At 47.0% G+C, this 71,688-nt stretch overlaps 3 protein-coding genes across 5 annotated transcripts; all 3 read right to left on the bottom strand.

Moving 5' to 3' along the window:
• Nucleotides 1–46,742: 46,742 nt before the first annotated feature.
• cdkn1ba (cyclin dependent kinase inhibitor 1Ba) lies at nt 46,743–48,854 on the bottom strand. The gene is made up of 3 exons (XM_080022564.1): nt 48,309–48,854; nt 47,486–47,636; nt 46,743–46,790 (listed from the first exon to the last, which is right to left on the bottom strand). Coding segments are annotated over exons 1-3 (525 nt in total). The 5' UTR covers nt 48,682–48,854; the 3' UTR covers nt 46,743–46,789.
• On the bottom strand, nt 48,553–52,315 carry cdpf1 (cysteine rich DPF motif domain containing 1). Of its 2 annotated transcripts, XR_013844707.1 has the most exons (4): nt 52,156–52,315; nt 51,522–51,633; nt 51,134–51,431; nt 48,553–48,674 (listed from the first exon to the last, which is right to left on the bottom strand). XR_013844707.1 is itself a non-coding variant. In XM_080022565.1 (3 exons), exons 1-3 carry the CDS (start codon nt 52,266–52,268, stop codon nt 51,303–51,305), a joined length of 354 nt encoding a protein of 117 aa, XP_079878691.1. In that variant the 5' UTR covers nt 52,269–52,315; the 3' UTR covers nt 50,486–51,302. The 2 variants fall into 2 exon arrangements, 1 of the variants encoding a protein (XP_079878691.1); XM_080022565.1 differs by lacking the exon at nt 48,553–48,674 and having other exon boundaries at nt 50,486–51,431.
• A 390-nt stretch (nt 52,316–52,705) lies between these two features.
• LOC307246542 (peroxisome proliferator-activated receptor alpha-like) lies at nt 52,706–65,860 on the bottom strand. Of its 2 annotated transcripts, none has more exons than XM_080022491.1 (8): nt 65,799–65,860; nt 62,798–63,063; nt 61,688–61,842; nt 57,371–57,509; nt 56,571–56,770; nt 55,744–56,013; nt 54,632–54,911; nt 52,706–54,540 (listed from the first exon to the last, which is right to left on the bottom strand). In XM_080022491.1, exons 2-8 carry the CDS (start codon nt 62,991–62,993, stop codon nt 54,296–54,298), a joined length of 1,485 nt encoding a protein of 494 aa, XP_079878617.1. In that variant the 5' UTR covers nt 62,994–63,063; nt 65,799–65,860; the 3' UTR covers nt 52,706–54,295. The 2 variants fall into 2 exon arrangements, with proteins under 2 accessions (XP_079878617.1, XP_079878618.1); XM_080022492.1 differs by having other exon boundaries at nt 54,668–54,911.
• Nucleotides 65,861–71,688: the final 5,828 nt, after the last annotated feature.

Here is a 71,688-nt window from a genome sequence, read left to right as displayed (position 1 = left end):
AAACTGTGGTGTGCCCAGTCAGGATGAACCCGTTGACCTTGTCCTCCTCCCTCTTCCCTTCACCACACGTCCATCATGTACACCATTTTAATAACAGGCCACAGTGTGTGTGTGTGTGCGTGCGTGTGTGTGTGTGTGTGTGTGTGTGTGACTAATGTCTGCTTGTGTGTGTGTGTGTGTGTGTGTGTGTGTGTGTGTGTGTGCATGTGTGCTGTGTGACTAATGTCTGCTTTAGTGTGTACATTTGTGTGCGTGCGAGTGTGTGTGTGTGTGTGTGTGTGTGTGTGTGTGTGTGTGTGTGTGTGTGTGTGTGTGTATGTCAGCTGACCAGGTGTCTTAATGGGGGGCGGGGAGTGGTGAGTCGTCGAGACATGTCTGGGTGATGCGCCCACACAATTGTGTTCGTCTACTTCCCCCTCTTCCTTCTGCTCGTCCTGCTCCTCTCCTTCTCGCCGCGCTCGCAAGTCACGTTCGCCAACGGTTGCTGGAGGGACAACGGACGGTGTGGCCAGCTCTGACGCAAAGTGAAAGCTGAGCGCGCGGTCGCTTGGGGCCTGCAGCGAGGCTAGACTGAGGTTGCAGCCTCGCTGAGTGATGAAGATTTTGGCGTTTCTTGACGAGTCATTGGGTAAAAAGATTTGCGCCCCCCCCCCCCCCTTTTTTTTTTCTCCTTAAAATTGATTTAATCCTCGGTGATTGCATGATTACATTCACTCTCAAATTCACTCCAACAAGCCAAAAAATGAGGACATTTGCGGGCTGCTAGCCGGGCCGTTTGAGCCTACGCGACTCTTCAGCCTGAGCGAGTGGCTGCCGTTTGCCGAGTCACGAACAAAGCGAGTGCACGACTCTCTGGCTGGAGTGACACCGACTCCCGAGTCATATTAAGGATTTGATCGCGATAAGCGGGTTCGTTCGTGAGTTTTGCATCACTGGTCTTGGTTACAAGCTTGAAGGTCATGGAGAAGTCAATAGTTCTCCACTTGATATCCATAGTGTCAATGTTTGACATACAGTATGTGTGTGTGAGAGAGAGAGAGAGTGTGTGTGTGTGTGTGCGCGTGTGTGTGTGTGCGCGTGTATGTGCACGCGCGTGCGTGTGTGCGTGCGCGTGCACGTGGGCACCCACGTGCCATTCAACGGTTGTAGTTCCTCTTACATGCAAACCACAGCGGTAGTTAGAAAGTACTGAGAGAGGTTTGTCTTTGTATCTATCTATTTTTCTGTCCACACAGAAGGATCATCATCGTGTGCGTGCGTGCGTGTGTGCGTGCGTTGTGCAGAAGATGTTGTGGTCGTTGAGTGTCATGTGTCTGGGCTCCCTTTCTGTTATGACTGTTCAGTGTTACCAATGAACAACACGAATAATGTCTGAACCCCGACCGGTCTGGATCACATTACATGAGACTCTGTTCTGTGGCATTACTCTGTAGCACATCAGAAAACTTCAAGGTTGTCGTTGGGGCACTTGGTTTTTGCGTCTTTAAAGGCAATACCGAACATGCAACTCGTAAAGAAACTAAAACTAGAAGCTAAAACAACGGTTTACTGTGAAAGCTAGAACATGGGTTCAGGAAAATGTCTTGCGGGGATGAGTTACTTTTCTAGTTCTATTCATTTTTGTCTCTCGGCGTCCGGTTCAGGGCTTCAGAAGTGTCTGGGGCAATGTTGTTGTGCCATCTTGGTAAATATAGTTTGTGGTGTTTCATCTACTCACCATATATATATCTATTTTTTTATATATATAGATGACAGGGTCCAGACGAAGTAGGTGAGCCTACATAAGGTAAGGACGGAGGGAGAGACAAAGAAGGAGAAAATAAAGAAAGAAAGAAAGAAAGGAAGGAAGAAAGAAAGAAAGAAAGAAAGAATGAAAGTAAGAGAGGAGGAAAGGACGCCGTTCCATCACTTTCCTTTAGTCACTTTTTTCAGGAACATATGCACATCACGTGTCCAGGTCGCGCGCGGAGGACACGTGCACACGTCTCAGTGTCCCAGCTTCCCCATCACTTTTCTCAGGGGGGAGATGAGAGGATGCAGAGCCTGGGTGGGTGGGTGTTTGGAGGAGGGAGGGAGGTGGGGGATCGGGGTGAAAGGTCAAAAAGGCGCTCTCCGTGCAGAGCTCTGATCACAGCGCGGACGTCTGAACCCACTGACACGTCGGCGCGTGACGAGGGGGCCCGGGCCGACTCGTACGGAAAAAAAAAAAAAAAACCCGGCGAGAAGTTATTTATTTGTGGGCGGGGCGGCCAGGGCTCCGGGAGTCGGAGTGGGGGAAGGCGGCGACGTGTTGGGCGGATTCGTCGCGAGCGTGAGCAGCCGCGCCTCGAAAACCCGCCCCCGGCGAAGGGAGGGGAGGAGGAGGGCTGGCGGAACGAGGCCTCGCCGGGGCGCTCACCCTGCGGCTCGGTAGTCGTGCCTCCCGGTGACCGGTTACTACCGCCCCCGTCGCACGAACGCACCATTTTGCCGCCTGGGTCTGCGAGACGACCGGAATAAAAGCAACTGGCGTTATGTGCGTCCGTGATTAGTTTTGTCTGTGTTCGCGGTTTCAGCGCCATTCTGGGAGCGCGCGGGGCCGATGTGCACGCACGCTTTTCGGGTTAAACCGCCACGAAAGAAATGAATGTATTCCTGCAACCCGATCTAAAGTGGATTAACAGTCGCCCTGCTCGTAAATAACCACACCCGGCGCTGGTAATGAAAGGGAGAGCCTTTCACAAGGCTGTCTGCAGGCGTGTTGCCTCACCCCGTTGCTTCCGCACGTCGGGAGGAGCCGTATCGCCGGGTACCGCCGGGTTCCTGGTGTCGTCGGAGGTTCCCAAAGTAGGGTCCGCGGGACCGCTCGGGGGCCCATGAGGGAATTGCGCGGCGTCTCTCTTTGTACCTCTTTTTCTTTTTTTAGAAGACACAAACACCCCCATCCGCTATTGTACCAAAAAAAAAAAAAAAAAAGGGGTTTATTGACTCCTCTTTTCACTTCCACAAGTCAGCTCTTCCGGCGACATCTCCCTCCGACGTCACCACTTCCTGCCTGAAACTCCGCGGCGATGATTTTCGATAAACAGCTCAGGAGCGGCGGCCGAGCGGCCACGTGGTTGGAAGACAGCCTTCACAAGGCCTGGGGCTGGAGAGATGGCGAAGCTAGCTATCCTTTCACCCCGAAAAAATGCTGCTGCCCTCAGCGCGCCTGCGACACCGGATCGGATCTCCATTGTGCGGCGCGTTCCGGAGCTCCGACTTTCATCTTCCTCGACACAAATACTCTAAAAGAGACAACCCTCTAACCCCCCCCCCGCCGCCCCCCGCTGTGCCGCCGCGCCGTTCATCATGTACATCCCACCTGACCCCTGCGACCCCTTGTCCTCCGCGGCCTTTTAAAGCCGCGCTCCGCCGCTGACGGAGGGATGAGTGTGTGGACACCCCCCCCGCCCCCACCCCCGCGTTTGGATTTTTTTTTTTCCGGAGTCTATTTCCAGCTCTTCCGAGGCTTTGCAGGAACAGAGATGACGACCGTGAGCATTCTCCGCATTCCACGGGAACAGTGGGTTTACAGGGGCGTCTCGGTGTCCGGTGACGTCATCGCCCGTCATATCCTGTTGTGGGGGCTCGGGGGCGGTCGCCAATTGTGGGGGCCACAAGGAGGTTTTCTGAGGTGCGGCCAATGACTTTGAATGGCACGCTGAGAGTGCATGTTGGGTCATAACGATGGCTGCGGTAATAAGCTTATCCCCGGGTGGAACTCACCTTCCCCCGCCTTTGACGGCCGCTCGACGCCGCTGAACCCGGCGTTCGTCTGCCTGTGACAAACACCAGGAATCTCCTTTTAACCCTTCCTGCGCCTGTTTTCCTCCGGGCGATGAGGCGTTTTTTTTCCTCTCTCTCTCTCTCTCTCTCATCCTACATGTGTTTTTCATAAATAAATAAAAAAGCCCTGACTCGATAGCGTCGCATACCGAGCCGTGCGTTGCCGCCATCTTGCGCTTTCCACCTTGATCCCGCTCGCCATCCAAGCTGGGGAGGGAAATGTTCAGTTTGCCCTTTTCCCCCCAAACGGCAGAAGCGCCCGTCGCGACTCCTCACCTCACGCGCTTCCCTCCCTGAAGTACGCCGAGAACCCTCCCCCACAGGCGGTATCCCCCGGTTGCGACGACTCGGCCCCCCGGGAGAAAAAAAGCCGCCGTTTACCGGGTCCGTCACAAGGAGCGCCGCCGCCGGAGGGGTTAACCTTGTTTTCCTGGCCTTTCGGCGGAACAGATACAGTGGAGACCTTCTTCGCGGCCCCTCCCGGCCTCCACCCCCCCCCCCGGCGCTTGTTCCGATTGCGCTCAGCTGACTGAGAGGCCCGACAGAGGCGCGGGGGCTGAGACGTCCCCAGCAGGCCGTAGGCGAGCGGCTAACACGCAGGCTTCGTCTCCGATCACGGCGAGGGCCCGACCGGAGGCGCCCGACCCCCCACCCGCGGGCGGTCGCCAGAGAGGGCAGCGGGGGCGGTGGGCGTCAGTGTGAAAAACAAAAAACAAACAAAAAAAAAAAAACGGAACGAATCCACCACCATATGTCGCCGTGCATTGTACGCCTTTGCTCTCTCTGCCGCGAAAATAGAAGCGATTCAGACAAAAACAAAACAGAAAGTGTTTTTTTTTTTCTTTTGCGTCTCAGGTCTCTGCTTCTGTCTCGCACACAGCTGCTCTTCCAATTGCTTTGGTGTTGAGATGTTAAACTCAGTTTGAACAAGCTCGACAGGCCCTATAACGTTCTGCCAGAATTTACGCACACACACACACACACACACAAACACACACACACACACACACACACACACACACACACACACACACACACACACACACACAAACACACACACACACACACACCTAATTCCCTCTAAATCAATGGCCTTCAGGCTTGAGTCCCAGACACGATAGTATGATTGTGTAATGCTCAGGGAGATGACGCTGTTTGTTTTCCTTACTCCTGCTTAATCAGGCGACTGGATGATAATAACGGAGTTCAGAGCCTGGGCAGGCGGAGGGAAGGACTGCTTCCCCGCAGCGTCCCCCCCCCCCCCCCCCCCAAAAAAAAAAAAACAGAGACGGGCGTGACGACGTGGCTCTAATTGGCTTTGTTGTCTCGTTCCGAAACTTTTAATGCAGCCTTGGAACCTGGCCCCTCGAATGCTCTCGATTTTTTTTTTTTGGACCTTTTAAAATACGAATAACGCTCGCCCGTTGGAATAAATGCCGGAATTTATCATATTTCATTTTTAAAATATCTGGGAAAAAAAAGACATAAAAGAAAAACGCGTCCTACTGTACCTACGGATTAAGATGGGAAAAAAAACGTTTACAATAAACCCCCGACATTGGTTTGTTTGTATTCTCTAGCGTTTTTTTTCCCTCCCCGAAGCCCCTAAAATACCAAACTGTCTAATCCACGCGAATCAGTGGGTTTTATTTTATTTTCAAACTTTTTTTTTCTTTTTTTTTTTTTTTTTTCATCGAGTCTCCTCGCTTCTATGCTGTTTATGCTTATTATCAGGTTAAGAGAGAGAGAGAGAGAGAGAGAGAGAGAGAGAGAGAGAGGTAATGAGAGAGAGAGAGATTAAGGGTTGGGCAGATAAAGACAGGATGTAAGGAGTACAGTCACTGGCTCCATACACAGCGTGCAAAAAAAACCCATTTCTACATTTCCCTCCTTGTCTGGGTTTCTTGGATGACGTGTGATGTCTTCTTTTCATTTTTCATTTTTCATTTCATTTCTCGCCGTGATCTTTGGACCCCTCCCGGCTTATCACAGGGATCAAATTGAGCAAAAAAAATTTGATTTACCGACCCCACCACCACCCGTACCCGTCAGTACGGCCGTGCAGTTTTAACAACCAGGCGGAAGAAACAGTCGCCCCGTCACCGAGTCACGCGGTCACGGGGAAACGTCCATTTACGTCGGGCGCCGTTAACCCTTCAATCGGGAACTGGGCCCGACAGCGGCAGGGCGGGGCCGGGGCGTTCAACGAGGCAAGCAAACGGTCAGGGAGCCCCACCGCGGCCCACGCTGCAGAAACCAAAGCAGCGTCGGCCTGGTCGTGACAAAGAAGTGGGAGGATGATCAGAGCCACCGGCAATCTTTCATTTGTGATGATTCCATAGTTAAACGCACAGCCCAGGGGAATCAACAACATCGCCGTGCAAATGTAAAATGGATATACTGATATTTTTTTCAATGAAGCTGCCGTGTTTTCGGGTTCATTGTGTCCCGCTTTATTTTCTATTCTGTTGCTCATTTTCAGGTTTATTGGATATTATTGCCAAATTTTGCAGGTTTTGAGTTCAAATTTAGGTTTAGTGATCTATTTTTATTCTTATTCTTTTCTTTTCTTTTCTTCTGACCCCTCCAGACCCCTCCTCCCCCTCCAGACTTCGCCCTGTGCAGACCTCTCCCTCCTGTAGACCTCACCCCCTCCAGACCTCTCCCTCCTGTAGACCTCCCCTCCTCCAGACCTCTCCCCCTCCACCCCTCTCCCACTCTAGACCTCTCCCCCTCCAGACCTCTCTCCCTTCAGATCTCTCTCCCTCCAGACCCCCTCCCCTCCAAACCTCTCCCCATCCAGACCTCTCCCTCCTGTAGACCTCTCCTCCTCCAGACCTCTCCCTCCTCTAGACCTCTACCCCTCCTGACTTCTCTCGTCCAGACCCCCTCCCTCCCTGCAAGCGTCTCCCCATCCAGACCTCTCCCTCCTCTGGATCCTCTCCCCCTCCAGGCCTCTCCCCCTCCGGACCTCTCTCCCTCCAGACCTCTCCCCTCTCCCCCTACTCCAGACCTCTCTTACTCCTCCAGAACTCCCTCCCTCCAGACCTCTCTCCCTCCAGACCTCTCCCCCTCCCCCTACATCAGACCTCTCTTACTCCTCCAGAACTCCCTCCCTCCAGACCTCTCTCCCTCCAGACCTCTCCCCCTCCCCCTACTCCAGACCTCTCTTACTCCTCCAGAACTCCCTCCCTCCAGACCTCTCTCCCTCCAGACCTCTCCCCTCTCCCCCAGACCTCTTCCCCTAGCAGGCCCGGTTGTTTGGCAGGGTGCCCCGTGTTTTTGCCCCAGACACGCTAGGACCGTCTGCCACTTGGTTCGGCTCCACGCTCGGCAGTCCCTCGCCTCAGCCAATGGCGGGGCTGCCCGGGTCGCTGCCAGGGCCAGACAGGGCGGAGTCCCTTCTGCGCGTGTGCGGACAGACTGGAAGACGAGCTCACGTGAGCTCCCTGTTTACTCGAGCACAGGAGAGAGAGAGAGAGAGAGAGAGAGAGAGAGAGAGAGAGAGAGAGAGAGAGAGAGCAGAGAATGACAGAGGAAGGAGTGAGCGCGCGCGAGAGAGTGAGAGAGAGAGAGAGAGAGCGAGAGAGAAAACACGTGCCCTATTAAATGAAATCAAGAAAACTCCACGGAGCGGGCGGGGAGGAAGGGAGGGATGGAGGGAGCGAGGGAAGGAGGAAAGAGGAAGCATGGCAGCGCTAGACCCTGCGTTTATGGTATACTTGTTTCCACTCATCAGCCATTACTCATTTCTTTGGCACAGAGCGCCGCACGAAAGACTTCTACATGATTAACCAATTGCTGCAGCTGAGCAGCTCGTTGGCACGCCTCGCGTTCCGGTGTGGTTTAATGATTCGATTTGATCATTCACATGTCCAAGGTTGGAGTATTTGGAGGCAAACAACGGAAAGAGAGTTTTAAGCCTCCCCATGAATGCATTTCATTAAAAACCTGTTTGGTGTGTGTGCGTGCGCGTGTGTGTGTGTTGTGTGTTCTTTGCGTGTTTGCAACATGCTCATCAAGTCTCAAAGTTCCCCCTCATCTCTTTGGATGGATCCCAAAAAAGTATTTATATTTCAATGTTTACGGCGCTGTTCAACAGATACATTGAGCCCCACGTATCGGTCCATCTGCATAGATGTCAATGTTCATTTCGTCAGATCACCTGCAGACGTATGGCGCTCCGAAACCGCTCCCACATGAATCATTTGTGTAATGTTTTGTGCCAAGGCCGCTCCTCGGCCATTTTTAGTGACGACGCCGGGATTGCGATCGAATAACGCGGCCTTCGCCAAGCGTACGGGAGAGCTTTTGCGGACGGGAAATGCATCTGAGAGCACGAAAAAACACGATGAGGGACTTATGAAAAACGCATAAAACGAAAGCGTCGTTTTGATCCTAGGCTTTGGACACACCCATTGTTTCCCGAACGAAAAACCTGTTTCTGAAGTTTGCAAATTTATTTTGCATGCCCTCAGCTGATTGGTGTGCATGAATGGAATGGCATGCTAGTATAGTATTTAGTATGCCAAATGAGTGTAGTATGTTAAAATAGTATGCGCAAAAGTACCAGGACAACACACAGTAGGAGATCCAGTGAAATGTCGCGGGAAGCAAACGCTGCAGGGTCCGATGGAAAGCGTATCCCACAATGCATTGCGAGGGAGAGATGCCAGTAAACGTTTCCATGCGGTGTCATCATCAAGCTACAACATGCCGAAAAGAAGTGGAGCGACTAAAGCCCCTTTCCCACGTGGGTAGGACTGGATGGAAAATATCCGGCAAAGGCAGTAGGTAGCCATTCCCACATCGGCCTCCTTTACGGAAAAGTTCCGTATGGAGCGTGTTCCCGCGCAAATGACGGGTCCGGATACATGACGTCGTTCCCGCGAGAGAGGCGTCTAATATCACGGAATGGACTGTTAGACCAGCGCTGAACTCCCCGTCTCCCTGGCCCGCCGACGGAGCGGGGACGGAGCCCCTGTCCCCGGGCGTAATAACCCCAAACCCAATGTGATTACATCAGCGTGATCATTTTCAAGCTGTCCTACGCCCTCTGCCTCCGGAGAAGGAACGTTCTCCACCTGTTCTCCCTCTCCCTGTCCGCTCGCTCCCCTCTCCGGCTTCGCCCTGCGGTGCAGCCCTAACTGTAGAAGACACGTCGAGGGTCTGAGCGGCATTTTTAAGAAGAAAAATAATAACATTTAAGAACATAAACACCTGTCTCCGTAGAGACTGGACGTCCTTCAGTTTGAGACTTGACATTTTTGCGAATGTTCTTTCCGAAAAACGCAATTTTTTTAAATATTTGTACGAAATTAATATTGGTAAAAACCCACAGTTTGTGCTTTGTTTGAATTCGGCTCCACCCCTTCTTTTACGGAAATGTCACTGCTTCCATTCCCACACGCTTCCATTCACAGCCATAGCGGCTTTTTGCCGGAAATGATACGAGGTCGAGAGCGGGGAAATTTACCAAACTACTTTTTACCGACATCGACACTGGCTCCTGTTCCCACATGACGCCAAAACCGAAAACCGCCGGTGGATGTTTGGCTTTAAGTGCGGAAAGGGGCTTAAACGACGATGGAGTGTGTCTGGGAACCGCCTTTGTATCTACTCACACTCTAAAGTACACTGGAGGATAGTAGGCACATGCAGTACACAGTACGTAATACTCTTCCAGATACTCCAGCCAAGCAGCGACGAGTGCTGGGTTTGTGCAAGGGTTAGTGTGCACCGAGGGAGAGATCACTGGTTGTAATGTAAAATGACTGTAATCTACATCACAACCAGGGCTCAATCTGATGCCTTTTGTTTTGTATGAAGAGAAACCCGTTGGACGGATCACACATTCTTTCCGACACCTGACGAAACGGTAACAAAATAAAGCCCAAAAAAAAAAAAAAAAAAAAGTAGGAACCACAAGACAGCGGAGCTTTACCGGATAATATTCCCCTCAGTGAAGAATGTTATGAGTGTGCGGCTTCACAACATTCTCCGCTGAGGGAATATTATAAATAAAATTGAAACGGATATCTCGTTACAGGAAAACATAGTTCTTCTAACAGCTTAATGATGTTTTATTTGGACACCGGTGTCACGGATCACAATTAAACCGACTTTGAATTTTTTCCCCCCCGAGCGTTCGGGTTGTTTTGAACCAGCGGATCCGCGGGCGCTTCCAGGCCCCCACCCCGAAGAAGAGCCGCGGCTCATACGTCGGAGAGCGGCGTGTGAACGTTTAATACGCACCCAGCGACCTCGGTGCGACGGGGTCTCGAGAGGAATGCCTCGCGAGGGACGCCGTAGACACATGAACTCCGTTAAACCTTCACATACTCTCCACTCTCGCTGCAGGGGGTACGGGGCAAAGGTCGTCGCGTTAATAATAGTGGTGGGAGTGGAAGTACCCGGAGCAGAAAAAAGGAATTCCGTTATTATTATTATTATTATTATTAATAATAATAATAATTATTGTTGTTGTTGTTGTTGTTGTTATTATTATGATTATTATCACTATTGTTATTATTATTATTATTATTATTATTGTTATTATTAGGTTCTCTGAGGATTTTGAAGAGTTATTCACGGAGTTCCTACTTTTACTACTGGGATTCAAAGCACGCGGGCTTACGCATGCACTGTGCACACGGGCAACGTCTCAAATCGCAAAACCTGCGGAGCCTCAAAACCGTCAACGCACACCACGACCTTTCGACCTCGTTCCCGTTTCGCTTTCCTCCTTCAGACGCCCAGGTCGTCCGAGCCGTCCCGCATCCGGAGCGTTCGGCCGACGCACACCGTCCCCGCGTCCACGAGGGGAGCCTGCCCGGCCCGGCTTTTTTCACGGGGCTGGAGGGTGGAGGGTGGGGGGCGGGGCAGAAGCAGTGAAGGCTGCCGCCTGTTTGTTTTGAATCCTGCTCGGTCGCCTTGGCTCGGCTCGTCTCGGGGCGCTCGCCTGGGCCCCGCGGCACAAACCCCCTTTGCCAGCGGCGGCTGTTTCATTTCTGTTTGTGGCCACATCTGTCAGCGCACGCCGCATCTGAGCCACAAAAACCCCAGAACGGAGTTGTGCATGTACGGATCTGCGGGCGGCGCTTTTGATTTGACGCTCGCATCAATTACGCTGACAAAACGTCATCCCGGATGAAATTCAATTTCCTGTGGAGGTCAATGTCAACGTACGGATTCGGCGCTAAACACGTCCACTCCTCGCCGAAACAGCAGCCCCGGCCAGCCGAGCACGAGGGCGGAAAGCTTGTAAAAGAGATGTTCATTGAGAAATAAGGTTTGCCAAGTTTCACATGGCTGTTATTAATCAGCCGCACCGTGCATGTCCTGTGTGGATAATGTCCCCCGCCCACGCCGCCGCCGCCGCCCACCTCAGAACCCGTCTCCACAGCAGCTGCCTCGCTCTGGTTTTTCCCCCTTGCTTTGCTCCTTGGTCCGGGTCCAAGCCAAGCACAGGGCCCTTCTCCCCCGACCGCCTTCGCATTTTCAACGCTGTCACTTCTTCACCGCCCCGAGCTCTCCCCCGTACGCTACAAGTGAACTTTTGTGCCCCCGTCTCTCACTCTGAAGTTCTCCGCTTCCTCAGCTCATTCCCCGAGCCGAATCCGGGGGCCGAGCCTCGGCCACCGCGGGTCCTACGGCCCTCCCTTTGAGACTTGCGCCGCCTACATCGCAAGCTGTGTTAAATGGCATTCATTTTTCAATAGACAGCCCCTCCTTTTCTGATGTAACCACGATCCCTTTTTTTTCTTCGGTGTTTTAAAATGTTGCGTGTCTTGTATATGAGGTTATCTGTTGTTTTAATCGACCTGTCAAGGACTTTGCGGCACCTCGTCTCAAAATGGCGTCTTTGCGAATTAAATGTTGCACCTTGTCATAACAATCCAAAGTCATTTGGTTGACAAGCGGTGGTTAATTGGCAAAAAAATTTAAAAAAAAATACCACGGAAAGAAAGGCAAGCCGGTCAGCTTCCTGGTATTACCGGCCGGGCAGATGAGGAATTTTTTAGTTCACTTTGTCACGGAGAGACGTTTTATTTTACCCCCCCTTTTTGTTCGCTCCGCCGCCGCACCGCTGCGTTGATTGGCGTTACCTCACCTTGGAGCGTTCCCTCAGCCCACGGGGAGCGAATCCGCACAGGAACAAAGGCCTAAAAAGTCACCCAGGTCTGATGGGTTTTCCGTGCGTCCGTCACATCGCTAACGATCGTGTTCTGCCTGCATTTGTTTCCGCATGAATGTGGACGTTGGGGCTCCAGAGCCTCGAGGATGTTTCCGTTGATTGGTGTCACTCCCATCAGCTGCTTTTTTTTTTTTAAACAGAATTTACCCCGGTGGGCGTCCCGTCCTCCGCGGCTTCTCTCTCTCCTCAGTTCTTTCTTTCTGTCCTTCTTTCCTTCTTTCTTTCTTATTAGCCCTCTGTCTTTTCCTTATAGCAACATGGCCTTTCTATTCCACAGAAACCTAAAACTTCTCATTTTGGGCCCAGGATTATCCGGCTTTTGGGCCCTGGGCTAAAACTGTCTAACCCCATATGTATTTTAATATCTATTTAAATTGTTTAGTAGGTAAGCATCGGTTAAGCTGTAAAAAAAAAAAAAAAAAAAAAAGACAGTTGGTCTCACTAGTTTGAGGAGCCTGAGGAATTTTGACATACTAGGTATTCTATACAAATAAATGACGGTTTGGCTATATTGAGAATTAAAAACGAGAATGAGTCATGTCTGTAACTTCCACATACTTTCACAATGACATGCGGCCTGTAAAGTCTCGTTTCAATGTTTCTCTCCTCCTCCTGTTTTGACAAAAGCTCTGTGGTTGCCACTCATTTTTTGGAAATGAGCTCAGGGGGGGAAAGGTGAGACACGAGTCTGTCTTCTACAAACATTATGACTGGAGGTCCAGTCAAGCAATGTCATCGGGTTCAGAGGGCCTCGCGAGCAAAGGTCCAAGCGGACAAAATCACAAACACGCACGGGAACAGACGTGAGATACATCCCATACATTTTATTTATTTATTTTTAATCTCCCATTAAACATCGCGTGCATGCGGCCGGTGCGTCTGGCAGGACACGTGGCAAGCTCTTTCGTCAAGGACCGGCTCCCTCTGAAGTGATAATGCAGAGGTGTTATGATGGGATGTCACGCAGCGCTGGGCGGGTTGCCTGTGCATGTGTGCGTACGTGTGTGTGTGTGTGTACGCGTGTGTGCGTGTGTGTGTGCGTGCGTCTGTCGGTAATTCCGCCTTTTCCATAAGTGGAAACGCTGATGTGATTGTGAAAATCACAAGAGCCGCAACGTGTCTAACATGCATTTAACTCCATTATGCCCGCTGAAGGAACCAAGAACATTTGCTCGCACACTCTTTAAAACCACCAGTAATTTACTTCCTCCACTTATGGCAGGGGCTGCTTTGAAATATTACCTCTCTCTCTCCCTCTCTCTCTCACGCACACACACACACACACACACACACACACACACACACACACAGACGCACAGGCACAGGCACACGCACACACACACACACACACACACAGAAACACACAGAAACGCACTCACACTCACACACACACACACACACACACACACGGAGGCTTTGCGCTCTTATGAAGCATGCAGCCAGCGTTGGAAAGGTCTTTCAATTGGAATTATATTAACCACCTGTTCCAAATCCGGAGGCATTAATGGATGAGTGGAAGTCGCGTGTGCCGCCTGTGGTTCAGACATTCCCCTTTCCAAGTGCTTTACAGTGAGAGAGAGAGAGAGGTAGAGAGAGAGAGGGAGAGAGAGAGAGAGAGAGAGAGAGAGAGAGATAGCATGAGAGAGAGAGAGAGAGAGAGAGAGAGGTGAAAAGGAAGGAGAGAAGGGGAGGAAGCGTGCCTTTCCTCAGCGGTGACAGCCTTCTACCCAGGGCGATAAAACAGATAAAGCAGCGACGCGTCTGGGCGAGGAAGAGGGGGAGCCGGGGAGAAGGGGGGAGAGATGGGGAGGAGACAGGGGGGGGGGGTGCAGGGAGAGAGGGACGGATAAAGAGAGAGAGGACACCTCATCATGTCCCCCGCTCGTGGTCAAAGCGTTGCATTGTGGGAGCTGAATGTGCAGAAAGACAAGAAACCCCGCTTCTGCAGAAGGTTTTTTTGACATTAACTCGACATTTGATATCGCGCCACGGCGTCTCTGTACGGGGGAAAGATGGGGAGATAAGCGACGTCTTCAAAGATTCCTGAGCGCTGTGGTCTCACGTCACTTCTGCTTCTTGAATTTGTTTCTCACGACTAAAAACGTGCACTTTATTTGTCCTGCACTTCGCTCAGAAAGCGCCGTTCCGCCGGGGCTGCCCCAGTTAGAGGGTTATGCGATTAAAACCGTAGACAGTTATGCAGCCCCAGCACGGAGATAACGTATTCACCCGGATGAAACTATTTCTCTGATGCATGAAAACACATTTTGAAATATGAAAACAAACACATTTATTTGTTCGAGAAATTAATTCAGTTTGGTTTCTTGAAAAAAAAAACATTATTACCATTACACCCTGATTCCAAATAACAAATATGGAGTTAAATTGTAATAATAATAATAATAATAATAATAATAATAATAATAATAATTAGTGTTAACATGGAGCCCCGATTTTATATCTTTATATCTTAGTGATAATTTAAGGTAATCTCTCTGGTTCTCTTTGGTTGGTAAGTTGGTAACTTGCTTATCAGGGAATTTTATTTGTGTGATGTGCTGTGCTCATTTTCAGCAAAATACCTGAGGTTAGACCAGTCATATTAATTACATTTATTATGGCGCAAGTAAATGATAGAAAGTACAATATTAATACTTTAGCTCATGATCTATTCAGACACAGCAGTCCCTGGGGTCAAACATGCACATGATCACAGTTGTTTTGTGGCGGCTTATTAATACATAACGTCATTGCTCAATCGCTACGAAATGAGCAAAAAAATGAACTGTACGGAGTGTATACAGTGCTGTGTAACACCACATCCTTCCCCTGTAAAATAAACTTGCCTTCTTCAGCTCTTTTAACCCCCCCCCCCCTCCCTTCCCCTCATCATCATATATCACCACACACACACACACACACACACACACACACACACACACACACACACACACACACACGGTAGGAGTCTCCTCAGCACTCGGAGCCTGTTGGATCATTTAACGACCTAATTTACTCCCTCTCTCCTTCTCTACGTCTCCCTCCCTCCCTCGCCCTCTCCCTCAATCTCGTGAGTGAGAGGTAATTGATTTTCCAAGCTCCAAACCGTTGCGGTCGTGCGTCGAACATAGGGCCCCGTTGTGAGCGCGTGCACGCTCGCTCGCTTGCTCGCTCGCCGGACCGGCGGTGGAGGGGCCGGGGAAAAGGACATGCGCAGGTTCGGATAATACCGCCAAAGACATCGACAGGACGCCGGCGGTAGGGATCCTTCGGCAAACCTCGAAACAATGAAAGCATTGAACTTCACCGCCTCCAAGCAATAATAATACCAGATAGTTTACCGAGCTGCAGTGTCTGCAGCAGCTATGGCATCCAGCCACGCCTTGGAACGGGAACCTCCTATGTCGCTACGGCGATATGCCCGCATTAAGGCTGTGTTTGGGGTCCCACAGGTCCAACCTTCCAGATCGCCTTCGGACTTCGAGGGCGAAAAACTTGTCGAGTCGGGCGAGTTTCGGCCGTTGATCGGTTCGACACCGCCTCCGGTAGCTCCATGTGACGATGCACCTTTGCCTGTCTTCACTCTGACGTTGCCTCACCTGAGGCGTCAGGTTCTGGGGGGTGTAGCCTGTCGCAACAGAATGGGCCAAAGCTGAACACGATATCCAGTGACCTCACCCCCAGAGTGGAGGGCGTTATTGACGCTCGCCATTGCACGGTGTCTGTGTGAGTGTGTGTGTTGTGACTATGGGTGGAGCAGATACTGCATGTTTGTGTTTGTGTTTCATGGCATCATGGCAGTGTGTGTGCGTGCTTGAGTGTGTGCGTGCGTGTAGGTATGAGTCGCTTAGGTGTGACTGTGGGCGGTGTGTTTGTATATTAAGGAGTTTTTGTTTAATAATGTGTGTGTGTGTGTGTGTGTGTGTGTGCCTTCAGATGTGTGTGTGTGTGTGTGTGTGTGTGTGTGTGTGTGTGTGTGTGTGTGTGTGTGTGTGTGTGTGTGTGTTTGTGTGTGCGCGTGTTCCCTCGGTTTCTCCCTGCCCTTGCGCAGCGCCAGTGTTTGCTCCCTGTACTTTCCTCGGGGGCCCGAGTTTCGGTGACTTCACTTTTCAAACACAGCACTCGGGCTCAGACGGTGGAAGTCAGACGCGGCCAGAGTCTTGTGTTTGCCTTCGCCACTGCTCTGTATTGGCAAAGAGATGAGTAAGAGTTGCCGCAGCCTGAAGACAGTACGCTCTCTGGTTCTGAGAGCGACCTTTCGACAACAGTGTGTGCGCGCGTACGTGTGTGTGTGTGTGTGTGCGCGGGCGTATGTGTGTGTCAGAGAGAGAGAGAGATGTTATTGATGTGTTTTTCGACATTATGACATTGAAACTGATCATTCAGAGTTGCTTTGAAAATGATATTTTCGGTGAAACTACGAGGATATTCTCAGGCGTATTCTGGTGCAGTGGGCTGATCTTCTGATCAAGGAGGTAACTATGGACAAATACTTACTTACCGCAAATATTATGTAGTCTGCGGGCCATATTGAGCCGATAAATATTCAATATTTATCCATCTATCGCTACCATTTGTCACACACTGTAAATGCTATTTATCACAGACTCTACCCAATGCAATGTATGCAAATATCTCGGAAATGTTGCTTTACTTCTTGATTTAACATTTTACTGTATGTTCTGTACCAAATGAGAGTCACTGGCAACAGGAGTCAAATTCCTCGTATGGGTAAGCATACTTTCCCAATAAAGCCTTATTCAGATGTTGTTATTTATAACATCTAAAAGGGTCAACTGGTGTACTTTCTTCATTATTCTTCGTTCCACGAGTGTCATTTTAAGCACGGCGACCGAAGCAGTAATCCCAGACGGAAGGACCCATCGCTCGCCAGCGTTTTGCAGCCAAGGACAAAATCAACAGGTCATTATGCAAGCCCTCACAAGGTTTGAGTCACAAAAAAAAAAGAAAGAAAATTGCGAATTCAAAAGCCCAGTCGGTTTTGTCACGAGAAGCATTTCCCGAAGCTAAATTTAGCTCCAAAACAGTCTGAAATGTGATCGTGAAAAAGCCCAGGCTTCTGTGAGACTTCCTCTCCTTGTTTACCTCCTTGCAGTGGCCGGTGGGCCGCGGGCCACCCTGGATGCACCACGCAAAGTGTGTGGGGTGGGAAAAGTGGGAAAAGTGCACTTGCGGTTGCAAGTTCACTGAGGAGAATAGAGGCGTCACATCCATGGGGATTGATTGTGTGATACTGTAAGACCAAGAGTACCGTGTGTGTGTGTGTGTGTGTGTGTGTGTGTGTGTATGTGCAAGTGTGTAGCCTGTCATCAGGGGTGAGGAGTGTTTGAGCACATAAGCCAGCTCGCACGCCACATTGCGAGGAAGCATGTGTGTGTGTGTGTGTGTGTGTGTGTGTGTGTGTGTGTGTGTGTGTGTGTGTGTGTGTGTGTGTGTGTGTAGCTGCCTAATAATTAATTCAAACCAAACAATGCAGCCCTGCTCACACCCTATTGGGCTGTCATGGTGTAATCAGCCAACTTACCCCGTAATCCCTGCCATAATGGGAGTCTTTTTACAGTAATTGCTATGCTGCTGTTAACACATGCACACACACACACACACACACACACACACACATACACACACACACACACACACACACACAGCCTGTCAAGTTGACAGACAATCGAAAGCCTCCCCATCCAGATTCATCCAGTCAAAAAAAAAAGGACACACACACACACACACACACACACACACACACACACACACACACACACACACACACACACACACACACACACACACACACACACACACACACACACACACACACACACACACACACACACACAAACACACGCACACACACAAATAAACACACGTCGGGCTTCACTTTGACAACCGCGCACAAGCCTGCGCCTGCACCACCAACGCACACAAACAAGTGCGATAGAATCCCATCTGGACCGCGCACTCTCCCTTTTTCCTGGCGACCTCCGCGCTGGGTACATTCTCCCCTCACACATGTGGACGCCTGGCAGCGTCGCAGCTCCCCGCTGCTGCCGCGCTACTATCAGCACATTTTTTAATTGCCTGGCTTTACGACATAGCAGCCTCCGCAATGACAGTGCGTGTTTATTCCCCCGCGAAGGCCGCAAAAGCCGGTCTGAAGTACACGCCGTGAAAAGGTTTGCTTTGTACATCAAAGAACACTGAGTGGTTGCGGTGCGATTTGTGGGGGGAAAAAAAAAACACAACAAAAAATAAAATAAAACGAGTTTCAGTTCTTTTGTTGAGAAGCAGGTTGAAAAAAATATTTTAAAAAAGTTGCCGACTTTGTTGACAATGCCCTTGAAGTCGAAGTCACTGAAGTCAAAGACACCGAAAACCACATCACACCACGCGCTGGCGGTTTTCTTCGGCGGACTTCGATATCTTGTTTGCGGCTCAAAGATTCACGTTCAATCCCATGCTTTTCAACACAGTCTCCATCGTGTCGGAAATTCTCCCGAAACACATGTTTAAAATGAGGAGGGGGAAGGATAACGCCTCCACTTTTACCTGGAATCAATCTCATCCACTGGAGCAGCACCACTGATGATGGTTGACGGAAACAAAACCAATAAAATGTTTTAATGAGACGGAAAATATTTTGGGTGATCCGTCATGCGGTCCATTGAAATGCATTGTATGCAAAACGGCCGCCACACCCAACCCCACCCGACCACATCACCACGTCCGACCGGCCAAGCTGCAAGTTCTTTCAATCACTTTTCAATTGTCTTGCTTTTGATTTCCCGCGAGGACCAAACCTGTTTCCTTTCCCCACCCGGCATCACCTCTTTCCGACAAGTCACCCTGCCTGCCCTGCCAGACGCCCAACCCCCGAAAAGCCACATTTAGCTGCCATTACTCATCGCAAGACAACATAACATCAGAGTGGTGTCGGTGCGAAGTGCGTGTCCACTGCCGCGTGAAGGCGGCGGATGGAATTTGGAACATTTTGATCAAGTCCTTCGCCAAAAGACGCGCCCTCATTCCTCCTTCGTATCAATGGCACACATGACTACGGGACGGACACCAGCGCAACCAGTTGGGCGCCCCGATTACCCTACACCCACGGCCACTGTTCGTCGACCACGTGACGATGCCGTATCCGGGCGGATTCCAATTCAAGGTTGAGCCGATGCTGCCGAGCCGCCCGCAGAGGACAAAACGCACCAAACGCGGGGCATTTAAAGTCCGGTTTGAGCTCCGCCTCCATAAACCTCCATAAGCGTATAAAGCAGGCAATAAAACGTATGACGACCTCTCCGCTGGCTCTGCGGGTATGAAGCAGTTTTGCTTTTTTTCCTCCTCCCTGTCGTGCCATTACCGGGTAATGCATGGCCGAGGATCAAAGCTGGGTGCAAAGAATGGGATACGATGTAAAAACACGGCTCGAGTTTGTTGTTTGTAAGGATATGGGCTTTCCTGAATAAGCATCCTCGGCATCCAACCGAGCGCATCCATATCTCCCCGGCTATCTGGACAAGCTCAAAAAGGGCTCGAAGGGTTTCCAGTATCACGGCCACCGAAGTCGTGTGAGCAAACCGTATACACACAGCCCCAGATATTTAAAGAGAGTCGGAGCCGGGGCAGGTTTAGCAGATGTGTACTCGTAGGAGGCCGTGAGAAGACTCCATCCGCGCCGAGGCTTACGCAGAGCCCCGGGAAAAAAGGGAAAGTGGAGAACCATTGAAGGGCGCCCGAGTGAACATACGGCCGATTTGCCTGACCCGCCTCATTCCCGGTTCCCCGGTATGTTGGCTCTCGGCGCGAGCGAGGGCCTCCGGACCGGCTGTGGACGAGAATGATGAAATTGGGTTCCGTTAACCTGCAAACCGTATTACTGAGAGCGTTTTGTCACGGCCGCGAGTCATCGCAGGCAAGAGAGAGGGGGAGAGAGAGAAAGAGAGAGAGAGAGAGAGAGAAAAGAGAGAGAGAAAGAGAAAGAGAGAGAGAGGGCAAACGAGACCATGTTGTGCAGAGGGAGCAAGCAAACCCAAGATAGAATTTTAGATAGCAGGGAAGAAAAAAAATGAAATATATATATATATATATATATATATATATATTCGGATTCCGAGAGACAGAGAGAGGAGGAGATGGAGAGGGAGAGAGGGAGGGAGGGGGTAATGGAGTGAGACGTGAGGAGTACTCCCTATACTTAGCAAGCTGTTGGCTTTTTAATAGACCTGACGTAGTTCCATGCTGCGGTCTGAGGTCTCTCCACCAGAATCTATTTTCCCCGAGAAACCAGGAGCTGGAAAAAAGGGCGCAGAGCATTTAACCAGGCTAAAAATGTATCTGATGGCAACCACCGGCGTCCGAAAATAGCCCTGGGAGGGTATTATTATCATTAATGAGGGATAAATTTGTCGGCTGACTTGCGCCGGAGTCAGAAGTATTTAAAATGATCCTCGAGTGAGCCCTTTTCCTGGCCGTTTTGGCAGGGCCCCGGCCGGGTATTTGGCCCCCGGTGAAGGGATGGTCTCCCGCTGATTTAAAAATGCCCTTTCTGAGCGCTGCCATCTCACATTTTGCTGAGTGAGGTATCGCTGTGAGCCGGCTGCCGGCTGATGTCACGGCCGAGGCATGGCCCGGCGAGGGATCCGTGATCCTGGCTCTCTCTGCCGACGGACGTGTGGGCTGAGGGTTGCGTTGCGTTGATGGTGCATTTCAGGAGTTTTCTTCAAAGTACTTCAAGCGAGCAAAATGTGGCGCGGTTGGAAAAGAGATAAACACGAAGACAGCCCATCCGCTGATAAAACAACAAATATTCGTCCTGGGATGAGGAATTGCACACGAGTTTGCTTAAAGCTTGTTCGCATTCCGCACAAAATACGACAATGCAGATAAAAAAATCTGTGAGAAAAAGTTGATTCCCTGGATTACAGTCATACGTGATTGTGCCAGCTTAAGATAGACCTTCAAGTTTGATTTAAAATCTTGCAAGCTTTTGGACTCCTCGCGTCCAGCTCGACGTTGGAAGGTATGGAGTTCCGTTCTTCCAGTTATGCAACACGCTGCATTCTCCGTCAGTGCCACACGCGATGTTGCTTCCTAGGCTTCAATCAGGGCAATGTGGGTTTCCGTCTTTCGTTCACCTCATCGGTGGTCGGCAATGAATGAACCAAATGGGACGAGCTTAGCTCATCCTTATTGGTCACCGCACACACCACAACACATGCATGTGTTGGCCGGCCGCCGCACACGCACGCAGCTCACTGACGGCGCCCGGGGACCAACTTCCACGTCCACCGCTGTTAAGAAGAGGTTTCCTCCGCCTGTTTCAGCGACTGTTAAGGAGGAAACCCCCTGTGAGCACGGGGGGAACATGCAAACCGCACACGGAAAGGCCCCCGGACCGGGAGATAACCCGCGGGAGGGCGGCGCCGATGGCGCCCCGGACGGGACTCGAACCCTGGACCTTCCTGCTGAGCGACCGGGCCACGGTGACGACGCCATGGCGGCCATGGTGATGAAGAGTCAACAAACATGAAACCTACACTTCTCTTTCCTTTCGGACTTAATTTGGAATTTTCCCATCAAGCTTCATTTCTGGCTCCTCTCACCAGGCCATACGTTTATTTTAGGGACATGGGCTCGATAATTACTTCACTGTGTCAGAGTTGAATACAGCAACCAAATTCAGGGGCATTATATTACAGGAAATTATCTCCGGTTCTTAACGGTGGTATGGTGGTATCAGGCGACTTACTGTACTTCGGCCACTGACATTCTCCTGACCTTAGTGGGCGGCAGGAGTATGACAGGGAGCTGCAGTAATCCTAGATTTCCCCCTCGGGATTATTAAAGCTTCATTTTTAACTTATTTCATTTTATGTAAGCCTCTATAATTTCCCCGCCGTGCTACGCTCGGCTATCACGCTTCAAAAATAACTTTGCAACAACAACTTGTCAGAGCATCTGCACATGAGACATGAGCCGTTTTCACATCACATGTGAACCAACGTTTGGTTCTAAGAACTTTGGAGGAACCGTGCCCTTTTTTTTTGCGTCAGTACTGCAGGAACTTCGAGGGGTTGTAGTTCTTTGAACGCCATTTTGAGGGACCTTTTTTTTATTGTAGATGTATTTATTTCATTCATTTTATTTTCAGATGTTAATTGAACATCCGCGTACGTTGTCCTCATGCGAGCCCTTGCCTTATGAAAGTCGGAATTCACTTTTAAACAACGTCGTGTAGATCTATTATTAGTGAGGAGTCAGCAGCTGGATGGGTTATTTCTCGCCTCCATTTTTTTCAGGAACAGATTTTGGTGTCGTGATAAGGTGAAATGAGTGAAGGTTACAGTGAAATACAGCACTCGTGCTGGAACCCCTCTGGCCTGCATCGCTTCGGCGTCACTTCAGAGTTCCAGTGCGAATGCAACCAGAAGAGAAAGCCCTGGAAAGTTTCCCCTTCTCAGGGATCTCGGGGGAAGCCCCAGAACTGTGTGGTCCGAAAACGCCTAGTATGGACGACTTTGTGTTTAATAAGGTTATATGGAGTCAGGGCGGAACTTTCAACCATAACAGTGTGAGTAACGGAGTGCGGCAGAGGAGGAATCCCACAAAGTCACTGCAGCAACAGCATTTGGGAAGCCTCACGGAGGCCTATCGTGAAACCGTCACAAAAACGGAAAATACGATTATGTTCGAACCGATGTTCATTCGAACTGATGGAATCAAAGCGTGACAAGGTGAAGAGGTCGCGTCAGACGTTCAGACGTTACAAACAGGGCCTTTTCAGCAAGGAAGGCGACGTCACGTGTAATATCTGAAGTGTGCGCAGGGCGGGGGGGGGGGGGGGGGGCTGTCGTCTTGTTGTTTTTGTTTTGGTCGTGGTGACTGAGTTGGCATAGTGATGGATGAGCAACCGTCGCCAAGCCTTGAGCGGTCGCCTCCAAGCACAATGAGCTAAGCTCTTGAGCAATGCACACTGGTGGATGTAGACACCGTGGGACGGGATCTGTGATCTGGAAAACATCCGCCATGCGAATAAAATTGGCGTGGGACCACACACCGGACCGGTCGGCACTGAACGCGCCCACGAGCAAGTTGCTCCTTCGACTGGCTCTCGATGCAACAGAGCGCTTTATGTGGCGGTCTTCTTATTTTACCTAATAATAGTAATAATAATAAATATAATAATAATAATAATAATAATAATAATTGCACCGAATGTAGTGGTTTGCAGAAAAATAAGACACATCCCTAATCCTGGATTTTTACTTTTGTCCGTGTCAAGACTAGACTGGGCATCTTCTGAGTACAGTACATCCCTGTGTGTACTTAAAGCGGGGCCACGGGGGCCACGGCGACATGAACATCGACATTAACCCTTTGCAGTCCAGAGGCGGAGAGCACAGGACGACAGAGGAAGGAGTGAGCGCGAGAGAGAGAGAGAGACAGACAGAGAGAGAGAAAAAAGGAGAGAAATTCGAGGAATAGAGAGATAAATATACAGAGGTCCCGATGTCCGGGGCGGCGGCGTGGACTTCTGGGCCACGTCGAATTCATGCGGATGGAATGAAGAGATGGAGGAGGGGGAGAGGGAGGGAGGCAGGGGTGGAAGCTTATCGGAGCCTCAGTTTGCTGTTCTCACGCACACGGGGGAGACGGGAGCTGGAGTTCCTCATCACATGCCAGAAATAGTCCAACTAATCCACCGCAGTGTAATGTAAAGTAAGGAAGTGAGAAAAACAACTGTCGCCAAGCGCTTCACAAAGAAACAAGTGGCAGGAAAATAAACAAACACAATGTAAAATAAGAAAGCAGAACAAACATAAAGAATAAATAATAATAATAATAATAATAATAAATGTAAACAAAATGGACATAAAAACGGATTTTTATCAAAAGTGACCCATTTATAAAAAATGAAGAAAATATAAACGCAATGTGAAATAAGTAAGGCAAAAAAAAACGTACATTTTTAATCATTTTGGCAAAACATCCTCCATATGAAAATGAATAAAATGTAAAAACAATGTAAAATAAGTAAAGCAAATAAAACATATCTAATCAGAATCAGCTTAAAAGCAGATATAAAAATATATATATATCTAAAACGTCTTACCTAAAAAATTACAAATAAAAATATAAACACAATGGAAAACAAGTTTAAAGATAATTCGTTATAATAGTTATAAAGGTATGCACAGAGAATTATACAGCCATTATTCCAAAACCCCTCCTCTCCGGTTTACAGGAATGATTATGAAATGAAACTTGACGTATTTTTTTTTAACTTTCACTCTGAGCCGATGAGACGTGTGTCCGCTCATAATGGTTATGACTTCAGTCACTTTTAGTGGCCTTGAAATTCGGTTCTAATGGGAAATGGGACTCCACGCCATCCCAGTTGTTATCCCACAGTTCAAAACAGTTCTCTCTCTTTTGGGTTTGATGTGCGGCGATTTTTCCGCCTCAAGATGATCTCCACCACATTTTCTCCGATCCGGGTTCAATGGCAATAAAGAACAAGCTGAATGGAAACAATAAGATAAGTTCAGCTGAACGGACCGAGAAATGCAAAACAACGACGCCGAGGTGCTTGAACGCACAGATGCTGTTTTCAAATCCGCAGTGTAGATAATCAGGATGTTGCACGCTATCAAAAGGAGGATTTATTGTTAGAGATCCGTGTTTAAAGGAGGGCGATAAAACCACAGGGACTCACAAGGCCGTAACTCAGAGCGTATTCTTATTCTGTTTACCAACCCCAGGTGAGGGATTGAAAAGAACTCCCAAAAGTGGCCAATTATCAGTGTCCTGGGCCATAGCAACCACAAATTGCTCAACAAACGTCAGCTTTTTATTCAGGTATCAATTCAAGTATCTATTCAAATGTATTTAATTCAACTTTATTGTCACTATACCACACCCGAGCACATCTACGAATGAAAAGTGGATTTGTAACCTCCTATTAGTGCAAATAGGAGCACACCACAGGGTGTGGTCGCAATAAAACCTCATATCAATAAAAAGTACAGTGGGGCAATAAATCTGATAAATTGCAATATAAAGATAAACTATAAAGACTTTAGTTTGTGATAATTAGGTGAAATAAATATGTGACCTGTCCTGTGCTTTGCTCCCTGTGCCTCTCAATCCTCTCCTCCGCTCTCATCTACATCCAGGAGTTTATTCTATTTTTTTAATCAGATTGAGAATGAGTTTCTCTGTCAGGTGAATTAACTATAAAAATAAAAAATGATAAAAAGAGAAATATAATAATAAAAATAAATAAATAAATAAATAAATAAATAAATAAATTATTATTAATAATAATAATAATAATAATAATAATAATAATAAAATAGAATAAAATAAAAGTAAAGTAAAAATAAAACAAAATAAAACACAAATTGAGTTTTAAAAATACACAAAGAGCCGAAAACGTAATAGTTACAAGCTTGTATCGTAGTGCACTGGATGCCATGACAACACATTTTAAGACTATTATCCACACTATTCGAGCCCGTGTGAGAAACGAGAGTTGTTTATTCGCGACGTGGAGCCACCGCTCCATGAGCCCATGAGAAGTAATGAGGACGTGCTAAGACACAGTGTACGACGCTGAGACAAAGGCCTATTTCGGTACCTCAGATGCCGCTGCCACGCCCATCGTGCTTGTAGGTATCGCAGCCATGTCACAAGTCACACAGTCACATCGGCCTTTCACTAAATTAAGGGAACAAAATAATGGTGAGGTGAAAGGGTTGCCCTTTATGAGTGTTCCATTCTGGGAAGGGTGCACAGATGATGCCCCCCTGTCCCATGGAGCAAGGTAAGGATTCTTTTTTTTTCATTTTCGTTTTTATTTGAATTTCATTTTACATTCTCTCTCTACATGTGGATATGACCGATCCACCCATATGACTCTCTGAGGGCCAGGGAAGCTAATTCGGGGTAGGGTAAGGGTTACGTTTGGGGTTTTCTGACATGACGCGACTGCTGGGAAATATGTCTAGGTTTTCATATTTTGTCGTGTTTTGCCATGTTGTCATATTTCTGTCATTGTTCAGTTACAGAATTCACATATTACTGAATAAAAAAATGCTATATACATACTTAAAAGCTTTTACTGATCATTAAATTGTGCCATTGTATATATATATATATAGATATACACATATAAATTTATAAAAAAAAAATATTTGTGAAAAAATGGCAAAAATAATCCAATTTAATCCTGAGGTCAAAGGTCAAGATGACTTTGCTGTTTTTTTGAGCAGTTGTCACCTCATCATCTCATGTTCTACATTCTGTTTACATCGTCAGGTGACATCAGGGTGAGAAGGGCGACGCCTCAAGCAGATCAGTATACAGTATCTATGTCTGCATACAGCACGTTGCCCCGGTGACATTCCTATGCAGGGCGGGGGCCGCGGCCCAGAGGTGCAGCCTGCCATCCCGTACGCCTGAGCGCTGATCCTGCCGAATCACCATCACCGTGTGAGAGGCCCGGCTGACAGGCCAGACACGACAACAAGCTGTGTGTGTGTGTGTGTTCTTTAGTGATGATAATGTAACTACGTACTTTAACTACATGGATGCACAGATATGAACACGCAGATCACACGCGCTGATGCAATTATATTCACGCAGACTACACATACACAAAAATATATATATATAGAGAGAGAGAGATACAGCTCCAGACACTCCCTGGACGAGGTAGAACAAGTTGGTTTTCTCCTGCCCGGATTTCACCGTCAGCATCAGATATCAGGCTATCCGGCACACCATCCGAAACAATTCCCAGATTTGTATGTTTTTCATTCCGGCTTGTGGTAGCGGTGTGTAGCTACAGCTCGGTGTATCGCACAGATCTTTTGCCGGAATGTGAGGAGGCGAAAAAAAAAAACATCCATCGACTGGCATGGATTCCAGTAGCCCCCCCCCCACACACACACACACTCTCACACACACACACACACACACACACACACACACACACGCACACACACTCGCCCTGAGAGATGTTCCGGGTGAGCAGGGAAAGAAAGAAAGTTCCTCTGTCTGCGCAGCACAGGGTGTGACGCTGCACACACACACACACACACACACACACACACACACCACGTGTTTTTAGAGGGAAATAGTTTGACTCCTGAGAACTGGTCTAACCAGTCTGAGAGACTGCTGGTGTGTGTGTGTGTGTGTGTGTGTGTGTGTGTGTGTGTGTGTGTGTGTGTGTGTGTGTGTGTGTGTGTGTGTGTGTGTGTGTGTGTGTGTGTGTGTGTTTGTGTGTGTGTGCATACTTGCATACTGTATATGCAGTGCAGGGGGTATGTATAGTGTGTTTGGATACATGTACTTGCAGTGTATCTATTTGCATAATTGCTCTGCACACACACTGCAGGCATACTGTACATTATATATTATCTACCTGCGGTGTTTGTGTGTGTGTGTGTGTGTGTATGTGTGTGTGTGTGTGTGTGTGTGTGTATAAGTGTGTATGTGATTTTACAGATTGTGTGTATGCAGATATTGAGTGAGTGTGTACAGTGTATATGTATGAGTCTAAGTACGTGTTATAGCCAGATGCCACACAGATGGAATGGGACAGAACTTATGAAGCTATTTTTATTTGTGCAGGTAACATTGGAGCCAAATGAACAGTGCGTCACAGCAGTGCGATGGGGAAATGCAGTGTGGGTGTACACAACACTCATATTCCTCATTCCCCACGTTAGAATTATTAGTATTACTATCATTTTCTATTCCCCAGAAAAACGACACCCAGCGCCTACTCATGTCCTTCCTCTCCCACCTCGTCCTCACACTGTATTTATATCCCTTCTCTTGTACATCCTTTTTTTGATTCTGTTCTGCCTTGGGATTGTAATCCTGGTATGTTTGCATTGTATTTGTACTTATTGGCGAGGCCACGGCCTAAAATGCGTCGGCGAAATAGCCAACGTGCGCTTCACCGACATGAACTCCTCTCAGCTGTTTGTCGCTGTGGTTTCTGCACCTTCGTCAACGGTTCCTCCTTTTGGTCATTTACATATTTAGTCGGTTTTTTTGCATGTCCTCTAGCGCGTGGAATTTGGCTCGCCAGGATGCACTGCAGGAAATAATACCCAAAGAGAATCGGAGACAATAATACCGAAAGGGAACACTTCTTTAATTTCTTAAAATTGCTCAGCAAGTTGTTTTTTTTTTGTTGTTTTTTTTTTACTGAAGAGCACAAGTCAAAATTATGAAGGACTGAACATTAAATGTATTCAAGCAACAAAATTAAAAGTACTTTTCTGAAGACGGACCAGTTAATGCTGCCTCATACTGTCAAAAGTCTGTTAGAAGTATATATATATATACATATACATATATATATATATATATATATATATATATATATATATATTTTTTTTTTTTTTTTTTTTTTTTAATTTTTTTTTTTTTTGTTGTTGTTGTTTTTTACATTTCTGATCATTTTTACTTTGGCTGTTACAAAGTATCACAGATAGACAGATCCACTTACCTATGCGGAAATGCCTAGAAGTTCTACTCAAGTACTTCCCACGAGTAAAAGTAGTGGTTAGTAGAATATTGAAACACATCACATGTAATATTGTGTTTGAACGTAGAACTGGATCTGAAAACAAAACGCTCCCTGTGCGTGGCTCTGTGGCTGTTGCTGGACCCGGAAACGAAAAGGCCAAAGTGTTTTGAGCGATGGATCCAGACATCGAGCGGGAAATGTCACTGCGGCACTCGGGGTGTTTTACACTTCAGATGGCATCCAGACATGAAAGCATCAGCTCACTCTCTCTCTCTCTCTCTCTCTCTCTCTCTCTCTCTCTCTCTCCATTTCACTCCCACCCCCTCTTCCTCCTCTTCTTCCCCATTTTGTCCCCTCGCTCGACAAGAGGCTCCAGTGGGTCTCTAGAAGCTGAACCTAATTAGATTAGTGGACTTTATAAGTGAATAGAGAGAGCGAGTTAGGGAGGGAGAGGAAGAGAGGGAGAGACAGAGAGAGAGAGAGCATGGGAGAGAGAGAGAAAGAGGGCGAGGGAGAGACCTTTAATATACAACCATGGCCTCACTCTTTGATCTGTGAATTACACTACTTGTCCCCCCACAACCCGTTCATCAGCAACATCCTTGCGTTGACGCACGCACACACACACACACACACACACACACACACACACACACACACACACACACACACACACACACACACACTTGCCCTCGGGGTTTAGCGCGGTAAGACCCTGAGCACGCGAGCCAGCGCCTGTCTTTCATTTTGTGTCTCCAAAAGCAACGAGAACAGCAACGGCCAAGAAAGACCAAAAAAAAAAGGGGGGGGGGGGGTAAAAAGGAGCAGATCCTCCCTCTCCACCGCCGTCTGCCGTGCGCCCTGCTGTGACGGTGCGCGGACGTCTGGGCTTTTTGACGCCTCCTGGAGCGGAAGGCGCGTCACTTGAGAGATGGAGCGTGTTTGTTCGGAGAGAGAAAACCGCTTCCATCCGGGCGGGGGGGGGGGGGGGGGGGGGGGGGGGGGGGGGGAATAAATTCACAGCTGAATCTCTTCCATCGAGCGCTTCGACTTCAATCTGTAAAACCGTCGCAGGCCCGTCGATGTTGGACGCAAACAGTTTGGGGAGGGGGGTGGTTGGCGCACCAATTACGCACTCAAATGACCTCCGTGTGCAGATACGCTCCGGCCAGGCGTTAGTGGCGACGCAGATTGCGGAAGCTTGCCTGAGCTTTGTGTGAGTGCGGGCGATCTCATTTACTTGAATCCACCCCGGGTTCGGGTGGAGACACACACTTGCCGCGGCGCGAGCGACCGGGTCGACCGCTCGGGCCAGATAGCGCCAGGCCTTTCTCTGATCCCTCAACGGGCCGTTTTATCCCCCAAACGCTCTTCGTCCTCCGTGACAGAGAGAGGACGTCTCCGCTCCCCGTTTTCGCGAGGTTTACCGAGCTTAAAATGAACCTGAATGGAGGAACTGAGATCGCCTACCTGGCATTCCATTGAACGGATTAGGAAAGTCCATTTTGCTCAATTTGGCGTGTGTGTGTGTGTGCGTGCGTGCATGCATTACTGCACGCCTACCCCCATTTGAGCGCTCCACGGCACGCTGACAGTAACGCGCCTTCTTAAGGCGTCCAGATATCTGTACATCAAGCTTTTTCCACATTAGCCCACCTTCCCGTGCACGTCTATCTGTTTTTACATTCGATTGCATTTCCCCACATTTCCAGAGCACGTTCAGTTCCCTACAGAAACATTTAAAAAACACTGTACATTTAGACCCTTTTCCTGGTTCGTGCCCCCAGCTGTACAACGTGTTTCTTGCAGGGTCTAACACGGAACCCACTTGAAGGGTTAATTTAAAGGCGCAGCATGTCAAACTGAGTGGCATCTAGCGGCGAGGTTGCAGACCTCAGGCGACCCGCCCTCCCCGCGGCGGCGCGACAGGGAAGAGACAGCGGCCACGGAAACACGCGAAAAAAAGGCCCCTCTCTAGAGCCAGCTTTTTGGTTTGTCCGGTTCTGGGCCACTGTAGAAACATGGCGGTGCAACATGGCGGCCTCCGTGAAGCGCACCCGCTCCCCGTGGAGATATAAACGGCTCATTCCAAGGTAACGCCAACGCCACGATTCTTATTTTCACGGGATCATACACAAATTAAAAACAGGCTCGTCAATAATATGTTCCCTTTCTGTCTACACACTGCACCTTTAAAGGGTTCGATTTCTCTTCAAACCAAACATGGGCAGCCCCAGACGAGAGCTCGGCCCGTGCGGAGAGATAACATCGCTCTTTTTTAAAACCTCTGCTCATGCGCCTACCTCTCCGTCCGCTGGCGACTGCACGACAGGCGGATTGACCCCTCCACCCCCCGTGGGCTCCTCCGCCTTTTGAAGCGGCGCCCGGCGTTCTGCCCGGAGCGAGCTGGGGGGAGCTGCCCCCGCTCTTTACAAGGCTGGACATTAGCGAGGCAGGCAATAAAAATAAAAAATAAAAAAAAGCACTCGCCCACTTTTGTAGATGGAGGAAATGGCTTCCCCGAGGACTAGTACGGTAATGGAAGGTGGTTTTATGAGAATGGCCTCCCGAATGACCAGCCATATTTTGGAATTTGTGACGCTGCCGACCGAGTGGGGGCTCGTGGGGCGTAAACACAGCACACGCAGCAGCATCCCAGCGCTTCATTCAACGGCGCCTCGAGTCAGATTATTCCTTTTATTGTTCCACATTGTCATTTTGTTTGTTGTTTCTAAGCATATTTTGCGCATTAAACAAGTACGTGTCGTGGGCATGGACGTTGTTTTCGTCCACGCGTTTGTTGTGTCTTTGTACGTGTGTATGCTTTGAAGTTGAATTTTTACATTTCCGGGCAACGCATCGTGTTTCATGCCGAATTAAATGGGCCATATAAATAAAGTTTATCAAAAAAAGTTTTTTTTTACTCAATTAAGTGAAAAGGAAATGAGAAAGGAAAGGCGAATATGCACCGTTCCTTTCTTTTCTTGGAGATCCAAAATCAAAATATCTATTGACAAACGGCAAGATCTGCCCCTGGGTGCTGTCAGTACGTTTTGTGGGAGTTACATGCATTCTGTGACCCACGGCACTGGAGCACCGAATCAATGATCAAATCGGTAAAACCGCCGCCAGAACATGTTCACGATGCCACGTGGTCTCTGGCTCAGGCCAGCGTGTGTGATTTAGAAGCAACACACACACACACACAAACACATAGAAGACAATGAATTGCCTCTATCTTATAATTATTATCATTCAATAATTTTCACTTATTAATTCTAGTGCTCTGCCAATGGAACGCCCTATTTTCTTTGTCTAATTTGGAGATGTCTCTAGTTCAGTCCATCAAATCAGATGATTAAAATTTAATTGAATCTAATCCTATCAAACCTGATCTTGAAGTTTGTTTGTCTTCTCAGATTTGTGCGTGTGTGCGTGTGCGTGTGTGTGTGTGTGCGTGCGTGCGTGCGTGCGTGCGTGCGTGCGTGCGTGCGTGCGTGCGTGTGTGTGTGTGCGTGTGTGCGTGTGTAACGGTTTATTGAATTAAGTGCTGGAAGACAAGCTGCAAAACAGGAAAACAAGATAGCACGACTGAAATTGCCGAAAGAGCAAATTTAATTTATTGTTTCCTTGTTTTGGGTTCAAGGATTCCCACCTCTCAGGTTGTGTTTGATTTAGTAGAGGCTGTTGGTGCCTCGCTCTCCCGCTCTCTCTCTCTCTCTCCCCCCCCCCCCCCCCTCTCGCTCAAACGCATACAATTCAACAGTTGGTTGTTTGCATCTTTCTCTCTCCCTTGTCGCACACATACACACAAACACACAAACACACAAAAATACATCACTCGTTCCTCGTCTCCTCCCGTCCCGTCCTCCTTCTGTCACCAAATCCGGTCTCAGCCCTCCTTTTTTACTTTCATTTTTTCTTCCATGGTCAGTCTTTCTTTCTTTCTCTCTCTCTCTCTCTCTCTCTCTCTCTCTCTCTCTCTCTCTCTCTCTCTCTCTCTCTCTCTCTCTCTCTCTCCCCCCTGGAGAGTGGAGTGGGAGCGGAGGCTGAGGAAATCTCAGACAGCCCGACTCAAAGTGGCTGCTCGTTATCTACCCTGCCCACAGATAAGGATCGATTTTATCGTTTCTATCGCGGCAATCACCGAGCCGCGTGACAATTATGGGCAATTTTAAAGGCATCGTCAAAGTGAAAGTCTTCAACAAAAGAAAAAAGGGCTCAAAAAGGACAAAAGAAAAGGCCAGAGGGACGCTTTAATTGCAGTCTAACCCTAAAATGGTTGGTAATGGAAGACTTTGGCTGATAGGTTGTAGACCTTCAAATTCCTGGGAGTCCCTTTGTTCGACAGCGGCTGTGCAAGCTACAGGTTTCCAAGAAAATTGGTTATACACACAAGCACGTATAATAGAATAGTGCAAATATTACCATGAATCCATCTGGGAACACGGGGCCACACATGTTTAATGCACCAGTCAGTCACATGGCGTGTGTCTGGCTGTCAGCCATTTATATCTTCCATTTTTCACAAGCAATACACTCATCCCAGCCTGTAATTTTCTGTTGTTTTTTATTTATGGTGGATTTCAAACTCCCTGTAATGTTTGAATGGTTTCATTGATCTTCGATGGGATTTATTTTATTAAAATTTTTTTAATCATAGAATCAAGGGGAAAGTCAGAATTCAAGCAATGTTCAGAGACATTAATGTGTAGAACAGGCAAATACTGCAGCGTTCTTTTGGAGACACTACAAGGTCGCAACGCGATCGGTTGTTAGTCAAACTCCTAAAAGAATAAAGAGGGATTCGACTTTTCTTTTGCTTCTGGTTCATCTGCCAGCTGATGATGCACCCTGCCCTTTGTGCCACTTTGCTGGAAACCCACACAATGTCGATAGCCTCATTCGGGCGATCCTGGACCTTAATTACGGTTAATAATCAACCGATACATCAACATTACGGCTTATCACAGGGGACAAGCCTCATGATCAATCATAAAAAAAAAAAAGGAGGCAAGCATTGTGCACGCCAGTAATCCTGCTCTGGATTAATGTGTGTGTGTGTGAGTGTGAGTGTTTGCGTATCTACAGCAGATGGTTAATGACCCTGGGGGAGATAAGCACGCTGACCGGGTTAATTGCAATGTGTTGATTGCAATATAAATGTAGCAATAAAAGCTTGAAAAAGACCCAACACACACACACACACACACACACACACACACACACACACACACACACACACACGTATACACATACACACACACCCATGTAGACACACACACAAAAGCGATGACATATTGCCAAGTGTATGTTTTCACATATTAAACACCATATTTCCCATTGGCCCTCGTTGGGTGTTTTTCTTGTTTTTCAATTTCAAAACAACACTTCAGGCTGCAGGAAGGATGCTTTATTTGGGTGAACTCCTCGGCAGAGCACGGGATGTGACATTTGTCTTCTGGTTTGAAAGGAGATAGAAGTGTTGTTTTTCGGTTAGACGTAGGTGTTTCCTCTTCCCGGCCGCACCAGTCTCTCTCTCTGTGTGTGTGTGTGTGTGTGTGTGTGTGTGTGTGTGTGTGTGTGTGTGTGTGTGTGTGTGTGTGTGTGTGTGTGTGTGTGTGTGTGTGTGTGTGTGTGTGTGTGTGTGTGTTTATGTGTGTGAGAGACAGAGAGAGAGAGAGAGAGAGAGAGAGACTCCACTCTGTTTTTGTGCCTTTGATGCAAAACACCGATGTCCCTTTTTGCACACGTTGCCTGATGCAACATAATAATGTTAACCTTGAGCCGGATGTGAGAGCTGCCTCGTGGGTGAAAACATGCGGGACTTTCTTATGCGGGTTTACGTAGTGTGTGTGTGTGTGTGTGTGTGTGTGTGTGTGTGTGTGTGTGTGTGTGTGTGTGTGTGTGTGTGTGAGAGAGAGACAGAGAAAAAAAAGAGAAAGTAAATTCAAGCCTTAACCTGACAAAGGATGAGAAAAAGGTCTGTAAACATTTCCAGTTTTCAATCCTGCCTCCGCTTCTTGTGAAGTCTTCTTGTGGCTGTGGAGCCCAATCTGTGATCCACACTGTCTGCCACAAACAGAACAGGTGAAAGCACTGACTCGTCGTGTGGATGTGGTACTGGCTTCATGTCTCTTTAGGGGTTTCCTGGTCCGTCCATCACCTCGGGCGTCCTCGAGCTTATGCACTCTTTGTTGGCAGAGTTGCTGCCAGAAGGAGCGCTGAGCGGCAGTTTCCTCCAGCCGGGTCGGGTTCAGGCCGCATTTTTTCATGAAAGTCTTCGGTCTGTCTTTATGTCGCTTTTTTCTGGCCCCCTGCTGAGCGGCGGCTAAGATGGAACTGGCCATACAGCACTTTACGTGGTGAGCATTCTTTCGGCATCCTGATGACGTGCTCCGAGACAGCAATGTTGGTGCTGGGTGACATTAGCCTCCATACTGAAGTAGTCGGTCCTGCAAACTATTTCATTATGGGGCACTCGGTCACAGCAGGTTATCCTCAGGATGCATTGAAGACATCTGATATGGAAGGCTTCAAGCATCCTATGGTGATGACTGTACTGTAACCCTGCCTCACACAGCTGTAGTGGAGGGTTGTGTTGACAACTGACAAGATAAACAGATATTTTTGTCTGGCGGTGGAGGTCTTTATTTTGAAAAACCCTTCTCCTGAGTTTGCCGAAAGAATATGATGTCGGTTTAATCTGATTGTGTACCTTCCTTTCGATGCTGCAGTCGCTAGAGAGGAAGCTACCCAGATATTTGAAAGATTCCACTATTATTATGTGTTTGTCAGAGATGGTGAAGGTTGGCAAATGACATGGGGAGTAGATGCTTACTGGCCTACTACCTTGGTCTTTGCCATGTACACAGAGAGACTCCAGCCTACCCTACACCCTTGCAGCAGCTGCAAAGGTAGCTTGCAGTGCCTCTGGTGTGTGGGCTCTAACTGCACAGTCATCTGCATACTGTAGCTCGATAACATGCTCAGATGTTACTTTTGTGATCGCTTGAAGGCTTTTGATGGTGAACAGATTTCCATCAGAAGTCTGAAGTCCACAGTAATCCCATTGTCCTTCTTGATCTTCTCGTGGAGTAGCAGTGTCACAACCTGGTTGAAGATGTTAAAAACATTTGGAGCAAGGATGCACCCCTGAGTAGATGCACATAGTGTCTACACCGGTGCACACTATAAAGGGCTCTGATTCCTGGCTCGGATTTCATCGACAGGTCAATGAAAGCTTTGAAGAGGTCCTGGGGTTGCTCCCTACAATGAGCTGCCGTGCTGTGAACACCATGTCCACAGTGATCCCTTTCCTCCTGAACTCACACTGTGACTCAGGCAGCAGTTCCTCTCTGATGTTTTGCACCAGTCTGTGAAGCATGACCTTGCCCAGGACTTTGCCAGCCAGCAACAGCAAGGAGGGAAATGCCATGGCTGTTGCCACAAAGGGACTTGTCACCCTTGCCTTTATATATGGAAATGATGTTAGCACCCCTCCAATGCTGAGGGACAGTTTCATTCTTCCAGACATGTGTGACAAACAGGAAAAGTGTATGGGTGCACAAGTAGCCTCCCCATTTTAAAACCTCTGCAGGGATGCTGCCAGGGCCAGGCATTCCATCAATGGTATCATCTGTGCTCAGGAGAGACTCAATGTCTTCCAGGTTTACAGCCAGGGAACGTCGGAGATCGTTCCAGACCATTAACATTTCTAGCCGGGTACAGTCAAGCCTCTTCTTTCCTGACCTCTGGAGACAGATGGCAGGCCTTACTTTCACCTGGAGCCTGGTGATTGATTGATTAGCTGGTGGTCTGTCCAGCATTCAGCACCTCTCATTGCACGAGTGAGTAAGACGTTGTTTATATCAAAGCACCTCACAATTATGTAGTCTAACAAGTGCCAATGTGTTGAGCCTGAGTGCATCCAAGTTGTTTTGTGTTTTTTTTTAAATTGGAAGAGGGTGTTTATAATGGTCAAGCCATGCTCAGCACAGAGGCTTAGAAGCCGCGGACCATTAGCGTTGACTTGCGTCAATGCCATGCCCACCAAGAACATCGCTCCATACCTTGTTGTCTTTTGAAATCACCCAGCAAAAATATTTTATCCTCCTTGGGTATGCGACGGAGGGCCTCATCGAATGCCTCGTAGAAGCGGTCCTTTAGGTATTCCTTTGATGGAAGAGTCGGTACATAGGCACTTAGAAGGGTGGCATAGGCATTTATGGCATTCTTGGCCAGAGGGATCCTGGGTGAGATGAGCCTTCCACTCATACCAAGTTTTGGTAGGAGGCTGTTTTTTATTGCGAGTCCCACACCATGCTGATGTTAACCTCCTAGAGGCTACCCCTTCCAGAAGAAGGTGTGGCCCTGTCCTTCCTCCTTCAGGGCGCCTTCGTCCAAGAACCTGGTTTCACAAAGTGCAGCGAGGTTAATATTGCAGCGGTTAAGTTCCGCTGCAAAGAGGGCAGTTCTTCGCTGAGGTTTGTCAGTGTTGGCGTTAGTGTCCAGCAGAGTTCTTATGTTCCATGTTGCCAGTTTGAGAGGGATAATTATATTTTGTTTATTTCGACTGCTGAGTAGAATGTCCCGATAGATGCGGTTCCCTATCCAGGATGTTTTGAGTGGGCAATGTTTAGGCCACCTTTTCTAGGCCCCTCCCCAGTTGGGGTGAGCAGTGTGGCTCTTAAATAGGGCTGCTCAGTCACACAGGGGTCTGCTGAGAGTAGCTGCCACTCAAACTCAGGCTCTGTCAACGATGAATAGCCCTGTGCTGCTGACGTGCAGGGGTCTACTTAGGAGTGCCGAGTGCATTCGATACCTGCTTCTGTCACCAGACAACCCAACGCCGCCAGAATTTGGTCCATATTCTGGTTGCTGGTCTCACAGCGGTGGATGCCTGCAGAAATCAGTTATTTGGAGTGTCGTTAGGGGTGTGCATGTCCCAGCAGCACTTCTTCACTGTGAAGGGGTGGAATCCGGTGGCAAGGGGAAACACAGGATGGGCCGGCACTCTGTCACAGAGGCAGGAGGCTGCCAGAGTCCCAGTCTTTCGGAAAACCACCTGTCTTGCACTGCCAATCACATTGCTTTTCTCTCAGGGTTTGCTCCCCTAGCCTTTGTCTTCCTAGACTTACGCACAATGCAGCTGGACAGTGGTTGTGTGGCCAGGGCGTGTCCACTACACGTGGGCCTGCGCCTCAGACCTTTGAGGCCACTGCAGCTCCGAGATCCCTTGCCGATTCGCCTGGACACCCAGTTACCATGTGTGACAATGAGGAGGCCTGGCAGGAGGTGGTGAGGGAGAGGCTGTGTACTGGAAGGAGAAGGCTCACTCACAGGGCTGCGTTCCGATTCACCACAAGGGCTAGCCAGCAGCAGCAAGCTGTAAGCGAGAGGTTTGCAAGCAGATGGCAAGTAAGATGGCAAGCAGTGGCACCTTGCCTCTAGTTACTGCACTACTGCACGAGAGGCATCACAACACCCTGCTGGTTTGAGGACTTGCGGGCTTGCGGGCTTGCCCAAAGACACACACACACACACACACACACACACACACACACACACACACACACACACACACACACACACACACACACACACAAACAGTGGTAACTGTGCTCGTCCAAGTCTTTGTATTTGCTGATGAGACCCTCAACAAATGTTGGTAGGAGGTTTACCGCCTAATTTTTACCTGGGAGACGGGGTGAGAAACTGAGTGAGTGTAGTAGGGTGCTATTAGTGACTACAGTATTATATCCAACAAGAAAACTCCCTGTCCATGCCTCAATACCACCCTCACTGAGCACACACAACAAAAACAAAAGATGAATATCACCCAAATAATTATAGGAAAATATTCACTAGTGGTAAATCTGGGAAGTGTCACTGTGTTTGGACTTGAGAACCCCCCCCGCCACACACATACACACACACACTCACAAATATACAAACTTCTGCATCTAAACACACTGAGGACCCGTTGCTTTTGGCACTGGAGGGAGTGTGCAGGGTGGAGCGGGGGCTGTACCATCAGTTACTCAAGAGCAGCTACAGAAAGTATGAAATATCTTTGTTTGCAAACACTGCACACCAGGCTGACAAGCATATCCCCATTGTGGGATATGAGATATGTGAGAAACATTTCTGCAGTTCTTATCAGCCCGCAAGGTGCTGAAAGGAAGGAGCGCGGCTTCACAACCACGTCCGAAAAGAAGCCAAGTGGACGATTATCCGCAGATATAATATGTTTTTTACGCAATTTGGGACACAGCCCTTCTTCACTTTTCACTGCAATGTGCAGCATGTTACACACCAATCTATGGTAATTGAAACTTTGGTGCTCACAAAAGGTTTTTCCTTTAGGGAATTGGTCTGTTGTGCACTTGTGCAACTGGAGGACCTTTGAAAGCTCTCCGCGCGCCTGTGTTTTACATAAGAGCGCAATCTCTCCAGATGGACCGCTCTGGTTCTGCTTCTGCGCCGTTTGCTCGACCGTAAACCTTCGGCCACACGGCAAAACCCGGCAGAAGGTGCTTCACGCTCAAGCAACGTGTATTACACGGGCAGAAAAGGAAAGCACTATATCACAACAACACACGTGTTCCAGTAGAAGAGACAACAAGAAAATAAGAATATGAGATACGATAATTGCACATACTCTATTAAGCCACGTCATATCCTTCTGTCAAGTTGCATCGATATTGATTTCCTCGTCCTTTCTGCCGTGGCCCGGCGTGTTGGATCCGACTTACAGAAGGAAAAAAGCAACATCTAAATTCGCCCACCCGTGTGACGGAGCAGAGCGAGATCTGCGTGACGGAGCAGAGCGAGATCTGCGTGATGGCGGCGTGTTGCCTTTCGCGAGGTCATGTCTTATTATACCAACATGTCAAAACTAGATGCATTTCCTTTATTCCCATCCACATTGAATACTTAAAAAAATATATATATATATATATATTAAAAAAAAAAAAAGGCTGGACCTGAAAGTAACTGTTACTTACTATACACTGCTTGCCTGTTGCCAGTGTACGTCAGACCTAAACAGTATGTAGGTGTGTGTGTGTGTGCACGTGCGTGCGCAAGTGTGTGTGTAACCCTGCCTCCCACTACAACAACTTTTAGAGACTAGGATCGCAGATAAGTGTTTTCTTAGTCCGCTCAGATTTTCAGGGGTTAAGAAAATCCACGCCGGGACACTGTGCACAAGTCATCCCCGATCCACACACTCCTTGTGATGTAACGTGAAACTTTAATGACGTCCGCGGGGAAATTCTGTTTTCACTCGCCGAGCGCGGGGTCAATTACAGGACAGGGGCCCGGATTAGGTTAGAGACTTGAGGCTGAGCCCCGACGCTCGGGCGAGGCATCCGACGGCTGCCCCTTTGTAATCCTGCCGTACTTTAAATCAGCCCCCGCCGCCCGGATGAGGTTTTCATTTCATTGCCGGGCTCGTGCGGGTTCCCTCCGGGTGCCGCGGTTCCCCGCCGCCTCCGTGCAGCTCAGACGGCGGCGGGTAGGAACAAGCAGGTGAACAAAAACCTCGATGAACCCTCCCGCCGCGCGCAGGAGGGATGTTGCTTTCAGATCGCGATCGCTCGATGAGCCGACGGATAGACGCCTTGCGGCCAGGCGCCCGGCTTCAACCTCTGACCTCCTCCGGCGGCTTGAAGACCCACCCCCGTGGGTTGAGGGGCCCTCTGAGAGATCGTTCTGCGTCCCGCGTTTCGACTAAGACCACGCAGCGAGACAAACTACGGAACACCCACGGACACCCCGGAGGCCCCACCCCTGCGAAAAGAAAAGATGACAGCGCCGTTTTAATAATGATGTCATGCTTTCACGTACACCAGCGTTTCCATCCCCGTACACAAACTCATAAAGCTGCCGCCGCCGCCGCCCCTCCCTCCCTCATCCATAGGCACGCACGGTCGGCGCGGTCCGGCTGTCTGGCGCGGCCTCGCGTGCCACCCCGACGCACGTGAGAGAACGGACGTGGCCCGGGAGGGGCGGGGGTCGGGCGCTGCGGCACGGGTCACCCCCGCGCTCGATCGTTGCCTTGGTCCAGCCGTTCGCCGCCCCGCGTCCCCCCCGTCCAGCCCCGCCCCCCGAGCCCACGCGTGTCATCGAACCCTCGGGGCCAGATGAGGGAAATCAAAGACATGTGACCCGCACAGGGACGGCGGGCAGGGAGAGGTCGGGCGTCTGCGCATGTGATCTTTGCAGGTAGTTCAATCTTGCGATAGTCCACGGCACCAGAGGAGAACAAACCGGTGTTGGTTTTGAGCTCTTGTCGAGACACTCACACACGCAGCGCTTAAGCAGTTGTTTGTTTTTAATGTCTGTTTTGGTTTTTTTTGGGGGTGGGGGGGGCGGGTAGAGATTAGTGTTGAAAGTGCCCTTTTTTCTTTTTTTTTCTTCTTTTAAATATGTTGCATGTTTGCGGATTTGCGCGTGACACTAATGGAAACCACGTTCTGCCCGGAACCCTATGGTGACCCACGCCCGCACTGCAAATCAGAAACACACACCGTGACCCAGCGAGCCTCTGAGTTTACACAGCCACGGTGCATGAGTCACAGGACCCGCAGCGCGGCCAAAATGTGTAAAAACTTCACATTGGCAGATTAGTTTGTTTACATCCTGCCCTGGACGTGTTTTGGCCAGCCTGCCGCGAGACACGGCCAAGGAGTTCCTCTCCTCCTCTCTTTCCTCTCACTCTTTCCTTCATTATGTCTCCTGCGCTCTCTCTCGCTCCCTCCCCCTCTCTCTCCCTCTCCCTCTCTCTCTCTCTCTCTAAAGCTCTCTCTCTCTCTCTCCATTTTACTTCCCCTCTGCTCCGGCTCCTTTCCGTCTCTCCTTTCCGTCGTTCCATCTCCCCTCCATACCCACCGCTCTCTCGCTCGCTCTCTCTCTCTCTCTCTCTCTCTCTCTCTCTCTCTCCTCTCCACCCCCCCCCCTCTCTCTCTCGATAAAGGAAGAGAAAAAACCCTCCTTTGCCAAGAGCACATGACCGCCGGGCAGAAAAGGAGCAGAGCGAGGTGGAAAAATAAAAGACTGGCTCTCGTAAAAAAAAAAAAAAAAAGAAAAAAAAAAAAAAAAAAAAGGAATCAGTCGAATTATTAGAAACGCAAAACAGATGGGGGAGTTTGCATTTTCAAAATAAAACAAGACATTCGTAAAAAAAATAAATAAAAAAAGCCCCCCCCCCCCCAAAAAAAGAGTTTGCCAAAGCATGAGCTCATGCTCCGCCGGCCCTCTGCTCAGTGTCTATTCAGAAGATCGGCTCCAGGACGTTGGACTTTAACGACCTAGTTCTCCTCTCGTTATCTGCTGCAACAATTAGGGGCCGGCTAATGAAGCCCCGGGAATATGGAAGTGTTTTACTGCTTTGGAAACCCAACCTTGACAACTCTCTCTGAACGCTGTTGCACAAAGAGCGATTAATGACAAATTTGACCAGGTCAGCAAAAAAAGAAAAAAAAAAGGCAACTCAGGGACAGGATCGCCAAACAATGGGTGTGTGTACATAAGTGAACACACACACACGCGCACACACACACACACATACACACACACACACACACCACTATCTTCTAGATGCTACTGCTATTTTAGATCATGAGTGCCAGACTCCGATATCCTCCCAGGCGGTGATGTCATGTCCTCACCTTCGAGTGCCGCGCGGCGCGGCTGTCTCTTCCTGCAGCACCTCGGGGTCAAAAGTTGACGTTCTTACCTTCTGTTGAACTTGTGCCCAAAGAGTGTTTTGGCTTCGGCCTCGGCTTCGGCGCAGCACTTTCTCTCTCTCCGTGCCTCAACAATGTCTTTTTGTTCGAGCCTGGGGCTGGGAGATATTAAAGTCGGTCGAAAATGAATGCTAAACGCGCAGGAAAATGGGTCAGGGGTGCAAAGTTTTTATTCCGCAGATGGGCTGTTCAAACGGTATCACGGAGGGAGCCGAGGTCACTGTCGAAAAATTGATCAGCAGCATAGAGCTTCCTTTCCCCACAAATTAAGCATGGGAAATATAGTTTTTTTTATTGGCCTGTTCTTTGCTGTGATGAAAAATAAATATATTTATAAATAGGACATTTTGAGTCTTCGTCTATTTATCTACTTCCTTCCAGCAGTGGCTGCTTTACTTACGTTCTGGGGTGAGCGGAGTTATTTCTAAATGCCATTCAGCTTAATATGATGTCATTTTCACCATCTGATGGGAATGCTGGCCAGGTTGTTTGGCTTTCCCTGGACAGCAGGCGATCCTAATGGCAACCAGCTGATGATTCGGGGTCCAATCACGATCAAGTCGAGCAGATGCAAATCTCAGAAGCGTCATTCAAAGGTCACATTTGGATGTGCCATGGCATATCACAGCGTTTGCCTCAAAGTGTAGTTCCATTATGCCATTTTTTTTTTCCCCAACCTCGCTGTTTGCATCAGTGTAGAGGCGTTACATTCACTGTAGGAAACAGGCTGAGAAGCTTTTCGTTTCAATGTTCTCCTGCATCTCCTGTATAATGGAATGAAACCGGAAAATGATGGAGAGAAACTTCATGGCAATTTATTTACCAATGATGGACAAACGGCGTACATATGCGGGCAATGTAAATCTTTTTTTTTTCCATTGTGAAATATGCTTTGAAGACAATGAATACTTTAATCTAATCAGATGAGTCATCATAAACTTTTGCATAGGATTTATTTAGTACAACAAATAAACTCAAAATAATTATATTACACCACAATAGTTTAAGAAATGTAAATTAGTTCGAAATAAATGAATACTAGATGCTCCTGCAGGCATAAGAATGAACTGCTATTTGCTACCGCCTATTTGCTACCAAGAAATGATCATCGTATCATAATAAATAATTAAACGGAAACAGAACAATATGCAATTTTTCCTTTTACTTTGGCAGAAAAACACTGTGAGAACACACTTTTATCAGCCGGTCAGTTGTGGTAAAAGAGACTTTTGCGGCTCTGCTATAGAAACTGTTTCCCTAAATTAACCTTTCTTCGTCGTGTTTCAACGTTTTCCAAACACCGCATTGAAATATTTTGATGAATCCCATTAAAGGTGCCTTTTTTTTAAATGCTTCCCAAAGTCACACCATTGATTTTGCAAGTCAGTCATGTAAACTATGTTCAGTATCATAAACGTAGGTGTCCGTGCAAAAAGACTTGTATCCACCGCTGGCATCGCAGCTTTCACTTGTGGTGACCTCACTGGAGGTTTTGGAGCCTCGGCAATGATCTAGTTTCTAAATAAACGGCGCAGAACGGTGTTTGAACTCCCTGAAATAACAGTTAATCTTGTAAAGTACACAAAATTAGATCACTGGCAATGTCGCCCTACAATTTATTTATTATAAAATAAAAAAAATTGCCTCTCTTTCTCTCTCTGCAGGTCACGGTGTGTCAGTGAAGCCCCGGGGTTCCCAAAACTTTTTTCAAGGCGAGGCCCCAGTGGTTCACCAGAGCTCTGGTTGAGGAACCCCCCCCCCCCCCCTTAAAAGGTGTACACACTTTACCTGCCTATAATACTCTGTCCATGTGGTTTAACGTCGCATTTCAACCTTTGCTGACAAAAATTGCAAATCTCATCAAAAGCATCATGAGTAAAGCGGAGTGTTCATACATATCTATATGTATTTATTTATTTTTTGTGAAATTTTTTTTTGCTGCGGCTCCCCTGCGGTTTCGTCGAAAAGAAAAAGAAAAGAGAAGAAAATATTGGATCTATGTATATACAAGTGAGATAAAGTTCAAGGAAAAATAAAAATAAAATAAATAAAAAAATGCCGCGGAAAAACCCTGCAACCCCTTCAAGGGGTCCCTACGTGGGGCCGAGGGCCCGCGCTTGGGAGCGCCCGGCGCCACGCTCCTCCCGTATCGACAGGAACGAGACGTGACGTGAAAAGAACACTCTGTACTGTCCCCAGTTCACTTCTGCATCCCCTCCGCCGATTGGCTGTCCCGGGGTGGCCTGCTCTCCCGCTCGCTGCCGCGATTGGACGAGCCGGACGTCAATCGTTAGAAAGAAAAAAAAAAAAAAAAAAGGAGAAGAGAAAAAAAATAAAAAAATAAATCGTTTCAGACCCGCCCTTGTTTTCCAGTGAGACGGGACTCAGTGCGCCTGCGCCGGCGAGCCTCGACCCCCCCCCCCCCCCGTACGCTGCACGAATCCAGGGTTTCCCCGAGTCAAATCATAACCATGCATAAATATATCTATAATTACTAATGATGTGATATTACAAATTTACAAATACAAATTCATACTGTGGTTTGTGCTGACCGGAGTGTAGCTGCAAACCTGCCCATTTCAGGCGCACGAGTGAAATGCACAAGTGCTACTCCCTGTTCGTCGATGTGTACACACGTTGTTTCGATTTAATTGATCTCTTCGCATTTTCGTGACATTTCTTGTATCGTCCCGGCCAGAGGGCTTTGCAAACGGTGCCTTGCCTCGGTTTGGGGGCCTGTGGTGTAAGTCTGCACCCGGGATGCGCATCCAAAGAGAGCATGCGAGGCAAATAAAGAAATAATTCTGTACACTTGTCATGCATTAAAAACATATAGCCGTCAAAATAGTGTCACACTTGAGGTTGGAAAAGGTTTTTTTTTGTTGTTTTTATTCAGGTCATTTTAGTATGAGACATTATTTAGGCAACAGGCATGATTATTAAAAGACAAAGGCGTGGCTATAATGGAATATATAAATCCAATTTAATCCCAAAATAGCCCGTCCCAGTTAGACCTGCCTACGGTGGAGCCCCAGTAGAGTGAAGGTGTAGAAAAAAAAGTGTATATAAATTACAAAAAACAAAAAAAACAAAAAAAAAAACAACCCTTCAAATTGGAGATTAAAAAGAATAATACAAACATATAGGGTTTTAAATTGATTATTAGGCTCAGGTTTGCAAGTTTTTATTCACCTTAAAGACAAATAAGGAAAATCTTTACAGAAATGTCACTTTGGGAAGCCATACATACACTGACAAAAGCTCATCCTAAATAAGTTAGTATAATTTTCTCAGTGTTTTTACAAAATATATATATGCATATATATATGCATATATATATGCATATATATGCATGCATGCGCGCACGCACACACACACACAGACACACACACACAAACACACACACACACACACACACACACTTCAAAGTTTTACACTGAATTAAAACGCAGTGTAAACTGTATTTTCTGCTCTCGAAAAAGAAATAGTGCAATTTTTCATGAATTCCACAACAAAAAGACAGGTTTGTTAACCGATTCACATATTTTCTTTGCATAATGTGTAACTCAATGATTTCGACAGCACTCTTACCTTGTCTGCTTTACCCTGATCTAATTTAAATAGAGGGATTAAGTAACCTTTGAAACACAAAAAGAAATGTTACCTATAAAATAATTTGGACAATTAGCAAACACTGCTAAATTTGGATGGATATTGCTCAGCAGTTCAGCCATCCCACTGACCCCCACCCCCGCACCCCCAAAAGGCACAACTTTGGCAAAAAATATATTTCTCAAAAAAAAAAAAAAACAGAAAAAAAAATCTAAAAATAAAAACAAAAGAGGAACCAAGGAGACATGATTCACATGTAAACAACTTCCATGGCCGGTCCCATTTACATGGACCTTTAAGACCCAACATTTTACACTGTTCCCAGTTTTCCAAAACTAAGGGCCCTTCAAAACAAGACACACAACACCGGGACAGATAAAGCAATACAAAAGTAAAGACATTATTTTTTTTTTTGTTTCCACAAAACCCTGACTTTTTGAAATCTGCATTTAAACTTCTTATACATAATATCACTTTAACAAATTATATAATTCTCTTTCAGAAACTGCGCTGCAATTTCACAAGTCAAATTTACAGTTATTCAAATATATTCCACGTACAAAAAAAAAAAAAAGTATGAAAAGCATGTTACATAGTTATGTGCTACATCTGAAACATAGGTAGTAAAGATCTGAGCAAAAAGGAACACAAACCCATTTGCACACTGCTACATCGTCTGCTTTTGAGGCAATTTAATAATATTGAGTGCCGACTTGATAGTGTACATATTCAGTGCTTGTCCAACCTCCTCCAGGCGTCTTGAAGAAGCCCCCCCCCCCCCCCCACCCCCACCCCCCACCCCCAAAAAGCCTCTCCTACAGTATTCCACCAACGACAGGGCTCCACCGCTCTGCGGGACAGAAAGAGGAAGGAGGTGGTTTGAGAGGGGGGGGAAAAAAAAAAGAAAAAAAGTACACTTGTACAGGCATGATTTTGCACAGGCATGCGTGAAAAACAGAGTTGTGACAGAGCACCGTAGTAGAGGTGCTGAACACGAGGTGTGTTTACTAGAGCGAAGCCAAGCATGGTGGGGGCAAATGAAAACGGAGCGCGATAAGGAATTTCAAAACCTGGCTTATTCTCGGCCCCGGTCACAGTATTCCGCGACACAGCTTCGCATGCGCGCGATAGCGCCCAGGTTTTTAAACAAACAGCGGTGGGAAGTCACAAAGACTCGGCTTAGGGGCTGTTTTCAAGTGTGCACTTGCTCTTGAGACTTTACTTTTACCGCACTACATCTGGAAAGCAAACGGCTATAACCTTTTACACTGCTACATTTCTCACAGAATCACGCTACTCAAGTGGTAAATTACTAGACTAGGCTTAAGAATATTTTTTTGTAAATCAGGATTTATGCAAGAGCACTCCCGTATGCAGACGCAGGGTGGCTCCTCATAGTGTATTATAGGTTTGGAATGGGATATGACTACTTTCACTTTAGCGAGAGTAATCTGGTGAGGAAAAAGCTCCGCTTCCCCCGCTGTGAATAAATAAGTGTCAAATCGGGCGGAGAAAGAAAAAAAAAAAAAAGACGTGACGTCATACCATGCTGACGCGGGCCCGTTTTCGGCCTTGACCGGCCTGGGTTCCCCGGGTTTTACAGTCTGGATTGCACAGCAGCCGGACTGGTCGTCGTTGTCGTCGTCGTTGTCGTCACTGTGCCTGCTTTTCTTCTGACACTCGCTTGCACAACCACCTGGCAGACGGGGGGGGGGGGGGGGGGGGTTGTGTGTGACGGCATGCGTGTTAAGAGGGCAGACGTATCCGAGCCGTAACAGAACATGAGAGTAAAACGTAAAAGTGAAAAAAAAAACAACAACACAAAAACAAAACAGTAAAAGCAAAATATGAGAGAATACATGTATATACACCGTACACCGGGCAGGGTCCGCATTCGCAAGGACCAAGCGAACATTCCGAGGGCGGTAAACAGCACGCCGCCCCCCCCCCACCGAGCAGCGTTTGACACCGCCGTTTAAAGGGCGCCTTGGCCAGCGTCAAAAAGGAGCGAGCTCTGCACGGTCCCTGCGGCGTTCGCGTCGAGCCCCGGCGGCTCACAACGGCAGCGCGAACGCCGAGAAAAGCTCCCTTTTACGTGACAGCGGTTCAGCGCATTTTTATTTTTATTGTTTTTAAATCATTTATTGGGGCGTTAAGAAAAACGCAATAAACGCAACGGGAGGAGGATTCCGCGACCTAGCACCGAGACGCGTTTGCGAGCTTAAAAAAAAAAGTAGGAAACCCAAGCGCATCGCAGACGGTTGTTTTCATTATGAATTCTCAAATCTCACACACACACGTATTTTTTGCACAGTATTAACGATAACAATAAACAAATAAATAATAATAAGCACGACGGTTCCACTACCTGAAGGTCCTGCGCGTCTTTTCCTCGAACCCTCCACCGGTCGCCCGTCTTCCCCGCTCGGGCCGGCCGCGTCGCGGCTCCGCCGCTGACTCCTCCGGTGCGGCGGTCTCCGGTAAAACTCCGGCGCCGACGGCGCGGCCTCCCACTCGCAGTTCCCCCGGGCCAGAGGCGTGTCGGTGACCGGGTCGTAACTCCATCTCTCCGCGAAGTCCCGCTGGGCTTGTCGCATCGCCTCCCCGTGCTCCTGGTCGAAGTCGCCCCGGTTCTCGGTCCCGAAAAGCTTCCTGCGCACGGGGGGCTTCGGCGGGTCCGGCTGGCGGGCGTCCACCCGCTCGAGCGTCGGGCTCGCGTTCGAAAGGCGAACGTCTGACATTTTGTTTGCACGTGCGGAGGGGGGGAAAAAAAAAACAAACAAAAAAAAAAAATTAAAACAAAAAAAACAAAAAAAACCCCAAACAACAACAACAACAAAAACAAGAAGAAGAAGAAGAAGTCAGAAAAAAACCTTCGGACGTCACTAGTTTACTTTCCAAAAAACGAGTATTAATTCCAACATCAATCGCAGCGCGTCGTGCGTGTGTCCGAGTCTTGTTTTTGGGGGGGGGGGGGGGGGGGGGTGGTGTGGAGGTGGGGACGGAGTGGAGGTGGAGGTGGGGGTCGGAGGGTGGGGTGGGATGGGACGGAGGAGGAGGAGGAGGAGGAGGGTGGTGGGAGAGGGAGGGAGGGAGGGGGGGGGGGGGGTGTTTCTTCTTCTTTTCGGGGAGCGTCACCTCCCTTTGTGACGACAGGCTCCCGATCAGCTCCGTAGTAGAAAGAGAGAAGACACGGCGGGACAAGGACGCGTCAGGCCGCGGCCAACATGGCGCTGCTGGGGGACTCGCTCGTACTACAGCCGCAGTGAGCGGACGAGGAGCGGACGCGGAGTATTTCAACGCGGCGTCCATTGGTCTCCGGGCGAGATCCGCCCACAGCGTCTCTTAAAGCGGCAGTCCGCACCGTGACCCAATATTGTTTTTGACAATGTATTGTTATGGTACCGTCGGACAGATGGCCGACTTTATGATCATCATTATTGTTGTTATTATTATTATTATTATACTGTACGTCACTGTTTTTATTAGTATTTTTTTTTACTTTGATGAGTCAAAGCTAACTCCTTACAGGTGGCTGCTTTTCCAAATGTGCCACAAGCACATTAGATCTGTTCATTAGACCAGTCGGTTATTCATGGTGATAAAATGCTTACAACCGCCCCCCGGTTTATCTCTTACAGTACTTAAGTAAAATGACAAGTGTCCCGATGACGCATGCTTGCTGCTATACTTTTGAGTATTAAAAGTAAAAATTCCCATCATATCCAGTGCCCTGACATAATGGATCTATGACGTGCCTGACGCACCTTGCGTCTGCAGATGGGTGCTCATGCACACCTCGACAGGGGAAAACATACTTGAAAAAAAAAAAAAAATGTGCTTTCACTTTGCTACTTTGCACCACTGCCTGTCGCTCGTCAAACTCGGAAGGGAAGATTAAATAAACGGGAACACATTGGAAAATATACACCATTGCTGTTGTTATAACAACGCAAGTATTTACACAAGCAAACAGGAATCGTAGGTGGCGTGATAGAGAAAAAACGACGTACAGATAAGTATTTACACAACCTTGTTCAGGGGGCATGTCACGTACTAATGACATTCAAATCAAATCCGCTAATGACAAAATGATTTTGTGATTAAATCCCCCAGCATCTAAATGATTGAACTGAACCTTATCTTGATAATGACTGATCGAATCAGTGCAAACCCAGAAGAACTTTGTGCCGAGATGACATCACATCTTTAAAGTTCCTGCCGTCATCGTTGGCACCGGGCCTATCTGCTGAACTTTGGCATGTCTGTGGTTTCACTGCGTGGTTGGCTGGTTGTAATTGCTTGGGAGTTAACACACCACCGAGGGAAGAAAATTGGCCGTTCTTAAACAGCCTCAGTAATTTGGTCCCATTTAGAAATTCACAGTCAACCCCCCCCCCGCCGCCGCCATGCCGTGACAAGGACCACATGCATATTATGGTGCTTCTTAAACTTTATTGCTTTAACCTGGATGTCAAGAGTCCTTATGTACACGGATGAAATTCAACATAAATATTACAATCAAACTATGTACAATGTCTGGTTGTTTTGTCAATGAAACATTCCATTTAGGAATGCAAATGTAAAGGAATTTCCTTAACAGATAGCGGTTAAACTGAACAAACAACTGTTGATCTTCCGAAAATGTCCCGGGTAATGTCGCCCGGAATTTAATATTTTTCAGGATTTCTCACAGCGGCAATGTGGTAACTCCCACCAACTGCTTTGGTATGTGATTTGCATTGCAAATTTGCTATTGACTGGTTATCTGCCACCGAGGTGAGGTGACCTCAATAACCAGACATAGGTTATATTTGGCACAATGCAAATGTGGCTGCTGTCAAAAAGGCCACCCCACTAAATTTAGCCTGGATCCGCTATTTGATGTCTCTCTGCGGCACTTCCTGCAGCAATACACTGATTCCACAGTCAGCGTCCAAACACATTTGACACCTGAGTTAAACACTCAAAAGCTCTAAATGTTATGCTCTTGTTATAGCGGTACATTACAAAAAGTGACGTGTTATTATCCAAGCTGGCAGGCATATAACGAAAAATACTCTCCGGACGCGGACGCCTCAAAGCGTTAGTTTGAGCGACCTCTATGCCTTTCATTTTCTACCAAGTTTATTTTGACCTCATATCGTGAGCTCACATTCGAGGATTATATTGCACCTTTCAGAGTTCTTTTACCTGATGCTGTGTGTTTGGTAGGGGTCCAGTTTCAAAGACTTGAAAGGGGTAAACATGGGACAATCTTCCCTACACACACACACGCCCACCCGCACAATACTCTGATTAGAGACGGGCGCGGTGCTATGGACCGGGCAGCGGCGCTGCAGCCGACGAGGGAACACAGTCATCATGAGACAGCAGCCCCGGAGCCCGGCTTCTTCTTGGCCACTTCGCTCCGGATCTGCTGGGGAAACTGGTCCAGGTGCTTGTTTACACACTGCGTGCAGAACCTCCTGGTGTAGAAGAGACTGCAGTCCTGACGGGAGACAAAACACCGGCAAACAGTTTCCACCGGGTTTCCTGGAGGCAGTGACAGTCTCTCTCTCTCTCTCTCTCTCTCTCTCACCGATCCAACGCAAACAGAGCTGCTGCACAGACTGCAGCGGGATCCCAAAACTAGGAACTTCTCCTTCTCCGGCGTGAACGGGTCCTTGGTGACGAAACACTCCTCCAGCAACCTGGAGGAAGGGCAGATGAGGACAGGATGTCAGGGCTGAGCGCAGAAACACTGCCGTTCTGCATTCATCATGGATAGATAGAGAGATGTGTGTGTGTGTGTGTGTGTGCACACACATTTTTATATATATATATATATATATATATATATATATATATATATGCATCCATCCATCCATATGTTTAGGAATTAAAATTTGAAATAAATGCACTTTTAGATATATTATCCATACAATTCGCATCGTATAATGCGCATCATATGACTTAAAATTACTCATGAAGACAGAATCTTTTGTATTAATTTGAAAAACGACCCCAGACCACGGGTAATTTAATGTTACATCTCGTTATTATTAATCCACACTACACAAACGAGCACCGTTCTGTGCTTGTATCTTACCTTTATGATCACAACACTGAAATATGATAAATATTAGTTTGAGATACAAGTGGAATGCGCTGCACGGTCTGGTTGAAGCTAAACTAAGATAAGCTAAGCTAGGCTAGCGCCCCTCCGGACTCACACTATGGCTCTGGTGTTGGGGGGCTTCTGTCCATAGTAGGTGTACGGGGTGGACAGACCACAGGACCGGCAGGTGAACGTCTCCAGGGGGGCTTCACTCAGGGCTTGGTCCATGGCTGTTCACGGGACAGCAACATGAGGCTCGTCTCGGTCCCTGAATCCTTCCTGCTTTCCCACCCTTTACCTTCACTTTATTTCGACTTGCCGACGCTTCATGAGTCGCCATCGCCCCGTACTGGACAGGAGTATAGTGCAGGGAGGAGTAGCACATATCAATAACAATAATAATAATAATAATAATAATTATAATAATAATGATAATAATAACAATAATAATGATATAATAACAATAATATAATAACAATAATAATGGTAATAATAATTATAATAACAATAACAAGTAATTACAATAATAATAATAAGAGTAATAATAATAACAACAATAGTAATAACAGTGATAAGTTATAATACAATTAATAATAAAAAATAATAATACACACGTACATAATTATATTTGAGAATACATTATAATTGTTTTAATGTTTGTTTTTGCATTTTGAATTATTGGTAGTTACCTGGTTTGTACATTGCCATTTTATTATTTTTTGCATATTGCCCCAAAAATAAAAAATCTGCATGAATCTGTATGAAATTTTTTACAGTAAACAGCAATTTCTTCTATTTTTTGCCTATTGCCAATTTCTTATTAAATATTTCTTCTATATATTTGTACACATTATTTATAAACAGTATATTTTTTATTATATTTAAATTTTCTTTCACAGTCACATTGATGAGTTGTTTATTTAGCTCATATTAAATTTCACTTGATTTATTGTTTCCTCCTTAATGCTTAATATAACTACGAAAACCCCAAAAGTAAAGTTAAAAAAAAAAAAGATTACAGGATATGGTTGTAGATATTATTTTTTAAAGTGACAGGTGAAAATAACATTATCACTGCAAAGGCTTTGCTGAAAATGGTAATTCCTCCCTGCCATAAAGGAACTGTTCCTAAAGTGCTTGTTTGATTCTTTTTCGTCTGATTTCCTTTCTTGCTCTGCCACTTCACTTGGAACAGTCAACCTTTCTTAAATCAAGCAATGTCTTTTGTTCGTTACTTTTGTTTATCCGTCAACCATTACAAAACAAATCTGTAACTAATGCAACCAAGATGTAAAATACATATTTTCCCACATTTTAACAGACATAAACTTAACCAGTAGAGTCACCAACACCTGGACTGAGTAACAGCAAAGTGTTTCTGTTCCTAACTGCAGTTGTTCACATGAATTGAACCATGTTTTACAATACAATAAATACAGATGAACAGGATTTACACCAAACAAAATGTTAGTAGTGATGGCTGCGCCTAGACGATACCTACAGTAGTTCAGATAAGTTTACAAATAAAATACTAACACAGCAATTCAGAACTGCTATACCTGAAAAAAAAGTATTGCTGGCTTTTATTTTATTTTGGCAACACTGGGTAAAAGAATATAATTTTATCACATACATTTCTTTGTACAAGGATTTGTATGATTTATATGAATATTCATTGTCTGTACAAGGCTGCAAGGGTCATCATCAATATTGGATTCTGTATAGTACAGATCTTTGTTTGCATGAAGAAGTTTCTTACTCAATAACAAGTGAGCAAAGCAGGAATACTGTAAGTCACTGCAAATTAAAGGATCCATATAAAAGTGAATTATAATTCATTTGCTGTGCTATGGAAAACTAACAAACCTGTGCATTTCTGCTGGGACCTCAAACAGCTGCCATCTACCGCGCTGTTGTACAGCACTTTGAGTTGCATTTATTGTTGGAAAGGTGCTATATAAATACATTTTTACTTACTTACTTACTTACTATCTACCCTTGAAATAATAAGTGCGCCTTTCAAAGGAAACTGTTATTTTCGAGTTGTGTCAATCAATGTGTCTCCGAGGTTTCTCTCGCCTGCATTTTTTACAGCGCTGCCAGTCTGCGGAAAATGCAGATTATGCTACATAAATGCAATGATTTGTCTAGCAATAATTGTTCATCATACACACCCAGTCCATAGTTTATACCGAGCACACAATCGTCTCACGTTAACCTCTAGGTGCTACATAATAAAAGCCTGCAGTAGTTCCTCAGTACATGTCCCGGTATATCTCCTGCAGGAGCGGATGCAGCGATGTGTCCTCCGTAGTCTTGATCTCCTGCACCAGCTGAGCGTGCTCGGTGACCAGCTCCCGCAGGTCGGCCAGTTTCTGCAGCAGCCGGGGGAACAGGAAGGCTTCGTCCGGGTGACTGACCAGCAGGTGGAGCCGTAGGGCCTGGACGATGCTCTCCTGCAGCAGCTCCACCTGGGGCGTGTCCACCAGGCCCGGGCGGTCTGGCATGGAGGGAGAAGAGATTGGGGGTTTTTTTTGGGGGGTTTTTTAAACCTACTTTTTTTCGACACTCTTCAGATACAACGCTTTCACCATTCATCCGTGACTCTAACGTGATCCATGGGTCACCTCCACAGCAAATGATGGCGGCCACAAACAGCGCCAGGTCGCCATCGTTCAGTTCTAGGGAGTTGAACCGCGTGGCGAACTGGAACTTGGGCTCCATCATGTCGCTGAATGGCCGCCTGAGGCTCTTGAGGAACTCTCGAGTGATGAAGCCCTCGCCACGGGCCACCAGAACGCCATCTTTGTTCATGCAGGAAGCCAGGAGAGTGAAGAGGGCTTCGTAAACGCCATACTTCAAGAGGGTCACCTACGAAAGCAGCGTGCAAGCAAGGTAGTTAGGACCTGACTGCAGAATAGGATGGAAGGCAAAAAAGAAAAAAGAAAAAAGCAAGACAAGGTTATTTGTACAGTATATTTCACACACATACATACGGTAAAAAACACATTATCCAGAAGCAAAGAATGATAAAAACATAGAAATAAAAACCTAAAAACAGTTAAAAAAAAAAGACATAATATAATCAGACATAAAAAAGTTGAATTGTCATTTAAAACAGGCCTACGCACTTAAACATGGCGGGACTCGAACCCGCACCCACTTGGGTCGTCGGGACTCAAACTCAGTAGGACTGTTGCCTACACACTTAGGAATACAAATCTAAAAAACAGTCAAAAACACATTGATAAATTTGTCAAAGTGGACAGACAGACAGACAGTAAGAGAATAAAAATACAACTGGCAATACATACATGGCAATAAAGCTCAAAGTTAACCCGAGAATGCAAAAAGTTTGAAAATATAAACAAACAATAAATATAAATGTTAATACAAACCTAAAAAGTAACAAAAAAATTAAAATAAAAATGACCTCACAAACTAAATGCGAAAAATTGAGGTTTATAATAATATAAACCTCGAAAATGAAACTAATTTTAAGGAATGCACAATAAAGAATTGGTAATGACTAATAAACCTAATTATAAACATTAAATATAAACCTATAAATTCACCAAAACAAAAAAAAACAAAACAATAAAAGTTTAAGCAGTAAACAAGAGAATATTGCCATTGATTACAAGCAATTCATGCACTCGCGCTGAACCTATAGGAGCAACGTATCACAACGGGCCGCGCCCACCTGATCGTTCAGATCCAGGTTTTGGAATCCCGGCACGGCTTTGGCGAACTCCGTCAGCTCCGTGACAGTCTCCACCGAGGTGCTCTGGCAGCAGTGGAAGAGCCTGGCCTCCGCCTCCCGGTCCTGGAGCTCCTCGGAGCCCGCGCCGAGAGCCGCCTCCCCGGCACGCTGGCCGCCACCCACGGGGCTCGGAGACGCGGCGTCCGAATGGTGAACCACCAGGGTCCGCTCCGCCAGCTGGAATGTCTCCATGTCGTGGATGACGAAGGGCTGCCGGGGAGGGACAGGGTTACGGAGGAGGAGGAGGGGGGAGAGCCAGGAGCCCTCAAGCCGGTTCATCAGACCTTCATCACTCCCTCAAATAGTACAAGCCAAATTCGTATGGCAAAGTTGGAAGGCTTTTATAATTAGCGATAATTACTTAAATCCCATTCCCGTGGCCAGCGTTCAATTAAAATCCACCTTACCACTCTGCTTTACATCCATTGAAAACATGGAATCCTATGCCAGTCTAAACTAAATTTGACATTTCCAGCCTTAATTCCTACCAGCGTAGGAAGGAAGGCTGAAAATAGGGCTGATAATAATAGAAACAGCTCCAAGAAATTCAGGAAAAATGAACATGAATAATATTCCCCAATTTCTGTCACCAATCGTTAATGTCAGACTGTTACGACAAATGACTGATTCATTAACAACATTTGTTCCACGTGATCTCATGTGACACATGGGAAACTCCCGGTATTATGACACCTCTCGTAACCTTTGACCAAATCTAAAACCCTGCTCCTCCTCGCCCGGCTCTTGCGGAGCCTTCCTCCTCGTACCGGCTTGCTGGCCTTCCCCGTCAGTATGAGCCGCGCCTTGGCCTTGTTCATGCTGAAGTTCCTCATGTAGGCCTCGTGGATCTGCCTGATGAGGATCCTGTGGTCGGCCTGCGCGGGGCTTTCCACCTCCCTCTCCCCCGTCTGGCTCTCCGCCTTCAGCTTCATCTTCTCCGACTGAGGCATCCGGCCGAAACGGATTGCTGGGGATGGTTTGGAGAATGGCGCAAAAAAATAAATAAAAGAATAAATAAAAGATAAACCCCCTATGACTGTATACAATAAAATAAAAAACACTCAATAAATAACATAAAATAAAACCTCTATGTTGTTTTTATAGAACGGCTGTAGCATCCATTTCCCACTGGGTGTGACACGAGCTTTATAGATCCGCTTGCAGATCTTCGGGCGGAGAATTTTTAACTCTAATTTTCAAAGGGAACAAGTGACTCCAATCTTTTCCTGCGTATCCCGTCCTCTCTCTCTTTCTTCCCACCTCCCGTCTTTCCGCCCTTCCCGCCCTGGGAGACGTCGCCGGCGAACGCTCCCCGTACGAGGACCGTTCGTCATAGTTTCACCTTTCGTGTCACATTTAGTGAAGACTACTTAAACCTTCGCCTCCTTGCCGCTGTCATTTAATCTTTAATTTTAATTTTTTGAGAACTGCATTGAAACAGCGACTCCGCCTTCGAGGAATCCGCGTTTAAATGTCACTATAGCAACGGCGTCAGGTCCAAAAGTTTTCCCGATTCTGTATTTATACTACAGCTTAACCCTATGGGGACTGAATTTTTAAGTCTCACCGTTGTGGGACATTCCCACGGCGAGGCACTTGTGGAAGCGGCAGTATTGGCACTTGTTGCGGTTCTTCTTTTGGATCTTGCAGTTGCGTTCGCACTTGTCGTACTCCAGTTTTAGCCTGATGGTCCTTCTGAAGAAACCCTGGCAGAGAAATGGGAGAGGAAATTGTGGGCTATAGTTCCAGCGTGAACCGGTCAGGGGATTATATGTGGCACCGCCATTGGATGTTTAAAACTCTCGCCATACGTTTCCCAACCCGCCCCGACACTCACGCATTATATATTTACATTTCTATTTTAAATTCCATTTGAAGCTCATCTTACTGTTATAGAATAAATATCATTGGTTCAACTACTAAAAAGCACAACTGTGTCAATATTAAGGCTTTATTACCATTGATGGGCACATTTTGAGCATGTGTGTCTCCTATCCTATTTCACACTGTGCTTTCTCAAGGAGAGAGGCCTCCTTAAAAAGGCATCAATCCGTAAGATCATTCGTTTCGGGTGGATTACACCTAGAAATCCATTAGAAACTGCATATTTGGGGGTCTTGGTCACTCGAGGCGGTGGGGGGATGTTTATTTTTTGAGAATGTTCATCCATATCCGCAGCTTACGGACCATAACTAGTTTGCACGGGTTTATCAAACTCACTGCTGCTTGCTTTGTTTTGCATTCTCGGCGGGAAAGGCGGACCCCGCCACCAATACAACAATAGAAACAGCATTTAGAGGAGTACAGTAGATACAGGCATACACTGAATGGCTGTTTCTTATAAAGTGGCAGCTAAATGGAGTTAAATAAAACAAAATAACCATGTGGATTTTCACTTTAAAGTGTAAACCCTGACATTTAGGGAGCAAAGCGGTGATCGCCTGCAGCCTCTACTACACATGCAGACACGCAGCCGATAAATAAGAAGATGAAACTGCAAGCTAAGCACTAATCATTTCCTAAGAAGTTGTTTCCAACCATAACGTTATGCAATACTGGGACGAGTGGTCAGGGCTGCGGATGGTTCCACTGTTCTGGTCAGAAAACCTGGACACAACTGCTACTGACGCGATTAGGAGCCCAGCGGAAAAACATCAAAGCAGCTGACAGTTACACTCCATAGATCCTCTTTTTCTTGTGTCCTGACGAGAAACACAAAAAAAAGGAAAGGGGAAAAAAAACAACCAAAAAAAAACAAAAAACCCTGCGATTCTGTGGTCAGGATTAAATGAAATGTTGTTTAAATCAAGGAGCTTAAAAAAATAAAAATAAAATAAAATATCCGAATGCCACAAAACACAGTACGGCATCACATGGCAGCAGCATCAGCAAAAACAATGCATGAAAACCGAGCCGGATAAATTGCGAAACAACAAAACAGATGTGCGTCCGTGTGTGTGTGTGTGTGTGTGTGTGTGTGTGTGTGTGTGTGTGTGTGTGTGTGTGTGTGTGTGTGTGTGTGTGTGTGTGTGTGTGTGCGTGCGTGCGCGCGTGCGTGCGCACCGCATGCGTGCCTCTGCATGCCAATGTGTGCAAAGGTACAACCTCAAAATAGTGATTCAGTGTGATTTATCGCAGTGGGGCACAGGTTGCGGAGACGTCGGGCGATGGCAAATAGATTAAGGACTCTTAGATGTAGGACCCTGAAGGCAGAGAGGGAGCGCAGTGTCAAATAAAATATAACCACTACAGCACAAGGACACCCCCGTCCAATGCCCACTGTGAGTTGAGTGCCACGGTTCATAGAACCTCCCCCGACACGCGTGTGCGTGCGCACACACACACACACACACACACACACACACACACACACACACACACACACACGATGCAATTCCACCGTCACATAAGCTATTAATAAAGGTGTTGACAATTACACTTAGTGCTGCGTGTGAAGTGCCGGCGACGCAAATGTGACCTCTCCGAGCCCTGGACAAATCCTCAAGTCGACGGACTTGCGAACCCGCCCCTCGCCCCTCGCCCCGCCACATGAGACGCGACGCGGCTCACACGTCGCAGAGACCGCCGAGGGAGTTGACGGGCGGGGCAGGCGGGACAAAGCCGCTGCAGCTATTCCCTACTCTACGTTTCGGCGGGTGGGCTCCGCTGACAGCTCGAAAAAGTTGAAAGAGGGAGGGAAAAGGAAAAAAAAAAAAAAAAAAAACAACACGCGTCAAACATGCGTTTGATCAACGGATGACGCCGAAAGATCAATTCAGACGGCAACATCTGCCGATATCGTTCGGGGCGACTCTTTATGGTAATCAGAGCTAAGCACGGACAGCAGTTGGTTCCTGTGATCTGAGGGACCACCGACGGGCCAAAGATATGCTGCTCATTCATCTCCGGTGAATGGCAGTGGAGTGTACCGAAAATGTGTGAGTGAGTCAGGCATCTACTCGGCCAACTGGGGAGGGGAAAGTAAAAGAAAAAGAGAGAAAAAAAAAAAAAAAAAGTAAAAAGGGCCATGAATTGAAGCCGTCTGATTTAGATGCGAGACAGGAGGCATGCGCTGGGACCCATGATATATTTGATATTCGGGGGAATGGGATGGTAATGAAAAAAGAAAACCGTTGACCCGTGAGACGCGGGGAGGCCAACAACTCGACTTTCACATTGCGCGGCCGAAGATGATGAAACAAAGGGGGTAAAAGCCCTGGCGACCGATGGGATGATCCCCCCCCCCCCATCTGATTTTAAAATCCGTCGACACACACAGAACTAGATGAGATTAACTTCTCATTGTTCTCGCCCGGGATCACGTCACGAGTAACGGCGCCTTTGGTTCCCCGTCGGTGAACGTCCGTTATCGTAGCCGCTCCGAAAATGAACAGAGGGCAGATAAAGCCCCAAAACAACTGCTGCAAACGGCAGTCCGACACATTTCCCCGGGGCGCAGCTGGCAAGCGGGGGAGTTATATACCTGCACCACCTGATCACTGTTTTTTTAACGACAGATCTTGCGTTTCATAAACACAGCAACTGCGTTCGAGTCGAACCGACGTGGCGAGGTTTAAAGTGATATCTGAAAGCCAGCTCACGCGGCGAGGGATCAAAGTGCAGGGCTGTGATGTCAACGTCAGAACTTTGTCAATATTGACTCTGTAAGGAGATAATATTCAACCGCGGTCTATCCCAAAAGCATACGGGGCTTGTTTGTTGGGTTTGTGTGTGTGTGTGTGTGTGTGTGTGTGTCTGTGTGTGTGTGTGTGTGTGTGTGTGTGTGCGCGCGCATGTGTGCAGCAGTTAACTTCAACCTGCTTCTCAGCGGGGCCCAGCGTCAAACGGGGGGAAAGTTGAGAAGTCAACGGAGGCCGCACATGCCCCCCGCCTCACATGACCTGGCGGCGTGCCACAGAAACTTTCCACCAGCCCCCTTTGTCCGAGGCCCACACGTGCAGCCCGCCATGCGCTGGTGTGTATATTTGGTGTGTGTTTGTGAACCCTGTGCCACCTTCAAAGCCAAGCGATACGGCATTAGGCCCAGGAACACACACACACACACACACGCACATGCACACGCACACGCACACACACACACACACACACACACACACACACACACACACACACACACGCACACGCACACGCACACGCAGACGCACACACGCACACAAGCACACGCCAGGACTTCTTCTCTGCTAAGGTAAGTTTCATTTAGGAGGACTTAAATGTATATTTAATACAACACAGACAATTAATTATATTATAAAAAAGCGTAATTGCGGCGCCGCCTGTGCGAGCAACTCCCCCCACCGCCCCCCTCCCCCCTTCAATGGATAGCCAAAATGTAACACGAGATGTTAATGATGTGCTTATAAACGTACTACATCAATACTTCATCAACCCCATATTATCTGTGGACTGAAAGGGTGTGCATATCACAAATATATATAATAATAATAATAATAATAATAATATCTCACCAGATAGCGCGCACCATATATACAGTCCTTACCGCAGCTGCCTTTGCTGCATGTCATCCTCTCTCTCTGTCCCCTTTCTTCCCACATTATCACTGTCTAATAAAGCATGAAAAATGCCCAAAAAAATAAAAAATAAAAATAAAAATAAATAATAATAATAATAATACTATTTCTAAGGCACGTCACAAACCAAGATTTGAAAATGCCATCCAAATACATTTAGTCAAAGCCAATAATGGACGCTGTAGTAGATGAGGCAGCAAACCAAGGCTCTGCGAAAGCACATCGCAGCAAAATTCCGTCGGAACCCACAACAATGAAGCTTTTTCGCCCACGCGCCTGGACAAGTGTTTAGTCCCAGCTGTGGCACGCCGATGTCAGTCCCGCCCCGGGCTCACCTTGCAGCCCTCGCAGGCGTGCACGCCGTAGTGGAAGCCCGACGCCTTGTCAGCGCACACGCGGCACTCAAGGACGAGGGGGCCGAGTCTGTCCTCGGCGCCGGTGGCGGCGCCGTTCACTCCGGAAGAAGGACTGGAGGCCGGGGTCAGGCTGTCTACGGTACACCGGAAAACACGTGGAGCACAAGGATAGAATAGTCAGCATTTTAAAGCATGGGCTGAGGACTTTTAGTTTAGGTTAGTCACAAAAAAAACCCCACAACATCTCCTTTATTCATAAGATCACGACGGGTGTCCTCGGATTCACATGTACTGGAGGAATGATAACAAAGGGAAAGGAAGAGGAGGAGGCGGGGGGGGGCGAGAAGACAAGAAACAAGAAAATAATGGAGGATAAAATACGGGCTTTCATCAGCATTTCATTAGTTTAAGATCTGTCGACATCTCGGAATTCAGCCGGGATCTCAAGGGCAGGGACGGATGATTGGATCCCGGGCACAATTCTTTCAAATTCCATAAAACGCGAGGGGGGAAATCGGCTGACTGGCCTTAAAACCGGGAACGATTCAATTGACCATTATATCAAATTATAAAAAGAGTAAAAGCAATTTGCAAATTTCCCTCCTAATAAGCAATTCAACAACACTGCTTTATACTGAAAAGTCCTTTGTTTTGCTGTCATGTCATGAAAGAACGTACTTTTTGGTGAATTTCGATTAATTCACCTTACAGGCAAGTACTGTGTTCCACATGCAGCTCTGGGTAGTCTCTGCCACGGCTTGGCTTGTTGGAGGGCGTTACATAACGGACTCAGCAGACTTAAGGAATTTGGGTCGATGTGTCTCTCTGAAATTACAGAAGGCCTGGAGGTTTGGTCAAGTGTTGCCGAGACACGTGGAGACGTTGGGCGGAAACAGAGATAATATGTGGGAGCGGTCTTCAGACCCGTTGAGCAAAACGTGCGCTGGAACCATTGACGGTACATGGTTGCAGTCTACCGCGTCACGGGTTCGGTTATGGTCATGGTTTTTCCCTGTGGATTTCAGAACTAAATTATTGACCATCCTGCCCGCCTTATCAAACACCTCATCTACCCCTGGTACAACTCACCCAGGACGACAGAGCTCTCTGAGCCCGGGCCGGTGCTCTGGTAGTCTGGGAAGTCGAAGGACCCCAGCGTGTCATCTCCTATGGACTGGGAAATGTCCTCCAGATCCTCCATCAAGTCCCCGCACAGCGGGCTGTCCAGGAGGGAGTCCCCCAGCGGGGAGGGAGGGCTGTAAGCGTCCCCTGGCATGTCTACCATGGCAGGGAAGGGGGAGGGACCGGGGCCTGGACCTGAGGGTCGATCACCCCCTCCTCACTCACTCACCAGCCTGGAATGGGAGGCGGAGGAATGAGTGGGTGGGAGATGGACGAGGAGTAGGGGGAACGTCATGGAGAAGAAAGACAAAATCTGGAGCCAGGAAAGAACAACTCACTCGTCAAACTTAAACAGGACTGTATGTGCATCATGAATGGATCTTGAAAAAACAACTTGCGCACCAGACATGAATTAACAATAACAATCGCGACCTAAAATGAAAGCCTGCGACAGGGTTAGCAAAGTCACAGGCTTTGCATCTTCACCACGTCATTCTTTTCTCCCAAAATAGGGTCGTTCCGTTACTCCAGAAGAGGATGAACATTTAAATGGAGGATAGCTGAAGTTCCAAGTGTGCTCTCCTGGTTCCTTTCAGTACAATAGAGGGACGGGTGTGTGTGTGTGTGTGTGTGTGTGTGTGTGTGTGTGTGTGTGTGTGTGTGTGTGTGTGTGTGTGTGTGTGTGTGTGTGTGTGTGTGTGTGTTGTGTGTGCCCTGCCCAGAGGGTCAACACCTTCTTGAAACACGTTATTCACCGCCTGCAGACAACTTGCACGTCCCTGAGACCCACCAAATATAACATACATTCCGGGCTAACTGCACAGTTTGGGGTTAAGTTTACCAACTGACGATACAGAACTCGTCTCGTTCATCTGCCTATCTCTCACTTTCCATTTAACTGCTTGTATCCACCTCCCGCCCCCCAGCCACTGGACGGTTGGTTTATCTGCTTAAGCGTCTCTTGGCCTGTCCCCCTGTTCCCCTGTCTCCCTCTGTCCCTCTGTCTCCCTGTCCTCCTGTCCCTCAGTCCCCCTGTCTTGTCTTTCCGTCCGTCTGGCCCGGTGAGGATTCTTTGTGTGGGAGGGAGCTTGGCGGAGCTCCCAGATGTTCCCAGTGGGGTTGCAGAAAACATCTGCTGAAGCCATCATGTACGGTAACATCACAGCACCATGTCAGATGCTATTGTTCTATAACACTCTCACTCTCTCACTCTCACTCGCCCTTCCACTTGCAGTAACTTAGCGACTGGTTGTGCGTTTGTGCTCTTCAAATTCTTACACATTAAAAAAAATGTAATAAAAAAAAAATTAAAAAAGCAAAGTACTCTGGCACTCTGGTCACTCAAGCTGCAGACAATGCCTTGAGTACAGTAAATCACGTTGAATTGCCCTCGAGCATGAGATGTGCTCTACAGATAAAACAAGCCCTGGACGCTTTAACAATGATTTAACTCATCATAATGAGATACTGTACTCAGAGGTTATATCCGTCAGACCCGTCATTGTGCATGAAAACAGAACTTTGTCTGTACTGTAACCTGTGCCTTTTTAAAAAAAAAAAAACTAAAAAATATAACTCCAGTCGACTCCAGTATAGTGGGCCAACAATGACATACGAGAGCGTGCTTGTTCATGTTTATGCCGTCATTATATTACAGGAGACAAGTCCACTCCTGACAGCAGGTTGACGTGTACCTGTAAACGCAACACGCATGTTTGCTTCCTTGTTTGCCTTAAGGCCACATCGTCAGAATTTACTTTCGGCACGCTGTCGCCGTCAACCTGGCCGCGCCAAGCAAAGGCAGGCGTTGCGAAACTGCTTTTTAACCAATACTGAACAGTGTGAAGATGTTTCAGCCGACACGGAAAAAAAAAAAAACAAACGAGCAAATATTTGAACAACACGGTGGTGAAATAGCACGGTCTCAATCATTAGCAGGGGGAAGAGATTATGAAACGACCAAAGTGTTCGCCCGGATTAATGAATTGGTTCTAGGTTAAATTTGGAAATAATTCTTCAGACTGTGAACACCTCGAAAAAACAGGTAAAGGCCTCATCTGGTCTCGTACCGTATCCGCGTGAATACTCGTGACCTGCTGTAATATGAGAGACAGTGGGGCCACAGGAGAAACAGGGGCCCAAGGACAAGCATTTTCCACCTGCATCACACAGTACACCATTGCTGAATGCACAGGTATGAAAGAAATGTGATGGAAAACGCTGATCTATACATTCCAGTCAATGAGTTGACCTATCCATATGACCCCTTCGCGTTGTCAGGCACCGGGAGATTTGTTTCCTTCGAAATGCAGCTCGGAACTCTCTCCAGAGAGACAATAGGCCTCGGTAATATCTTTGTTGGGCGTTATTCTGAGACTCGGCCACCTAACGTATTCGGCGCTGACTGAAACTTGCACTGCCAAATCCAAAATAAATGCCGGGGCCTCGGCGTCCCCACCTCCCGGGACAGTGTGTGATTGTTGTTCCCCTGTGGAAACGCAATCACGGTTCATACTCGGGAGGAATCAAGCGCAGTCTGCATTTAGGAAGCGCCGCCAGGGGTAAACAAACGAAAGACAGCGCACGGTGATCAAAGCGGGGATTATAGAATATACACGTACAACAAGCTTCCTCTTTTTGTTTGTTTGCTAAAACAAAACAGAAATAAAAAAAACAACAACAATAAAACAGATCATAGAAAAATAAACAAAACAAAAAAAAAGAACAATTTTCCAATATATGAACCTAAAAACCAACTACGCAATAGAGATGAATGGCAACACGCAAGGAACCTGAGCACTAATTGAAGAAAAAGAAACATAGAGAAACCAATCAACCTCAAAACGCACTGAAAACAGACATGTCTGTCAACATACAGTGGAGCTAAAAAGTGAACATTAAAACAACGTGTCGATCACGTTTCAAAAGTCTCGGTCACGTTACGAGCGTCGGGTGCGGATGGGCTCACCTCGGCGGCGGTTTTCGGGGCGCGCATCGGGCAGACGTGTGTGGCGCCGGAGAGGAGGGAGGGAGAGGGGGAGGGAGGGAGAGGGGGAGGGAGGGAGAGGGGGAGGGAGGGAGGGAGGGAGGGAGGGAGGGAGGGAGGGAGGGAGGGAGAGCGGAGCGACGCGCCGCGGCAGCCGCTCCGCCGCGACGCGAGGCCCGGCGGACGACTCGGTCGCCGCGAATCGCTGAAAGGACTCGGGAGTCGCGAGTCACTCGGGAAAGCGGACGTCACAAATGATTACCGAGGATCGATTGATTTTATTTATTTTATTTATTTTATTTATTTTATTTTATTTTATTTTATTTTATTTTATTTAATTTATATTCTTTTATTTTATTTTATTTTATTTGTATTAATTTATTTTATTTTATTTTATTTTATTTATATTCTTTTATTTTATTTTATTTTATTTTCATTATTTAATTTAATTTAATTTAATTTAATTTTATTTTATTTTCATTATTTTATTTTATTTTATTTTATTTTATTTTATTTTCATTATTTTATTTTATTTTATTTTAATTTTTTGCACGCTTCGGGGCTGCACCGATTTTCCCGGGCTCACATTTTACATTATTGCGCCTAATCAAATAAACCTGACAGATTTTAAATAATTCCTGCGCAAATTTCATTCACGACTCAGAGCTCCGACGCCTTTATTTCTATTTATCTATTTATCTATTCATTTATTTATGTATGTATTGACTTTTGTTTATCGTTTACTGGAAGTTATCACTGGTTCATCGAGGTGGTTTTTTTTCCATCGTTTAATTTTAATTTTTACACCAACTGAGCGCTATGAGCCGTGAGAAGGAAAAATCGAACGACTCTTTTTTTTTATTTTTATTTTTTATTTTTCATTTTTATTTTTTTTAAACCGGGTGACTCGTCCATAAGCGAATCGATAAAAAAGAGTCGAAGCTTTCGGCACTGTTCCGTGGCGGAAGTGACGTGTGAGCGCGCACCCCCCCCCCCAAAAACAAAAAAAACAAAACCAAAAAACGATCCACACGCGCACGCACGCACGTACACACACCTCCTGCCACACCTATGGTTCGGACCAATGGAAGATCCGGGTGTGAAACGCCCCGTTTATTACCCGGTTTATTCTCCAGTTCATCCTGTCGTTATTATGAGTCACACCACTTTGTCCTGACGTGTGGACGGGGGGTGGGTGGACGGCTCCCGGGTCGTTCTCTATCTCTTCGAATTATGCATCGCTTGTGTAATAAGCACACGGCGATTTCAAGCAAATGAACAGCGCTTCTGGGGATACGGAGTAAGCACTTTAGACTCGTGAATCCCATGTTGGAAAAACAATGATTTTGCAAGATGACTGCTTATTATATTGAATAATATAGCCCAGGGGTCCTCAAAGGACTTGAAGTATAAAAAGAAAACATTGCCAGTATTATTATAATTAAATTATAATTATAATTATTATTATTATTATTATTATTATTATTATTATTATTATCCACATGATCCACATGTGCACATATTTTATGCACATTTTAGTATTTTTTATACAGTATGTATGTGACAAATAAACCTCTTGAATCTTGAATCTTGATCTTGAATTTAAACATATTTCTTTCCCGATATATATATATATATATATATATATGTCTTTTTTTTTTTTTTACACAACCTCATTAATGATGGTCATTGTATATGTTGTGAGGTTTGCATTGCTTTTTGTCCGCGGGGTTTCGAGTTCAACGTTAAACCGCACTGCAGCCCCACCTCCCCGACATCCTCCGCACTTCCTTCTCAAAAGCGTTGAGATTGTGGGACGACCGTGACTTTCGCCTCCTGGCACAAGGTGGAATATCTGGCGCCATCTGTTGATCGTGGAACATGGCCACCCCTCCATCGCGATGAGGACACCCATCTGACCTCGCTTTTCCCATCGCCTTGCACAGTGAGGCTGGAGGGGAGAATCATTTTCGCTCTCGCTCGAAGCAAATCAGTGTTTATCCGAGAGGTTGAAACAAAAAAGACCGGATTGAGCGTATGGAGCCAACCACTGCAGGAATTGCCAGTAGTGCATATTTCCATATACTGTACAACAATTTTATTTGAATCCTACAGATGTACACACTGTAGATGGACCCTTGCTTTTTATATAACAAAGCCCTTGTTTTGTGTATGAGGTAACATGTGATTCGTGTGCGTGCACGCGTGCGCGCCTTTCCACAAACACCTCCAGGACTGTGCAGATTCCAAAAAAGCCGGTTTTCAAAATAGAACGAGATTCTTCACAGGATTACCGCATAAGGCGAAGTTTCCAAGAACTTATTATGAACCACTAACACGTAACACCCTGAACTTCTGACCACGCTGGAAAGATTACACTCCACTCACTCATTTTAGACGGCCTTTATTTATTTGGTGAAAATCACACGGCGTAGGAGAGACGTGGAAGCACCGTGGCGTCCGGTCGAAACGCATTCCGCCATTGCACCCCCCCCCCATTCCCCCAGAGGAAACCTACTTTCGGGATCGCAATGTCGGTGTGTGACTGCCAGGCCGCGGTGGCGGGGTCCGTCCCGTTTCCCTCCAGCTCGTAAGGTGTCGCAGGGATGTATTGCTGCCCTTCAGGGAAGGGAGTAGGTTGTATAGTTAACTCCTGATGGGGCAAAATCACAACCCTGAAACCACACAACCTACTACCTCACCCTGTACGAACATCAGGAGTCACGCTGCTCTCGGGGACAGAGGTCGGCCCGAGGCGCCGGGGGACGAGGCTGGGTGTCACGCCGGGGCTACGGTTACTGTTTGAATTATGGTGTCATTGGCGTATACATTGAGAGTGTTTATTTAGGGCATCAAAAAGATATATATATATATATAAAAAAAAATAAAATCAATCAATAAACAAATCAATAAATAAATCAATACATAAATCAATAAATAAAGAATGAATAAAATAAATTAACAGACAAACAAACAAACAAATGTTTAAATAAATAAATGAACTAATAGATAAATAAATAAATACATACATAAATAATATTATTATTATTATTAATAATAATAATAATAATAATAATAATAATAATAATAATAATAATAATAATAATAATTCAATCAAATAAAAAATAGGACCTTGTGTTCCTTACAGGTCAACCATTGCTATTTACTTTGAAGAGTAACGAGAGGAAAAAGGTAGAAAAATGTATATTTCTCTCTTGCTCTTTCTCTCTCTCTCTCTCTCTCTCTCTCTCTCTCTCTCTCTCTCTCTCTCTCTCTCTCTCTCTCTCTCTTTCAAGCAATCTGTACATAGAATAAAAAAAACAAACAAACAGATAAATACATAATGCCAAGGCTTGACAAACAGGCTTTTACTGGCAGTGAAAACCACGTATAAAAACGTCTCGGTAACTTCATTAACAACACGAGGGGCAAACACGGCGCTCGGTTTTCTTTCCTTCTTTCTTTTCGGAGGCGCCGGCCCAAAAACAAAGTGACGGTCCCGCGGAGGCTAGGGCGATGCCGAAGCCATCACAGCCGCTTGAGGAAAGACAGTAAGTTGTATAGTCATCTGACATCTCGGGAACGACCCTAAAACTATACAACCTACTACCTCGCCTCAAAGGGCAGTTCAGATCCGGCGGCGGGGAAGCGGTGCCTTCAAAAAGAGGAGACAAACAGTGAGAGGGTGAAGGTACGGGCCAAGGGAAGAACCCGTTCCCATCCACAGATGCACAGTGAGCACGAAAAAAGACCTCATTATCTATTTTGGTTGACTCGCAAAATACACCGGGGCGATATTTTGGGGGATGGTAATCCGCCAAAATAGTTAAATGTTGTCTTTAGGGCTGTATTAAGGTAAAGGAATGCAGTTTTCTGAAACTCGTAGACTGTTCTAGCGGTCATGATATCCACATAACACGGTGTTTCTGAAATAGTTATTGAGTGTAAATCTGATGAAATCACCATTATTCCATCAAAATATCATAAAAAAAAAAATCCATATGACGTGTAGGTCAAAAGTATAGTGAATGTTTTCGTCAATATCGCCAAGCCCTAAAATACGTCATTCATTTTGTATATTCTGTAAATGATCATATATCTGATGACCATTTTCTTTGTCTGTCAGCCTGTCAATATTTGACAATTTTTATTTTCCACTTTTTTTCTTATTCACCTTTAATTCTACCTCATTTTATTATTTTTATTTTTATTCTCCATTTTATTCGGGCTGTTGAGCTATTTTCTTTGTGCAAATGGCCTCCACTGGCGAAATAAACTGATTCTGATTCAACGACCCAATAAAAAAAAAATACAGGCCCTTTTTGAAATTACTTTTTGAACAAATAGTGCAGAAAGAGTATGTGGTGTAAGTGATATTACAAATAACAATGTTTGTCCCGAGATATCCTTTTATGCGGTGAAAATAAATTCTAAATACTTCCTGTGCGTCACTTTTGGCGTGAGAGGCCGGATCCCCGGCCTCCGCTTCTCCGGCGGCCGGCGCTCGGGTCGGCGCTCGCCGCAGGTTCTCAGGTTCGCTCGCCCTGAAGGAGACAAACGAAAAGAGAGAGAGAGAGAGAGAGAGAGTGAGCATGGTCGGGTGTGGTCCTCGGGCGTGGGGAGCGGGAGTGATTACCACGAGGACGAGTTTGAGCTTTCTGCTTTTCTCTCAGGGGTTTAATGGCAGGTTTGGCACTGAATGACAATAGACGCTCCTGACGCCATTGTCAAATCATGCAAAAAAATAAAAAATAAAATAAAAGTCCACAGCAGGTCAAATGCAGCTGCACTTTCACAAAGATTTCTTTCTTTCCTTTTTAATTCTATGCCGAGTCGTAGTCCGCTTTTGTTTTCAATCACTGGGACTCTTCGTGACAAAACAGGCACAAGTAATAAGACCCTTACACCTGAATATACGCATATGCAGACACACACACACACACACACAACGCACTCACACATTGCACACACACGCACACACACACACACACGCACACACCCGCACACACACACACACACAAACACGCGCACACAAACACGCGCGCACACACACACACACACAGGCACGCACACACACACACACACACACACGCACACGTACAGATGTGCGGAAAATGACACCTGTATATTTCGGGGGAAATTGGTTTGCCATTTCACTAAATTGAAATGTTGTTTCCTATTGGATTAGGTCATGGCTCTCAATTTACCAACACACACACACCCACACACACACGCACGTGCACGCACGCCCATGCACACACACTGTATATACACTTTATAAGCATGTATATTTGCCCCCTTCCTGTACGTGACTGCATATACGGGACATAACACATACACACAGATGTACTGTATACACATGAATGGGAGTACACACATTTACACCTACATGCACAGAAATGTACACACACACGCACACAAGCACGCACGCAAGCACGCACGCACAACTCACGCACGCACGCACACACACATACACACTGAATATACACTTAATAAGCATATATATATTTTCCCTGTTCCTGTACATGCCTGCATATACAGGATATAACACATACACACACAGTTATACACATGAATGGGAGTACACATAATTGCACCTACCGTACATGCACAGAGGTGTACACTCACACACACACACACACACAGACACACACACACACACACCCGCATGAACATACCAGTTTGTGGCTGTTTTATGAGAGGTCGGGGATCCCATAAATGCCACACAAACCTGGCCCAGCGCAGAGGCTTGAACACCGGGTTGGTGATGCCCTATCCCATAATCCCACTGTCTGCATCCCACTTCACATCTATCTATCTATCTATCTATCTATCTATCTATCTATCTATCTATCTATCTATCTATCTATCT

Source organism: Zeus faber, assembly GCF_960531495.2.
Source record: "Zeus faber genome assembly, chromosome: 21".
In the NCBI taxonomy this organism is placed as follows: domain Eukaryota; kingdom Metazoa; phylum Chordata; class Actinopteri; order Zeiformes; family Zeidae; genus Zeus; species Zeus faber.
This window is presented reverse-complemented; position numbering and strand designations above follow the sequence as displayed.

Coding starts and splice junctions, on each gene's coding strand:
- cdkn1ba (XM_080022564.1), bottom strand. CDS start 48,681: ATGTCAGACGTTCGCCTTTCGAACGCGAGCCCGACGCTCGAGCGGGTG. Junction 47,637..48,308: donor AAGACGCGCAGGACCTTCAG/GTAGTGGAACCG, acceptor CCCGTCTGCCAG/GTGGTTGTGCAAGCGAGTGT.
- cdpf1 (XM_080022565.1), bottom strand. CDS start 52,268: ATGGACCAAGCCCTGAGTGAAGCCCCCCTGGAGACGTTCACCTGCCGG. Junction 51,634..52,155: donor CCCAACACCAGAGCCATAGT/GTGAGTCCGGAG, acceptor CCCTTCCTCCAG/GTTGCTGGAGGAGTGTTTCG. Junction 51,432..51,521: donor GCTCTGTTTGCGTTGGATCG/GTGAGAGAGAGA, acceptor GTCTCCCGTCAG/GACTGCAGTCTCTTCTACAC.
- LOC307246542 (XM_080022491.1), bottom strand. CDS start 62,993: ATGGTAGACATGCCAGGGGACGCTTACAGCCCTCCCTCCCCGCTGGGG. Junction 61,843..62,797: donor AGAGAGCTCTGTCGTCCTGG/GTGAGTTGTACC, acceptor GGTGTACCGTAG/ACAGCCTGACCCCGGCCTCC. Junction 56,014..56,570: donor CGGGGAAGGCCAGCAAGCCG/GTACGAGGAGGA, acceptor CCTCCCCGGCAG/CCCTTCGTCATCCACGACAT.